The 72,089-nt window shown below is 43.7% G+C and overlaps 1 protein-coding gene and 1 pseudogene across 2 annotated transcripts; both read right to left on the minus strand.

Moving 5' to 3' along the window:
- Nucleotides 1-19,554: 19,554 nt before the first annotated feature.
- Nucleotides 19,555-24,672, minus strand: LOC310779722 (uncharacterized protein; the record flags this gene model as incomplete). Its single annotated transcript, XM_083640216.1, has 13 exons — nt 19,555-19,618; nt 20,767-21,010; nt 21,602-21,766; nt 21,860-21,941; nt 22,249-22,363; nt 22,500-22,604; nt 22,723-22,814; nt 22,902-23,111; nt 23,211-23,234; nt 23,393-23,678; nt 24,020-24,152; nt 24,411-24,506; nt 24,599-24,672. The coding sequence occupies 13 exons, from the start codon at nt 24,670-24,672 to the stop codon at nt 19,604-19,606; spliced, it is 1,641 nt and encodes a 546-aa protein (XP_083496342.1). The 3' UTR covers nt 19,555-19,603.
- Nucleotides 24,673-59,482: 34,810 nt separating this feature from the next.
- On the minus strand, nt 59,483-63,833 carry LOC310779724 (proteasome activator complex subunit 4B pseudogene; annotated as a pseudogene). The gene is made up of 2 exons: nt 63,824-63,833; nt 59,483-63,688 (listed from the first exon to the last, which is right to left on the minus strand). The product of its transcript is annotated as a proteasome activator complex subunit 4B pseudogene (transcript).
- Between the last annotated feature and the right edge of the window lie 8,256 nt (nt 63,834-72,089).

The following is a 72,089-nucleotide window of genomic DNA, read 5'->3' on the forward strand; positions in this document are numbered from 1 at the left end:
TGTGGGAGGAATGAGCTCCCACCTCCCATCTACGTCATGCGATCTAGAGAAAATGAGTTCCTGTGTCAGGTGAGTCCTGTCTGTTCCAAGCAGGGCTGCCCAATAGGTAGACCATGATCTACTGGTAGATCTCAGGCCATCAATAAGTAGCTCGCCAAAGAAATCCAGAATGTATTATTTAGATTTTTAATGCATAAACTAAATCAAACGTTGTAGTCGGGTAAAGGGGGGGACTTGGATTCAGAAATCAGTGAAAGGGGTTACTGAAGCTAAAAAGGTTTGAGAACCACTGCTGTCGATGGTGGTTTCTCCTCTAAACGGCTTCTCCTCTACACTCTGTGGATCAGGTCCAGGTCCAGGGCTCCGACTACAAGGGGAGTGCAAACTCGACCATGAAGAAGGACGCCGAGTCCAAAGCTGCCAGGGACTTGGTTAGGCACCTGGTCGAAGCTGGACGGATGGATGCCAAGGAGGTCGCGGACACCCTCGGGGTCAGAGAGCCTTTTCTATCTTTCTATACATGAACCAATGAAGCCATCAGTCTGTCAACAAAGACTAGATAGTCCAGTTGATCCAGGGAGGTTTGCACTAATACTGGTAGGAAGCCCTTTGCTTTTACCACATGAAAGAAAAACACTGGTGACTGAAGTCAGGCCTTTAGAAACTAAACAAAACAGCCATTCCCAACCTGGGCCGCGAAGCTATTGTAAGTGGGCCGTCAAATCTTTTGCAAAACATTACAATCTCTGTGATTTTTTTGTATTAAGTTTGAGAATGCATTTCTCCATGGTTGAATTATACTGTTATTTAATTTGCAATCAATTATTGGTTTAATAGCCGAATGCAGACAGCCCCTCACTCACACACACACACTCACACTCTCTCACACACACACACACACACACACACACACACACACACACACACTCACTCACTCACTCACGCCCCTCACTTTGAGTTTCTGCTCATAATGATAATGCAGGTTCAGAGGTAGTTCCTAAACACAGGATGAGTCCAGGGTCCCCCCCCCCCCACACACACACACACCAATAGCTTCCATGTAATGTGACACAATAAATACCAGAAATTATTACTACATTGGGCAAATAGGACACACCTCTTTATATTGGATTTTAGTCCTTGTATTTTTTTTAAATATTTTTATGGAAAATTCATGTTTTATTTCAGTAGCTTCCATGTGTTGTGATGCAGTGACTCTAAAGCACTAAAATGCAATATAAAGAGGTGTGTCTTATTTGTCCACTGTAGTAATAATAATTTCTGGTATTGATTCAGAGTCACCGCCTCACATTACACGGAAATTCTATTATGGATGCTTGAAAAGTCCTGGAAAAGTTTTTAAATTGTATCCATGAAAATGTGTGGGAACGCTGTAAGTGTAAGCAAAGTGTTTGGTGTCAGCAGGCGAGCGCCCTGGACGACAGCCAGCCTGACGGAGGAGGAGGAGGAGCTGACGGAGGAGGAGGTGATGGAGGAGGAGGAGGAGGTATTTTCAAATCACTGTTCTGATACATATCTGGGGGGTTAGTCCCCCTTTAAGGGAATTCAGGCATGCAGTCCATCCTCAGCCCACTTCTTGTCTGAGCCACATTTGTCTAAACTGGCACTGCATTACCACATTGACCTGAAGTCTGAGGAAGTGATGGTTGCCAGAAACTATCTGAGGCGCAAGAGAGAGGCTGGTGTTGCTGTTCCAGACATGCTTACATTATACCAACTACTGGAGCCTGAGATGTGCCCTTCATTGAAAGCAGTTATTCAGGTTGCCTTGACCATCCCAGTTAGCAGCTGTAGCTGTGAATGGTCTTTCAGTGCCTTGCGTCGGCTCCATACCTGGCTCAGGGGGACCAATCAATCAATCAATCAATCAATCAATATCCTTTATTTAACCAGGTAAAAAACTCATTGAGATTAAAACCTCTTTTCCAAGAGCGACCTGGCCAAAACGGCAGCGCAGCATAAAGACAGTTACATCAATACACACAAACACAAAATAAACAGATAAAATACAGTCAGTCACACACTCAGGAAACAATAGTGAGGTTACACTGCAGGGCAATCACAAGAGCCAAGATAACTCATTTCTCTGTCTCTTAAAATTGACCTGAATTCCTGCAGAGTTCTAAGATTAGATAGTTTCAAGTCCTTCTGCACACCATTCCAGGTAGAGGGGGCAGAACATTTAAAAGCCTTTTTACCCAGTTCAGTTCTGACTCTAGGGATCTGCATCTGAATGATGTCCTGAGAGCGCAGGCCATAATGGCTGAGGTTTCTACACATGTGTAAACACAGATATGTAGGAAGAAGCCCAAGAATAGATTTATAGATAAAAGTCAGCCAGTGAGAGAGTCTACGGACAGACAGAGATGGACAATTTGCAACAGTACACGCACACACACACACACACACACACACACACGTACACAGTACACGATAGCTGCAGTTAGTCGTAAAACACAAAGCACAGTGGTACACCGTGTCCAGTTTCTTTAAGTACTGGTCAGGAGTAGAGCTGGGTATTGGTTCAAATTTCAAGAATCGATTCGATTCCGATTCACAAGGTTGCGAATCGATTCATTTCGATTCGATTCGATTCCGATTCGATCAATTTTCAATATTGATTTGGTTAGTGATACCAAAACGTGGTTTTTGAGCTGTACCCTGAATTACATGACTGTCCAGTTATGTAACACAGGGGTTCCCAACCAGCCAAGTAGATACATGGGGAAAAAAAGTTGCAGATTGTTGTCAATTTTAATGGTTTTAGTTACACATATATTTACTCACCAGGTGGTGACAAAGGGTAAATAACAGCCTTTTCATCTGTCAATAAAGACACTTTCACAATTATACACAGTGATTTGATTTCAGCCTATATAATTTCTAAAAGTAGATATTAATAATGATCAAACATTTCCATTCATGTAGCCTACAGTATTTATGTTTTCGTTTCAACTACAAACATAATTAAACGTCAACTTGAAACTATGTTTCAACTACCACACACAGCATAATATTTTAGCCTGTTTATTTAAAAAAAAAAAAAATTAATTAATTAATTAAAGAAAAAATCGATCTCTGGACATATGAATCGATAATCGAGGATTAAAATGAAAATCGATTAAAAATCGGAGAATCGATTTTTTGAACCCAGCCCTAGTCAGGAGCATTCATGAAAAGCAGATCTCCATAATCCAACAAGGGTAGAAAAGTTGTCATGATCAAGTGTTTCCTGACTTGAGATGAGAAACACGATTTATTTCTAAAAAAGAAACCTAATTTAAGTTTCAGCTTAGAAACAAGTTTAACAACATGAGATTTAAAAGACAAGTTCTCACCATTTAAAATACCTAAGTATTTGTAAGATGTGACCATTTCAATTTCAACCCCTTGAACAGTTGAGTTCAAGGGTTTCCATCTCACCTAGGAATGTGAGATGGAAACTGCTTGCCATTTGAAAATAGCATGGTCTTTGATGTATCTGCATTTAATACCAGCTTAAGCTGAGTCAGACGGGACTGAACAGCGTCAAAGGCAGACTGCAAGAATTCAAGGGATTGACAAAAAAACAGGTTTGAACCCATAGAGGGAACTTATGCTGCTGAAAATGATACAAATGGTACAATGGTTAACAGTTTGGTCTCAAATGTGGAAATTTTGACCAGAATTCTTCACACACCACCCCCAAAGTCATATTGGTTAAAACCTGAGAAAAAGTGTTTTGGGGGTAAGTTACACTTTAACATTTTGATTGATTGATTGATTTATTCGATGAATGACAAAAAAGTAGAGCACATCATCAGAGTTGGGGGTAACGCGTTACAAAGTAACGCGTTACTGTAATCACATTACTTTTGTCGGTAACGAGTAGTGTAAGGCACTACTGTACCTAAGTGCAGTAATCACATTACAGTTACTAATCAAACGCTTACCTCGTTACATGCGTACTAGTAAGATAAGTATAGAGAGAAAAGATCTCCGTTTAAATAGCAGATCCTGTGTCCCATCAGACGGGTCACTTAACTGCACAGCAGAATCACCCATGGTGCCAACATTTCAACTTTGTATTAGCATGCAGAACAGCACTATTAGTCGACACATCAGTTATCAGATAACTAACATCATGCATATAGAATAAATCATTTTAACCTCCAAAACACATTGACAAACAAACAATTGACACAAAAACACAGTACCCCCAGGGCATGCTGGGAACTCCGCCCACTTTCCTCTTCCACGGGTCAAATTTCCCAGAAGGCTTTGCATAACTTTTTACACTCTGTTTTACAATTAAATCAGGCTAAAGAGTGTTAGATATAAATAATATGTATTTTAACACAACATGCAATTCTGGAATATCTGAATATTGGACAAAATTAAATTAAATTAAATGTAAACGTAAACCATAAGAGAAACCCACATACAACGATGGGGTCTGTAAATACCCCTTGTAAATACGTCTTCTAGTGAAGTGGGCGCAGTGCGTATGTTCCGTAATAGTCTGCCAGCAATCTGCCAAAAGGCGCCGTCTTCTACAACAAGTTTTTGTTGCGCGGAACGACAAGAATGTGAAACTGCAAACGCCCTGGACAGAAGCAGCTAGCTACGGTAGCCTACGACATAAACCTCTCAAAGCATCTGCAGTGGAAACATGCTAACACAAAGCTGGTTGCAGTCTTGCAGACCCAAGCTGAGTCGCCTGCCTCGACCCCAAGCAAGCAGGAACAGCTTGCTTTTCACCAGGTAACATCAAAATCAGAGATGGACAGGCGTGTTGCCTCCTCCTACATGGTAGAGGAAATGTTGCCAGTTTCAACAGTAGAATGAAATCGCCATTTTTCAGAAACATATTGAGCAAAATACAGATGGCAGGGAACGGACAGCCACCATCAGACAGGAAAAGTTTTGCAACCTACCTTATTACGATAGAGATTTGTGCTAATATATGGGCATATATGTAAGGATTAATGTTGTATTGTTAACTGGCAAATTAGGTGACAATGCATCTCAGGCTTACGGAGTAACGCAAAAGTAATGTAACGAGTAGTGTAACAAATTACTTTCTCCAGGGAGTAATCAAGTAAAGTAAGGCATTACTTTTTTTGAAAGTACCGTAATGTGTAATGTGTAATATATTACTTTTTTGAGTAACGGACCCCAACTCTGTTTACAAATGATATAATTGTCTGGGTAGACGTGATCTCCAGGCCAGGGGGTCTGTCCTGGCTCATGGAGACCGACTTTGATGCATAAAATCCGCATCGAGGTGACTTCCATGCTTGGGTCTCTCTTCTGGCTCACGGAGGCCGACTTTGGTGCTTAAAATCCGGCTACAGGTGACCTCGAGGCCTGGGGTCTCTCCTAGCTATGGAGGGGGAGACGGTTTGTACCTGCCGAGATTTGCATCCCTGTTTTTAAGTTAAAACAGACCCAAAATGTGGTGGGGATGCAATTCTCGGCGGGGGTGCAAAACTCGGCATGACACACACCGGTTCGTGCACACTAATTGGCGGTCCTCTCGCCTGACAGTCCCCGACGCAGCACGTCGGTTGAGTGTGTCGTGTCGAGTCCTCGGCATGTTCTTATGTTGTATTGTTCATTGCCTGTTGTTGCTATTGTGTGGAGTGATGTTCTGTGATGGAGCGAGCCTCCCGAGGTTATTATTGATGCCTGCGTTATATCGAGGTTAAGCTCGAATAGTTAACTGCAACAGGATGTGTGGATTTTCAGAATAAAGCTCTCACCAGTAAAACGGGAGATATAAGGACCAGTAGCTAATATGTTGTGGAAACCTTATTAATAAGTCAATGTCGTTTACTTCTGGCTTTGTAATAATAAGGGGAGTAATAGGATTTTATGCAGATGGGGATATTAATGGGATTTATTTATATTTGGTATCACTCGTATTTTTTGTTATTCTTTCTTTATAGAGAAACCACAACTGTTCACAACTGTTCGAAGATATCCCTGACTCACCACCTATATATGTTGTTGCAAATACCAGTAAAGAAGGACTGAAACAGCATTCTCTCTCAGCTCTGTATCATTAGAACATCAGTAGTATATCAGAAAACTGTAAACTGTTTTGAAGTCTGTCATTTAATTTGACAGTTATTGAGTGTTAAAGTGTGGACCAGTGACATCACTGGTCCACACTAACTCAAATTAATAACTCATTAACAGTGGTGGGCAGTAACGCGTTACTGTAATTAGTTACTTTTTTGCAAATGCCGAATTCCGCATCCCCGCCGAGAAAGATTTCTACATCAACGTACTGTTAGCATACAATCTTCTTTGTGGCTGTTCGTCAGTGATGAGAAGTGATCTGTCTATTGTACGCAAATGCGATGGCAGTGTGGTCGCGATGAAAGTGAAAAAATTGAGAGTATGTGTAATGTGTAATGTATATATATTTAAGCTATCACACGAGAGGGAGTGCCGTTGTTGGCTAATATGGGCACTGCGGCCTCCTGCCGAAGATAATCACAGCAGTGCCCATATTAGCCAACAACAGCACTCCCTCTCGTGTGATATTGCTTTTATACAACAGTTCTATTAAACAAAGCTGATTTTAAAAAAATGACAAAAAGCGATCTCTGGCGGGATTTCTGAGTGCCAATATTTCTGAGTGCCGATATTTCGGAGTGGCGGAACGTCGGGAGTGGCAGCACGTCTGAATGGAGGCATGTAACCGCCTAGCCTACAATAATAATAATTGTCCAACGCGTCCGCCATTTTGTGAAACGTCAAATAAAGTTAACTAACTTATTTTGACAGCACCAACCATGCAGGGACTGGGAGAGCAGGCCATGCCACAGGCGCAGTGGCTGCGAGAAGTGTGGATACCACAAGCCAGCGGAGATGTTCAGAACGGTTTTCAAATTATGGTGAGAAGAGGAATGGAGATGAGTGTCTCAAATATATTCAATTTGATTATTTTACTAAATGATGTGTCGTAGGAAAATTGCCGTTGTTCAGGGCTGCAATTCCAGCTGAACAGTGTTTGTTCATTTTAACCACTGGAGGGCGAATTGAGCCAGATTCAGTTAGATAAATACAGCACAGTGTTTAAATGCTGAGAAAATGAACGGCATGTATTTCACAAACTACTACTTGAATAGCAATTTACTAGTTTAATTACTCTTTAATAAGCAGCCATTTTTATCTACTAATTATCCATTTTCTTCCAAGTATTGTGACCATGACTCCTTGCTCTACAAAGAAGCATAATAATTTAGAGAGGATTCTTTTGGTTTTGATTGTCAAAGGTGTTTTCTTACATCTGGTGTCTTTCTTACCTCAGGTGACTCAGCAGCTCCAGTCGCGTTTTCTTCCTAGCCCTGTGATCATCAAGAAGTGTATAGAAAGACTCATAGAAAGAGAGTTCTTGGCGAGGACGCCCAAGGACGGTAAAGTGTACACCTATGTTCCATAGAGAAAATACTGTGGATCATGTGAGGAGAAAGAGACTGGAGGGAGGGGGGGGCAATGGGATGTTTTTTTTCTTTTCGATATTCTTGATAAGCAATATTAGCCTAGTCTTTTGCTTAATTTTTTTTTGCTTTACCACTTCAGTTGCCTTTAAAAGGAAATGATTAGGCTATATGAACTGAGTTTTTTTTTGCTGAGTCCGAGCAGCCGAAGATGGCGAGCTGTTGTGTTGAGACAACTGTTGGGTATTAATGAATCCCCAAATACTGCCTATTCTTAAAGTTTTCCTCTAAGTATGCATCAAATAAAACAAAAGTGCAACAAACGTGGATACGGAGTCGTCTCAAAGGTTTGCTGGATCTTTTATTGAATACCTCTGCTTCATCTGGGGTGGTGGTAAAAAAGACAATTTTTACATCGGGCACAGGGTACTTATACCCTAGACACAACAAACCAAAACACGTGAACACGTGTACTGAGAATTTCAAAACAGGATATTCTCCATCAGTATCACTGTTTGGGTAGAGGCCAAGGTCACCCCGACATTTGGCCAGACAAAAATATCTCTTGCAGGGAACATTTAGGGACTTAGAACATTCATTAGGCATATATTGATTGATAGGTTCATGCCGATTGCTAAGATCATTTTCTTATTCCCCAAAACAACTGATTGAGCAATACTTTCCTAGGTCCAATATTTTCCCCAACTTTCGGCCTCCCGGCCTCACACACAGGATGAATGCCTGAGGACCACTCTCATCCTGAGAGGAAAAAAACATTTTCATCCACCCACAAAACGTCAATAAACTGACCTGGGAGAGCTAACAAAAAAAAAGAGAGAACTGGGAGCTAACTTAAAAATATATATACCTGGGAGCTCATTATTTTTCAGTGTGCACTTTATGTATTTTCTGCTCCAAAAATGTTGTCTGCCCATAATTTCAACACATTTTGGGTATTTTCACTTAAACATTTGAATGAATGAACATTTGGCTATCTTTAAACAGGACAGATTCCCCAGGTTCCTGAGGTCTATTCTCTGGACAAAAGCAAACCCTGATATTAACTTATCTGCTGCATGTGCATAAAGCCTGGGTTGCTGATGGAGGAGACGAAACGAATCTCTGAGGTGGCAGAAGTGTAGAAGCTCTAGACTCCAATGTCTCTATAGAGAGGGCAGGCAGGGTACTGTGAGCCAAATGTGTGTGTGTGTGTGTGTGTGTGTGTGTGTGTGTGTGAGAGAGAGAGAGAGAGGGGGGGGGTTTGTTCCTTAACACGTTGAGTGCCATGGACGAGATATCTCTGCTTACATGATCCAACCGTTAAGTGCCAAGGACGAGATATCTCGGCTTACATAAACATTTTTTTTTTTTGACGGTGGGACATCGATCAACCCCTTTTACGTCTCCTATAGCAGAATTGGAGGAAGAGAATGTGTATAATCTATTTTACCGACCAGCTAGGTGGCGACGGTGCCCTCCCGACAGAGAGAAAGTCAACCAAAAGCAGCCGCCTCCCGCGGCTGCTTCCTCCATTCTCAAGGAATTGGCTTGCCGATTTTACAGTCATCAGTCACCAGACTCGCCGCTCTCGGGCCGCGCCAGCAGCAGCACACGGGGGATTGCAAATTTGCATAATATATTATGGGTAAAACACACTTTGAAACGCCCGCAGAAAGGCCAGAATCGCACGCATTCCGAAAACCCAGAAACGAACGAGCCTCATTCTCATACTGTAGGCGGGGAGGGAGGCTGCTCAAACTCGCTGCCAGGGAGGGAGGCTGCAGCAGAGCACTCGCTTGTGACAAACGCAGGCTGAAAGCCACTAGACACGCCCACGGAGGGAGGAGTTGAAGGAGAGGGCGTTCGGAACTATATTGTTTGGATGTCTGATCTCTCACTGATGCCAAAAATAAATGGTTAAAGTGACTGTTCTGCCTGTTTGATTGAATTTCACAAAACTGCGATTATCTCAGCTTCCACTCTCAGACAGCTGAAACCATGCTGTACTCAACGGCTAATATCTACATAACTACTAACTCTACAAACTAACTCTTTTAGACAGAGAAAGCACACATTCTATTAGTACTTTTGTGAACTTTGTGTTCACAAACTCCAAGCAGAAAAGAATCCTCGGCTCTTGTAAAATGAGCCAGAATCCTCAAAAAACGGCCTGGCAGAAGCTACCTACAGCAAAAAAAAAAACGGCTGGCAGTCAATGTGTTAATAAAGTGAACATTTTAGCTGAATTTTCTCAACAAGCTGGTTATCAAGAAGCGTATAGAAGGACTAATAGAAAGAGAGTACTTGGCGAGGACGCCCGAGGACCGTAAAGTCTACACCTATGTTCCGGTTACATGCTGCCACTCCGACGTGCTGCCACTCCGACGTTCTGCCACTCCGAAATATCGGCACTCCGAAAGGGGGTCTATATTCCCCGTTTTTCACTAACCTCTCCCAGCCCCCACGCCAAACCTAACCTCCCCCCATGCCTAAACCTAACCTCCCCCAGACCCTAACCCAAAACCTAACCTCTCCCACCCCCACGCCTAAACCTAAGGTCGGCATTGAGGCTTCTAAGGTGAACGACCGCCAGTCCGAATAATGGAAGTTAACGTTCGGAGTGGCAGCATGTCGGAAAGGCAGAGGAACCCCCTATGTTCCATAGAGAGAATACTGTGGATCCTTGTACCCCTTGAGCTGTTGTGCCATGCCAATGGTACCCCCTCAATAATGCGTGTTGACGAATTAATTAAATTAATTAACAATTCTGACAGTTTATGATTGATTTATTCATGTTTGTGAGCTAGCTGGTATGCACAGTTTTGGCATGCATGAAGGGTGACCTCTTCACAGAGTAGTGTAACAGTTGACACCTGCCAGGGAGGACTAGTTGCACATACCATTGTAGGATGGGCTTATGAAATTACTACTAATAGTGTACATATATTTTTTAAATAACTTTGGAAATAAATTGTACTCCACAATCTTTCCGTGTACCCCCTGCAAGCTGCTCAAGTACCCCTAGGCATAGGGGGACACGTACCGCTGGTAGGGAAACACTGCAATATACTAACTTTGGCGCAAATGATTATATATAGTTCATTACGGCGCGCGCAGCTTTGCGTTTCCACTGCAAACCCAGGATGTACACAGGTGGGAAAACTGGCAGGAGGAGGGCTTTAAGGAGTGACAGAGATCTTTTTTTATTTTAATTAGTGGGTTTCTCGCTCGCTCATAGGTTTTGACTTTTGAAAACTAGAGCCAATCAAAATGTGGGGCATTGTCTCAATATGTGGGAAGTGGGAAAAAAAGGCATGCAGATGTCCCACACAAAGTGGGAAATCTGGTCACACAGCGTGTTTTTTGTGTGTGATCAAAGTCATGCCAACTCATGTGCTTAGCGCACCTGTGTCCCTTCTGCAGTCTTCCTCATGTGCGGCAGGACCAAACGGTAATGTGGGGCCCTATCTTGGTACAGGCGCTATCCGCTTTTTGCGCACCTGTTTGCGTGCTTTAACGCCTGCTTTATGCTATCCTCCCTGCAGGCACGATAGCAGTCCGCCAGGCGCAAGCGTCCAGGGGCTCTATCTTCCCAAAAGCATTTTAACGCCGTGCGCAATGCAAATTGGGGGCGGACACAAGCGCATGCCTGTGATAATTGTACTGGGCATTGGCTGCCACAAGCCAAAGCAGGCGTTTCAGCGTTAAAATGTGGTGACAGGTGGCATTATGCTATCGTCAGCAGCGCACAATTACTTTTAGGCGCAAATACCTCGCTGCGCTGAAGCGCACCATAATCTCCGTGCAGCGCACCGCAGTGCAAGTAAAATCCCTTTTGGATATGTCATTACACACAGCCTTGCCACGCCAGGACGGTTCCATGTCGCTGTTCCGACCTCTCGCTGTTCCGACCTCCCCTCTCCCAGCCCCCATGCCTAAACCTAACCTCCCCCAGACCCTAACCCCAAACCTAACCTCTCCCACCCCCATGCCTAAACCTAACCTCCCCCAGACCCTAACCCCAAACCTAACCTCTCCCACCCCCCACGCCTAAACCTAAGGTCGGCATTGCGGGTGGTCGGCATAGCGGGTGGACACCCGCCAGGACATCAAATTATGCTGCTAAAATTGGGTATTAGCAGATAATTCAGTGAGGCAATCAACTATAACTCACTGAGAAACTTTTATCACATCGCAAAGAGGGAAATTAATTGAGAAAACGTGTTGGACAATGGACATAGGCTATTTACCTTCCTAACCGGAGGGTCGATCGGTCAATAAGCTCTCTCTGTCCTTGCACGAGTGAGTACACTCTATTACGCATGGAGATAATTACAGCATATTGCATGCCTCGCTCAAACAGCCATTGCAAGACAAGAATCTGATTGGTTTTGATTGACGTAATGCCCAGCCTTGCCTGGCCACGCCTGTGAATAATTCTGGTAGTTAAGACCGCCCAAATCCCATTTGCGCAGGCATTTTGGGGCGCAGATGATTTTTGGCAGAATTGGCACGGCTCTAATTTGCGTCTGCGACAGGTGCCGTGAACGTTTCCGCATCCCGGCCGAGAATTGCATCCCCAACATATTTCGGGGCTGTTTTAACAAATCAGGGCGGGGGAGCAAAACTTGGCGGACTGCTATCTTCCCATGCCTTAAAGCACGCGCAAACTGGTGCGCAAGCGCTATTAGGGGTTAGGGTTAGGGCACCCAGGGTGCAATGCACGGGCCATCCGTATGCACTGAGGTAGACAAGCCCCTGTCCTCTGGTTTTTCAGACATGTCATGGCAGCTGTGAGTTCAGTTTGTCAACAAGCCTGGCTAGCAATATTTCGGAGCATTTTGTCCTTCTTCAGGCTATTACTTGTTGAATTAATAATTATGTCCTATGCATGTCTGTTGCAATCAGGAGAGGTGTTCTCCCTTCCAGTGTGACTTGTAGAATGAGAGTTTACGGGAGGAGGCACACTCCCTCTTATATAGACTCCACCCTGTCTTTAGGGTTGGCAGTCAGATTAGGTAGAATTTCTTTGTTTATCCCCCAATTAGGCTATCAAATTGAGTCTTAAAAATACACCACTATGGTTAGGGTTAGGATCATGGTCTGGGTTAGGTTTAGAGTATACTACATTGATTTTTAGATGTGTCCAATTAGCTAGGCTTTAGGTTATGTGTGTGTGGGGTTAGGGGTTTGGCTTTGTGGCACCCTGACAAGTCAGGATGCCTGTGCATGGGCCATCCGTATGCATTGAAGTAGACAAGCCCCTGTCCTCTGTTCAGACATGTCATGGCATCTGTGAATTCAGTTTGTCAACAAGCCTCTTGCAATATTTCGGAACTAATCGTCCTTCAGGCTATACTTGTTGAATTAATAGTAATGTCTAATGCATGTGCAATGTCCAATGCATGTCTGGAGCAAACGGGAGAGGTGTTCTCCCTTCCAGTGTGACTTGTAGAATGAGAGTTTATGGGAGGAGGCACACTCCCTCTTATCTCCACCCTGTCTTTAGGGTTGGCAGTAGAATTAGGTAGAATTTCTTTGTTTATCCTCAAATTAGGCTATTAAACTTGGTCTTAAAAATACTCCACTATGGTTAGGGTTAGAATTTGGTCTGGGTTAGGCTTAGAGCATACTACATTTATTTTTAAAGTGTCCAATTAATTAGGTTTCAGGATTCTAGTCTGGGTTAGGCTTAGAATATTTTATATTGATTTTTAGATGTGTCAAATTAGGTAGGTTTTAGGTTATGTGCGTGCGTGGCATGTCACAACACGTGTACATACGAGGAGGCACACGCGGGGACCCTTGTGGCATGTCTGGCATACATGTTGACCCTTGACCTTCCAGGCTTTTAATCATGCCTTCGATTTATGTGTTGCCTATGGTGTCACGAGGATGTTATGGCACCTGCACTTTGGCATACCCAGAGTTGGACTAGTCAAATTAGGTGAATTTTCTCTGTTTATCCTCAATTTAGGTTATTAAACTAGATTTAAAAAATACACCAATATGGTTAGGGTTAGAACCATAGTCTGGCTTAGGCTTGGAGCATACTACATTGATTTTTAGATGTGTCTAATTAAGGCTATATGTGTGTGTGTAGGGATGCCACATCCATTTCTTTCAGTAGTTGCCTTAGTCTGACTCCTTTAGGTTATCTATCCTGTTCATTTATTAGGTTGCATCATGTGCTCCTGAACTAGGACCCTGGCCCGATACCTGTGGACGACCTTGGTCTTATCCTAGGGGTAGGATTATGGCACCCCATTCACCCATATTGACCTTTTTGGGCCTTCTAGGCTTCTAATATTGCCTGCCTTTTATATGCCTCTGGTCACGTTAGGAAGTTATGTTGCTTGCATTATGGCAGTAGTAGAGTACCCAGGGGCATGCCCACCCCAGTATAGCATAGAGGCGCTGGCTATAGTTAGGGGTTAGGGATTATAAGGTTTTGTGCCCTGGTCACACCAGGGACACTATGCATTGGCCATCCGTTACTGCTGGGTGGCCAGGTGACCTCACCCTCTATTTAATACCTTTGAAATGACAGTGTCTCATATCCTGTGTTTAGACATGTCATGGCAGTCTGTGAATTCAGTTTGTCAACAAGCATGTTTGCTAGTAGAGACATCAATGTTTCGGAACTTATCCTCATCAGGCTATGACCTGCTTGTTGACTCAATAATCATGTCCTATGCATGTCTGGAGCACACGGGAGAGGTGCTCTCTCTTCCAGTGTGACTTGTGAAATGAGGTTTGTGGGAGGAGACACACTCCCTCTTATGCCTACCCCACACTACAGGATAATTTGCAAGATTATGGCCAAGATTCCCCCCTCCCGATTTTCTCGGGGGTGCTCCCGATTTGAGCCGCGTCGGGCAGATAATCTTCCCAAATTATCCTGTAGTGTGTGGGGTTCAAAGATTCACAATCGGGAAGGAATCGGGCATATCTAACATGTTAGATATTTACAACCCGACAGGCGATTGCATCTTGAGCAGAGAGCCAATGAGAACACGATGATGGAGAAAGCGTCACCACCAACCGGATGTTGTGAAATTCAGAAGGAAACAACATGGCTGCAGATAACCCCAATAAGGGGTTCCTCTGCCTTTCCGACATGCTGCCACTCCGAACGTTAACTTCCATTATTCGGACTGGCGGTCGTTCACCTTAGAAGCCGCAATGCCGACCTTAGGTTTAGGCGTGGGGGTGGGAGAGGTTAGGTTTTGGGTTAGGGTCTGGGGGAGGTTAGGTTTAGGCATGGGGGGAGGTTAGGTTTGGCGTGGGGGCTGGGAGAGGTTAGTGAAAAACGGGGAATATAGACCCCCTTTCTGAGTGCCGATATTTCGGAGTGGCAGAACGTCGGAGTGGCAGCATGTAACCCCCCAATAATAGAGCGAAAGCTAGCTCCAAGAAGTGGACAGTGGAGAAGGAAGACATGCTAGTTGCATTGTGGCGACAGCATGAGACTCTTTATGATATAGGTCACGAAAAATACCATGACCGGGAGTTAAAGGCACGAACGTGGAACGAAATAGCCGTGCTTCTGGAGTTAACAGGTGAGCTAAAATGCTAACGTTAACGTAACAAGCTAACGCTACTATTAAATCAGGTTGAAGGAAGTCAATGTGACGTTTGCCACTGATATATGACGTTATGTACATGTAAAGTGTCACTTTAGGGAGTTAAGTAGTTCATTTTCTGTGTATTTAGCAAGCTACCAGCTACCCCGCAACTGGGGAACCCAAGCTCACATGTAGCTGTCACGTTTGTATGCTGTGTGTGTGGACGGGAGGATGGATGATAATGTAATCGTGTGACTGAAAGTATGAGAGGAATAAGTAAATTGTTATACTTGTGATGATAAGGCTTGTAGAGAAAATACTGATATAGAATGAGCACTTCCAATACTTATACAGAGCTGGTTCGTTTTTAATAGCTTACAGTCTGTAATGTGTGGTAGAGAGAAAGTTTTGTTAATAACTGTAAAATTGTCATAAAATAATTGATTTCTACTACATTGGTTCATTGCAGTTGATGAAGTGGCAAAGAGAGCGACATCACTGCGCACTCAATACTCAAGGCTCATCAAACCCAAACAGAGTGGAAGCCCAGAGATTCCCCTCTCAGCGCGGCAGAAGTGGCTGCTGCTTACATTAGAGTTTCTGAAGAAGCATGTTAAGCAGCTTCCCTCCGAATCCAGCGTGAGTGTTGCCTTTCAGTCCCTTATTAAATTGAATTCAATAGGCTACATTTACACCAAAAATGTAAAGCACAGCACAACACATTGGCGAGTGAGCAGGCTGTTCCAGAAACCATCCCTTCAGCAATAAAGGCGACGTGCAGGTCGACAAAAGGAAACTCACTTTGTTCTGCACTTGTAAATTCCGCCTAACAGCCTAAAAAAAGTACAGACAGTAGTAACAATCAATAAAGTAATCAATCCAATTCCACATATATTGCACACGGCACATGAACATAAACCATTCATAAATAAACACACACCAAGAAGTGAATTGCACAACCCTTCCTTGTACGACCCTGTGGCCTCATACGTGGTTTCGCATTGTAATTGCCATGGGCAGAAATTAGTTTTTAAAAAGACATATTTGTGGTCTGAAAACAACTTTTTGTTGTATTGTGATTTGTGAATAAATTTGTATACAATAATGGCACATGCCTTTTGTTACAGCTTGATGGGTCATTGAAGGCACTGATCCCAGCACAATCCAATGACTCGGAAGCTTCGGCGAGCCACTTTCTTCCTGAAAATAAAGAAAATTGCCCTCCCCCCACCGACCCACCTAAAAAGCGCAAAAAAGTACAAACAACTGTGGATTCCCTCGAGAACCGGAAACTCGACCTCCTACAGGAGATGACAGCTGCCATCCAGAAGCCGCTGGCGCTTGATGACATCGATGCCACCTTCGGCAACCAGGTTGCAGCTGAGCTGAGAGTGATGAGAAATGAGGTTCTCAAGACAAGGCTGAAAAGAAAAATAATGAATGAAATTTATGAGGCCCAAGAGTGCGATGCAGCCGGACCATCCTCCTCATACCCGCCCCCTCCACCTGTCCAGCCAGTAGCTCACCACCACCAACCATACACTCCTCAGCCAGTACCTCACCAACAACCACCTTACACACCGTACAGCTTCCTGACAGACCTAGTTTCTCTTTAGAGCATACTAAATGCACAATCCTATTATTTGTATTTATTATTTATTTATATATTTATTGTTTAGTTAATATTGTTATTTATATTTATATATTTTCATTGTTGTGTAGTTAATATTATTTATATATTTATAAACCAAATGTGCCTGTTCCAAAATGTTAAAGCAGCTACGAGCAACTTTTCACTGTTTCATTGGGTTGTTTTTGGCGCCCCCTCTCTGAACAAAAGTGGTACTGTTTACTGTCGTAAAACTCCTGGCTTCTCCTCCTCCTGCCTAACCTCGCGTCACCAGGCTCTTCTACCTCCTGCCGCTCCCGACAACATCACAACAGTACTCACGCCTCCATTCTCTCCTTTGACCAGTGAATGAATGAAAGACGCTCCAAGTTTATTTTTCATTTTTTCCAAACCCTGCTGTTTCTCAGGATGCAGAGCGACGAGGTAATCTACCTATTTTTGGGCTACGTAATAGATTATGTCAGACGAGGATGTTGAAAAGTATTTGGAAAAACTAGTAAACTTTGTTACAGTCGCGTTCATAGTTACTGTAATAGCCAAACGTTAGCACCAAGTGAAACTCTTTAGGGCACTCGGTAATAGTAATATTGTCGAGAAAGCTAACGTTATCATCACCATTGTACCTTCAAAAACGTTGATACAAGAGGGTAAACTAGGTTTACCAAGCTCTTTGTGAAGAGGCTGAGCGTGTCTTCCAATTTCAGATCAACTGTAGGCTAAATATATCTGCGGGTAAATGGCTTCCCCAACCGTGTAACGTTACGTTATATACCAGTAGACTCATTGATTACCAACAGCAACATGTAACGTATTTTGGCACGGTTGAAATGGCAAACGAAAAAGTAGCGTTATCAACCAAATCTGTATTACAGTAAATGTAGCCTACACCGTGACCTAACTGTATAACTCCCAGGTAACGTTACATCACGTTAGCCTTTTGCATACATCATGCTGTGGTGCTAACTACCAGGCATACAGTGGAATATACAGTAGGCTTCATTTATAACAAAAGCATACACACATAAGAAGCAATCAAAAATTGCAGATACAATCATTCAATATATAAGAAATAGTCCAAACCATACAAATTGTGGGTGCAAAATATATATATTTTATGTCTATATTTACTCTAACCTAAAAAAAAGAACTAATGAATAAATAGATATTGTAGTAAATGCTTTTTGTTGGTAACTGAGATGGTATAGCACTTCTTCCAATGTAAGATGTATGTAAGGCATAACTAGCATAATGTAGTCCTGATAGACCCATGTTCCTTTTCTAAAGAAGCTATATTAGCTAACAATTGTCTGCCATTATTTCACAGGAGCTCTCCATGCAGGACCTCAGCATAAACACTCTGGACACAGACATTGATACAGAGTACACTGAGGACCCAGACTTTGAAGCTGAGGACATAACAGGCCCCAGTGGAAGCAGCTCGGGGCCCGGGGCTCCAGTGGCAGAGGACAGACTAAGGTTGAGGGCTAGGCGGCGGATAGGTGCTGGAGATGGCAGGGAAGAGAGGGGTCAGGGGTCTGAAACTAGTTCTGAACGTGGGGCACAAACAGTTGACAGAGGAGGGGGGAGGGGTCGTGCTGGACTTGGTAGGACAGGTCGAGGAGGGGGTATGGCAGGCCGGGGGGCTGGAAGGATTGTTGAACAGGGTGCTTCAGCAGCAGCTACAACAGTCAACAGAGGGGGGAGGGGGAGGGGAAGGCGGAGGGGTCGTGCTGGACTTGGTAGGGCAGGCAGAGGAAGGGGTGCGGCGGGCCAGGGGGGTGGAAGCAGTTCTGACCAGGGTGCTTCATCAGCACCTCCAGCAGTGAACAGAGGAGGGGGGAGGGGAAGGAGGAGGGGTGGTCGCAGGGGGAGAGGCCGAGGCAGACAGAGGAGAGATGAGGACATTAGTCTGCAACACCAGGAACGGATGCAACAACTCCTGGAGGCCAAAAACGCAGAAATGAAGGTTTGTGAACTTCATTATTCCAATATTCTTCCACAACTATAAATAAAAAGCATTTTGCAAACAAGACTTTTTGTCGGTGATAACTCACTACTTGTTTGTTTTTTGGCAGGCCAAGGTTGCAAACCTCACTTCAGACCAGAAAGACCAGGTGCTGGAGAAGGTCATCTTGAGGCTCCCAGGAGTTATGTTTGATGTCCTGGACTTCTTTGAGCCTGACCCAGACCCAAACCCCGGGCCCCCAATCCCAAGACAGCTGGATTGGTGCATTTGCACTAACTGCAAGGAAATGCCGACCAACTTGGAGAGGCTATGCTGCAGACAGAGGCCAGAGAACTGCATCAGCAGGTCGGCATATATAGACTACTATATATTGGAAGAGGGAGTTCTGCGCCTGGCCCGTGCTGCGTGGAACGACTTCTTTGCCATCGACGACGACCAAGAGGCAGGCGTGGAGAACCGCCAGTACAGGCACGCAGCCTACAGACAATATGTGTTGTGGCAGTACGGTCGTCTAGGTGAAGGCGTGAGAGTTGTGATCCCCAGCTGTGTTGTTTGGAGGATCAGGGACACCTTCCCAGATGCACAGGGTCACTACAAAGGATTCATCCCACGGCGCCTTATGTAAATGGACAAAATAAACCAGGTCGAGCCAATGCCTATTTGCACATTCCTAATCCAACATCCAATAACTTGAAGACTGATCTATCTATCCTAATTTTTTATTCTTTTTTTTTTAGGTGTTCTAATTTTATGATGGTGTTTTGTTTACATAGACAAAGGCTTTACATTTTGTTCTCAATGAAAATCCAGTGTTGAAAACTGTTGAAAAAGTTTTATTCTTTTTTTTTTTTATATAGGAAAAGGACAATAAAAATATTTTATGGTACACAATCTTTGCCTATTGAATGTTTACATGTTTTCACAGAGGCAAATCTGTCGTCATCTTCATTATCTGGAAGCGCAGCGCTTTCCTCTCCAAGAAGATTCACAGGGGCAAATGCTGTATGAGTGAGAGAAGACAGTTTCACCATGGTTAGCTCTGCATTAATTTTGATTTGAATTCAATATTAGAGACCTGTACTTCCAATTCTGTCTTTAGTGTATTGATCACTAGATGTATCTGGCACTTGGCCCTTCTCTAAACATTTACGAATTGCATTACCAAAATGGTGCAATATTAGAATCTTGAAAAACAGGGGAAACTGGGTAAAAGCTATGAAATGAACAGAGAAATTGAAGATATCAAATCCATAACCGAATACAAAGCAAGAATCAGTGAAGGTGGTACAATAAAATTTTGGTTTTGGTAGAGTTCTGTAGATGCTGATTTTTAAATAGAGTTTATTACATCCGCTAGAGACACTCTTGTAAAGTGGGGGTCCCCAGGAAAAAGGGGAATAGTTTTATTTCACTATAACTCAATTCTGGTCCTGCGTGTCCTACACTTGATGTAGTAGACCATCTACACTCAAATAAAATGTCAGACGGGGGACCCTCAAAGAACATTTTATCCAATGGGGGGTTCAGTGGATCTTATATGTGTGTCAGTTTTTGGATCTTTGATATGAGAAATGTTGAGAAGCGCTGATGCTAAGTACTCTGCATACTGGAAACATTTCAGGGCTCGTTGATGGCCAAATACTCTATTGTTATTAGGGAAAATATAATTTAGAAGTGGGGTACTATTCATGTGATGAAGCACAGATGTAAAAATAGTGTTCTTTATTCCAGTGTTTCTCCACCACTGGGCCATGTTGGAATGTTCCTCAGACAGGGGTGTTTTTGAAAATACTGAGGTGGGTACACTATCCTAGATGAGTTTATATACAGTGGCTTTTCAAATAGGCAGGTAAAATCTCAGCCTCATTTCAAAAAGGTGGCTAAACTGTCTAACACTTTACCCTCCAATACTCCCCTGGACGCAGATAACCTCTGTCATCAATACACAGTAAGGATGATAGCCTATTAGTTATTTATGAAGGTGGTTCTTGGAAATGTTCCAACAATCAGAAGTGGACATTGGATTACAAAAGCTTGAGCTCCCTTGGTTTAGTAATTTCCAGCAATTTGATGCACAGTTATTAGGAAATATAGACCTCAAAACCAGATTACCACTATGCAGTATAATGTGAGTTTGTGTGTACATACCTCTCCTCGTTGGAAGTGAGCTTTCACCAACTCAGCAGTTGGTGGTGGTGGAATCTCAGCAAGCAGGCCAAGTCTCCTTGGATCAGTCTCCCTAAGCGTTCTTCTTCTTGGGAGTCCCCCTTTTGCCAGCAACCGTACCCCCAGGACGGCTTTCTGCAGGTCACGGATGTAGTTGTAGTCTTTGGCAATCTTCACTGTGTAGACGCTCCATGTTTTGGTCTTCTTATTGTAGTATCGTTTGTGGCTGTGACAGTATGGAATATTTAATTTCATTATTATGTAGACAAGTGATTATTTTATTTACCCCCCATGTCAATTTATTATTATTACTGTTATTCGTTTTGTTATTTTTCTTCCCCGACATTTTCTCCCCAATTTTACTTTGCCAAATCCTCCCCCCCTTGCCTCCCCGGCCGCCTATCTGGAGAGAGCCGTAGACTGGAACCATGCCTAGCACCACCCCTGTCAGCGCGGAGCTTCACCGGCAGGACGTAGCACGTGGGAGGATCACGCTATTCCCACCGGTTCCCTTCCGCCCGGACCAGGCGCCCCGACCGACCAGATGAAGCGATAGTGCAGCGACCATGACACAGCCTCAATCCGGCTTCGCCACCTGCAGACACAGCCAATCATGTCTATAGACGTCCAACCACGCCGGGAAAAACACTTTGTGGAACCTGCGAGCCTTGTGTTGGTGGGCCAGGAATCTGCCGCTCCCTCCCATTTCACATTAGAGAAGATGTGATCTGTTACTGTTCAATTACACTAGCTGTTTATTGTATCGTTGGGGTGAAAAAATATTCACGGGATTATCAGCATTCATAATTTGACTCACATCAAGTTGCCCTCAGAGTCCCGTGCAGCAGGCCGGTGGTTGTGGTGGTTGTAATCGATTGCCGCCAGAAGAGTGCGCGCCTCATACTGTGGTGGTCTGAATGCGAAGCGTTTTCCAGCATACATGAGTATGTGGTTTTGAAACGCTTCAAGGTCTGATGTTGTGCTGTGGATAGACAGACATAGCATCAGTCTTTCACATAACAGCTAAGGATAAAATATATAAATGAAAGTTAGTTTACTTCAATTTTTTAAATACCGGTGGTTGATGAACTTCTTGATGTTCTTGAGTCGGCGTTTGTCCATGACGACCTCAGTCAGAGCCAGGTGTGCAGGAGAACCTGTGTAAAAACCATAAACAAAACATAGTTGGCCACACAGTGAGGTAAGTCATGTCGTCATCTCTGCAGAGATAGAGAGCAACAGACACCGAGAGAGAGAGTGTGTCTGTCAGGTCTGTAAGGCATGATTGGATTAGGTTTCTAATGCGAGAACCTCCCATAGTGGGGCTAATACTAAGAAATTAGTGATGACACCATAAGGTCAGAGGTCAGAAGGTGTCATGAGACAGGAGCTAGCGGGAGTATAACACAGACTCCCAGACATACTGTAGATATCAAAACGTCAGCATGTAACCTGTCATTGTACCTTGCACCATCCATGGCTTATCTCTGCTTCCCTCATCGAGTGGATCATGGTCACAGCTCCAATGAGACCACTGGTGCTTGTTCCTAACGTGCATCAGAACACCTTGCCACATCATCTAAGGGGAAGAGATCACATATTACATTCCAACACAGACAACAATTTGCGAGATGAGAACGAACTAGTAAACTGTACACTAACTAATAAATCCATAATAATTGCATTAGCCATGGGTGAGTATCACAAATTCATACTTTGAATCTCTCCACTGCCCCAGCGTGTTTACAGCAGTACCAGAAGTGGTTGACGATGTGTTTGATCCACGGAAGGATTGCAGAGTTTTGTTTGATAGCACCAGTCTAAGGGAGACAGTAAAAGCAGATTGTAAATGCTGTCTTTTTGGTAACAGATTTATAGTAGCCAGATTCACTATTTGTTTGTTGATTATCATTTGAAAAGTAAGAATTCAAAACATACAGCATGCAATTTCTTGCGCAGGTTTTTTGATGCATGCCAAATGTCCAGAGAGTGTTGAAGCCCCCACTCTTTGTATTTCCCACGCGTCGGATCTGTAAGAGAAAAAAACAAGGTGTTTGCTTGATGTAAAAGAGTAGATATCACAGATAGCAGTTGTTCTGGGCATGTACAGTACTTACCTAGTAGTAATGTGATCTGCGGGTGTGCATCTGTCACCACTTCTTTCACTGCGATTTCCTGCAGCAGGGCATCCATAGTCCTGATGAAGCCTTCCTTCTCCATCACCACTGAGTTTCTGTTTGTCTCTCTCTTGTCGATGGTGACAATGTGGACGATGTCTCTGGACTCCTGTTCTATAGTGGTGTATGTGCAGTATTGTGCACAGTGCCCTTCAAACAATCACAAAAAACATTAGTGGGGGCTTGCAGTAATGTAGTAGGGAGGGAGGTTTGCATTGGAGAGGAAACATTGAAAAAGCCGATATTTACCTGGTGAGTCCATCCTGCCATCACCTGTGATTTAGAGAAAAATAGGAATCAGTTATTCACATGAATTACTAAGAAAAGTGACACCATATTACACTAACAAGAATTTGGTTAGTGTTGAGAGGAGAATACCTCAACACTAAATTAAAAAAATATTGCATTATAAAACTGGATACTAAACTAACCAAGCACGACGACACGATCATTGTCCTTCAGCTGTGCAATGACTGCTGCCCGCTTCTGCTTCCAGAAATCCTTGATCGCACAGATGCAGTATGCGTCTTGGATCTTGTAGAATGTCGAGTCCACCACCATACCCATCTCCATAAATTTGAAGAGCAGTGCAATCTTGGTGTAGTTGTTGCCAGAGAGAACAATGTTCGTTGACAACATGAAGTCTCCAGACTGCATCCCAAACTTCAGCAGAGGCTGGGAGTTCCACTTCCAGACAATGTGGCCATTGGAGCAAAACTGTCGAGTATAAAGCAAAAACAAAACAACATAATTCCTTCATGTAATAATAGCCAAGGCGCATGGCTTTGTTCATCAATAATTAGAAGATGTCATGCTTTCAGAACTATTCCTTGTTTTGGGGTGTGGACTGTTCCAGCTTTATCTGTTGTAAACGGCAATCTTACCCATCTTATGATGATTGCAGTTCCCCTTTTTTTTGTTTTGATCTCAAACGGTGGACAAGAGCTGCATTTCTTGCAGCTCTGGATTGGAAGCTGGAGAAATGTTGCTAGTTGTCGCAGATTTTCTTCATAGGCGATGCATGCGCGTTTTCCGATGAGGTCAGCTTCGCTTAGCACCGTTGCAGGGTCGGACAACTCTGAAGTGTCTTCTTCTAGCTGGTCTGATTGGAGTACACCATGCACAGTCTCCTCCACACCAGCAATGGGTAGTGCGGCTAGATCAGGAGGATTTGGCAGTGCCCCACCTGGTCTGTGTGAAACACAAAGTGGACATTACTTCACTTGGAAAGCAATATTGCCCACATAATCTAATACACAAAATGCAACATTTCTGAATTGAACACTAGTGAAATATGCTTTCCTAACATGGATCACAATGCAACACGGAAAATTGGTAGAATCTAGAGAACACAATGGACCACAGCATCCAAATAATGGCAATAGGAAACCATTTTTTCTGAACATACACCTTACTATACATGACTGCAGCTTTTTACTTGTCCCTTACCTTATGTACATTGCTGGGACATAGTCTTCATCGTCTTCATCATCATCAACTCCGCCTTCCTGTCTGGACAGCCCAATGTCGTCTTCCCAATCAAGTCTAAATGGAAAAACATTGAACAACAATATAATGCTATATGAGGAAGCTGATATAACAAGAAAATCGGTTCCGATATGAGCATGGGCACTTACGTGCTGTTCATCAGATCGTTGGCCTGTTGCTCATCAAAGTCCTGTGGATCCTCATCTAGGTTTATGGACCTCATGCTGAAAAAATAGCACATTCAGAACTGACTGGCTGAAGTTGAACAAATCGGTTCGTCCAGCCTAATTGACACAGTTCAGAAGCATACCTTTCTTCTAAAACGTTGATTACATCTGGCTCTTGTTCTTCTGGAATTTGCTGGACCCCAGGGATATGAAAATCTGCATCCCTATTGTGGAGAAAAATTCACAATCTAAGATTTGCAAAAGCTAACAAAAGAGTGGCCCACCATTCATACTTCCATGGAAGAAGATACACACACAAAAAACATGAAACTACCTAATTCATATATGTGTGTGTGTGTGTGTGTGTGTGTGTGTGTGTGAGAGTGAGAGAGAGAGAGAGAGAGAGAGAGAGAGAGAGAGAGAGAGAGAGAGAAAGAAAGAAAGAGGCAGGGATAGCCTACACTGCTCACAGTAATAATACAATACAATACTAAAGATTACAATAAAAAGCATACCTATCTCGGTCAGAGCCTGATCCAATGCTGGATAACAAAACGGGGAGAGAGGAAGCTGGAGCAGAGGGTAACCGTTTAGAGCTTGGTGTTGATTGCATTGGTCGATAGCTGAAATACAGTAACAATGAGCTCCAGTTAGCCGACGCATGGTAGCATACAACGTAAATAGCAAAACCACGTCCTCTACAGTATTTCAGAAATAAAATATACATATCACATACCTGTCTAGGAGGAAAACAGCCACTTCACCGTCTGTTTTGAAACCCTTCATATCCCGAAAGTCTCTCCATCTGCTGAATGCGCGACCTATGTTGATGCGTGTTTTATCGCGTGCTTTATCATGAGTCTTCTTACGTTCTCTTTGTTGGTCGGTACGGGGAATAATCTTCCTTTTTTTCTTTGCACCGGCCACGTAATTTGCACTGGCGACGTAATCATGATCTCGCAGTTCGGCCATAACCACAAAATAACTTCCAAACAAACTGTTAGAATATAACAACGAGAGGTGTTCGCGAGAGTAGCTAGCCCCTGGTTGTAGCTTCTTCTTCTTCTTCTTCTTTCTATTTCCGGCAGTTTAAACGCAACATGGCGTATTACTGCCCTCCTCAGTTCTATACTTCAACTACTCCCACAATTGGAAAAAAATAAATAAACAAAAAATAAATAAATAAATAAACACTATATCCTCTGATACAACTCTGATTCATGCAGAAATGTCAGCACTGCCTCTGTGATCAGCTGGTGGTTCTTATTCTTCAGGCCAAAGAAAGATTTTAGAGAGAAAGAAGAAACTCCTACTACTGTTAACCTCTTATAAAAGATTTCCCTTTCTTTCCTATACCTTCTACATTCTAGGAAAACATGCTTCACAGTTTCAGGCTCTCCACACTCACACCGCCCATCTGGATGTTTTCCCACAATGAACAAGGTACTATTTAATCCACAATGACCAAGCCTCAGTCTACATATCTTGACCCTATCGCTCCTAGACCCATATCCAGCCAAGTTGATTTTGACCTGAGGCTGCAGAGAGAAATAATGCCTCCCCTTTGTCCCCTTTTCCCACTCAGCCTGCCACTCAGCTTCAACTCCTTTCTTGATCTTCTCTCTGAGCTCAACTCTTCCCATTGAAATACTTATTACTTCTTCCTTTTTCAGGCTCTCCTTTGCAAGGGAATCAGCTATCTCATTTCCCTGAATCCCAGCATGCCCTGGAACCCAGCAAAACTCCACTGCACAGCCTGCCTTCTCAATCCTATATAAAACTAATATTATTTCATGAATGAGATCAGGCCGAGCTTTAGACCTACCTGCACTCACAGCCATCAGTGCAGCAGCCGAGTCAGAACATATAATCACCTGGCTTGATCCCACTTCCTCCACCCACCACAATGCCCAGAGAATGGCAAGTAATTCTGTTACAAATACAGAGCTGCCGTCAGAGATTCTCTGTCCCTTACCTATCCCTAACTGAGGCACACACCACCCAAATCCTGCCTTCCCACTCTCTGGATCCACAGAGCCATCAGTATAAACCTCCAGAGACCCTGAGGCTAAAATGAATTTCTCAATTTTTCCTACAATCTCGCCCTTGTCTTTCTCCATCAGAAAACTAAATTCAATATCCCGGTCTGGAACTAGCCAAAATGGCACTGACAGCCAGCGAGTGTGCTCCGCAACCCTTACCTGATGTAACCTCAACTTCCTGGCCCACTGATCAACACTTGACAAAAAAGGCTTATACTTATCACTTTCTCCTGCCCCTGAAAGTAAACACCTAGCTGGGAAGGTCAGACTGGTCCCACTTAATTTTGCCCAGTACTGTAGCCCTAACTTTATTCTCCTCAGGCTTAAGGGCATTTCCCCCATTTCCACTAATAATGCTGGAATTGGGGTGGTCTTAAAAGCTCCGCAACAAATTCTCAGAGCCTTGCACTGTAGCACATCCAGCTTTCCTAGATTTGACTTGGCAGCGGAACCGTACACAAAACAGCCATAATCAATTGCTGACCTGATCATCGCCTGATATATCAAGCACATGGTCTCCCTATCCGCCCCCCACCCACTCCCAGCCAAGCTTCTCAGCACATTCACTATTCTTTCACACTTTGCCAGGGTTTTCTCTATGTGAACAGCCCAAGTCATTCTTGCATCGAACCACACTCCCAAAAATTTGAACACCTTCACTTTCTCTAGAGGAGACCCATACATGATCAGCCCACCTCTAGGCAACTTCCTTTTAAACCCAAAAATCATATAGTTAGACTTAGAGGCTGAGATTTTAAAGCCCCACTTGTCTCCCCATTCCTCTACATACTCCAGAGCTCTTTGAACCTGCTTTAAACAGTACTCAACATTCCTCCCTCTTTTCCAAATGGCCCCATCATCTGCAAATAAAGATAACCCAAACCCTCTTCCAATTTGACTGAAAATATCATTAATCATAACATCGAAGAGGACCGGACTAATCACACTTCCTTGTGGGGTGCCATTTTCTATTTTAACAGTTTTTGAGGTTTGCCCCCCCACACGTACTTGAATCGTCCTGTCCAATAAGAAATCCCTTATCCAATTAAACATTCTCCCTCTAACTCCTAAATCATACAATTTCAAAAGCAACCCCTCCTTCCACAAAGAATCATATGCCTTCTCAATATCCAAAAATACACTTACCACTACTTCCTTATTCTCAAATGCCTTTCTAATGTCCTGATCTAGAACTGCTACTGACTCCATTGTAGACCTGCCATTTCTAAACCCATTCTGAAATCCAACATAAAGATCCTTACTTTCTAAAAAGTAAACTAACCTGTTAGTAATCATCCTTTCCATAATTTTACAAAGTACAGATGTCAAAGCTATGGGACGATATGACCCTGGATCAGACGCTACTTTACCTGGCTTCAAAATAGGAATGATAACGGCATGCTTCCACTCCTCTGGCAAGCAGCCTTCTGACCACACATTATTAAACAGACACAGTATTTCTAAATTTACAAAATCATCAAAATTCTTAAATAATTCATAAGATAACCCATCTCTTCCAGGCGTCGTGTTTGCACCAGCCTGGATAGCATCCCTTAACTCCTTCATTGTAAAGAACAAATTAATTGGATTTTCATTCTCTGAGCTCCTACTCAACTTCCACTCATTTTGAGACAACAGTTCAACCCTCTTTCTCCCTCCCTCCTCCCCCAAACTCCCAGAACTATGCACTGCTTGAAAGGCCTCCACCAGCATGTCTGCTTTCTCTTTATTGGTAACTGCTTCTACCCCACCCTTCTGAATCACTGGAATCGATCTTTTCTTATATACTCCTGACATTCTATGAACAACTGCCCACAAATGCCTTACAGAAGTCTCAGGGCCTAGTGTTTCACAGAACTTCCTCCAACTACTCTTTTTAGCATCTTTAATAACTCTTCTTGCTACTCCCCTTAACCTCTTATATTCTACTGCATGACACAGCCCTGGATATTGTCTCACCTTCCTATATGCTTTATTCCTATTCCTTACAGCTACATCACACTCTTTACTCCACCATGGAACCAACATTCTGGCTCTGGGCTCCTTCTTCATAGGAATTGTGTCCTGCGCTGCCTTATGAATCATCTCACTAAGAGAAGCATTCCACCTGTCTACAGTCCCCTCAGAGTCAATCTCACATACCAACTTTTGGGCCTCCTCCAAGAATTCACCCCAATTAGCCTGCGAGAAATTATACCTGGGCACTCTCTCCTCAACTTCTATCCTCAGATCCCTACCAAATCTGCACAAAATAGGATAATGATCGCTACCCAGAGTATAAATGTCCATCGCATCCCACTCCCCAATTCTGGCTAAATTTGAAGAGGCAAAACACAAATCTATATGACTACAGGTATTCCTTAAGATATCAAACCTAGTCGGTCTATCATCATTTATCATAACTAAATCATGCTTATCCAAAATCTCCTCGACCACGACTCCATTACTGTCCTTACTATCACTGCCCCACAACGGATTATGAGCATTAAAGTCACCAACCCATATAACAGGACATCTCACCTTCTCCATAATCTCATCAAATTCAGACAAAATAAGTCGTTTACAAGGATTATATAAATTAAGCACCGTTATGGGACTATGGCTCTGACTACTCCAAACTTCCACTGCCACACACTCAAGATTAGATTTTATGTCCAGTGCCCTGTACTGAAGCCCTGCTCTAATGAAAGTTGCACACCCTCCACCTGCTCTCTCAACTCTGTCTTTTCTTAAACACTCATATCCTGGAATAACAAAATCAAGGCAAGGTTTTAACCACGTCTCTTGGATGCAAATTAACTCAGGCTTAACTTTAAATTCATCAACAAATCTCTTTAACTCCTGTCCATTTGCAGTCAGACTCCGGGCATTCCACTGAAGAATATAAAACATCAAGATTCTAACCAGCTCCATCACTGTCCTCAAGCTCCTCTTGATCCATTCTACTTTCCCCCTCTCTCTCCCTCACACCCCCCCCACCCCTGTCTACTGGGAGCAAACCCCGCCCACTCGTGCCTGCCTGCTGACCACCCCCACTTCTCTTCTCATTCTCCTTTTCCTGAAGTAGAGTATGAATTTCTCCACCCTGTACCACTGAACCCAAAAACCTCTCGGCTGCTTCAGCCACCACACTACAGGCGTCTGACTTACTGCCATTGTTTTTGACTCTCACCACCACCTCCACCATGAAAGCTAGAAACGCCTGTTTGTTAACTACCAATATGTCAGACTGAGACGCTGGCAGACTAAGATCAGAGTGCTGACTCCCCTGCACTACCCTATTCACCCCCACATTTCCCATTTGTCTCTCACTCGTAACTTTCTTAACTGCCTCGGCATATGACACCTTGCTCTGATCCCTCACAGTTTGGACTCGCCTGGCCTGGACAACATGCTCACATCCCCTAAACGCTACTACATGATCCCCTCCACAGTTACAGCATTTAGGAACCTCTGCGCTGCAAGCCTGAATATCGTGATCCTCGCCACATTTAGCACACCTCCGTTTCCCCCTGCAAGCTCCAGCAATATGACCAAACCTCTGGCACTTGTAACAGCGCAGCGGAGGTCTTATATATTCCCGCACGATATATGACATGCTTCCTATAAACACTCTGACTGGTAACACACTGCCTGCAAAAGTTAACAGGACTGGTGCATCTGCTGCGCTTCCCTCCCTAGCCTTGAATCTGAAGACATCAGTGACATTTCCTCCCTTGATATTATCCTTTATTTCCTTCTCAGACAACGCACCAAACACCCCATAAATCACTCCTTTAAGCCCCTGCTGCCTCTCTCTAGGGATAATTATCTCCACCCCCAACTTCACAATCTTTGTCACCTTTTTAGCTGTATCAAACTGCTCCTTATTCTTACAACAGACTCTCAATATGCCGTTTGCCAAAATCTTAGCCTCGAAACCTCCCTTTAGCAATCCCTCCAAATTTTTAGATAGTACTATTGGATTACATGCTCTAAATCCAGCTGTTTCCTCCGGTTTCTGACTTTTTAGTTTAAACAAAACAACAAACTCTTCACTACTACTACCCATTTTGAATATTTTAGTCCCCCCTTCCCCCTCTACTGACCCGGTACTTTCTAAAGAAAGAGCTCTCTTTCTACCTGCCTTTCCCACTTTTTCCCCTTCCTCAATTCCCCTCCTTGTAGCCATAGGCTACACTACCGTATGATCCTGTCTCTCTCCTCACAGTTTCCTACCAAAGCCCAGAAAACAAAAACCCAACAAAAATAACAAAAGAGCATAAAGAAAGCCAAGAACCACCAATGACCACACAAACTCAGCCGAGATTAGCCACAACTTCAACAAATAAATGACTGAACGTGGAGCTCTCTCTCTCTGCTGCTTCCGTCCACCAGGCTCTCCCCCTGGTTGTAGCTAGCTGGCGTTCGCTTGTTTATGGTGCGTTGCTAGGCAGAGCCGGCGGAAGCAGGGAGCTGCCGTAAACCGTTTCGTTTTTACTTCCGGTTGTAGACGGTCCGGGTGTAACATTGATGAAGCAGACAGAGACTCTATAAGCACCAAGAGAGCAAACTCCAATTCACACGGTTTTGCTCTCAGCTACTATTATAGGTAATATGTGATGCATCAATATTATAATTATACTGTTTAATAACAATAAAAAACCATCAAAAAGTTGCTCGTAGCTGCTTTAAAGATTTTCCTGTTGATATATTTATGCATTCAAACAAATAAAGCAATGTAAATGTTTACTGTTCACTGTTTAATACTATCCCTCTGGTACCATTAAGGACTTTTTATGTCCTTTTGCATGTTTGTGGCCCTGCCATTTAGGCTGTGATGATATCCTATTTATTTACCATGGAATTAATACAATTAGAGGATGTTTGAGTAGTTATTCTTTTAATAATCATAGATTAAACATTCTGTTTAGTCAACAAGAACTCTGAATAGTCAATACATTTGACAAATAACTTAAGAGTAAATTAATTAATAAAAAAAACTATCCAGCAAACAGGAAGAGAAAATAACTATCTGTCATTCCAGAAAAAGCCTAGTGATCTCACAAACAACCTCAATAAGGTTTCAAACTTCAAATCCAAAATTGAAAAGTCTGTAAGCACAGGATCATTGCAACAAGCATGCTGGTCTAACATCAAATCAGGCACTCCTAAATTAGCCTAGGTAAACCCAGCCCCCACGTGACCTGCTCTCTCAGTTCCCAGTGAACAGGTCTGAGAGCAGGTCACGTGGGGGATGGGTTTACCCAGGCTACTCCTAAATGCCTCAAGTGTCCTGACGACGAGGCACAAAGATTTGCTCTCTCAGCAGGAATATCTCATTCAGATTCTAAAATATGTAAGGTCCGAATCATTAAAGGAATCCTTAAAAAGCAGTCCAAATATGGGTCCGGACATGCCACATCTGGGTATGGCTCAGGACATTTGATTTTTCCAACACAAGTAGCCTTAACAATTAGAGATAGCGTTGAATTGACAAGGGCAAAAGCCAGGGATGTGAAAGGCAACAACAGTGTCAAAAAGAGGTTGCACTGGTTTGATGAAGTAAACTTGGAAAACGAGGAAAAAGAGCAGAATATAAACGTGAGGAAACAGAAGAAAGCATGGGCAGATGTCGGGGTTCAAGTCAGTCTGCCCCCGGAGCAAGGAGACGATCGGGTCAAGGTGCTGCAGAGCAACACCAGGACAGCTGGCCCCAAGGTCCAAAGGAGAGCGTGCTCGGCCCGGGTCGGAGCGCGTCCTGTGTCCTTGTTTCCTTCCAGAAAGGGCACCGTCGTGCAACCCCAATCTCCCACCGAGGTCAGTCGGATTGCAAAGACCCAGTGGGACATCATGGTCCCGCCTCCCAGGATGGACACTGCGGAAGAAGAAAACGCGAGAGACAACATGCCGTGCAACACCAAGACTACTGCATGTACCATCAACAGTGATCGTCTTATCAATGGTGTCAAAAGAATGGGTGGCTTCTCTCTCTCCCCTTCCAATGAGAGGAACCTCGTCAGACGGCCGGCCCTGGAGAGGAGGAAGGCCGGTGCCGAGCCAAGCACACAGCTGGTTCCTGGTTCAGGGAACAGAAGGTTTCCTCTGCCCTCTCAGCCAACAAAACAGGCCACAGACCCAGCTAGACAATTCTCTAGTACGTATGACGTGCCACTTCTGCTGGAAGAAAGGGATGCTATGGCTGCTATGGAAACAGTAAAAAAATAAGTAAACTGTCCATCAAGAGATCCAGGCTCTAAATAAAATTCTCCTGCCAAGGAACTTGGCCTGCAGGTGTGACAAAATAGCTTTTCAGCTGATCACGCAAATCCTTGGCAGCTGTACGGGGGTTGCGAGCTGCTCCTGGTTGAAGTGGATGCAATTGTCCTAACCCCTCAGCTCTCCAATGACCCTCCACAAGCCTGTGTTCTGCATCCTCCCAATCCGCAAAAGCAGGGGGCATGTATGTCTCGGAGCGGACGATGCGCAGGTAATTGTGTAGACACACGCATGCCATTGTGATCTTCACCACCTTGAGAGAAAAGGAGAGAACATTTGCTCACATCTACTTCAGAAGCAGTATGTTTTATCTTGAGAACATTTGACTAGGTGAGGATAGAGCATTGCTGTAGACAGGAATAATAGATGCATAATAGTGGACAGAAATATATAAATTAAACAGGCAAAAATATTGATAGTGATGAAATATCACGTTACTAATTGCTCATTGTAGTTGTTTGCATCATGTACTCAATAAGTATTATAGCACCAGAGTTACTGGTAATGCAGGCACATCAGTGCACCTTGTGTCTCTGCATGCCTGCACACGCATGTATGATATGCACAGCCTAAATCAAAGTAAAAAAAAAAAAACCTTGTCAGGGTTGAGGACGATCGTGATCTGGAATATTCTCCACCGGTTGGCGAGAATGCCGAAGGCGTTTTCCACTACCCGGCGTGCCCGTGAGGTCCTGTAGTTGAAGACCCTCATGTCATGGTCCATGTGGCGGAGGGGACTGCCCCCTAGTCCGATACCTCACGAGTCCGATACCTCACGAGTCCGACACCTCATGGTTTTGGGTTAGGGTCTGGGGGAGGTTAGGTTTAGGCGTGGGGGTGGGAGAGGTTAGGTTTTGGGTTAGGGTCTGGGGGAGGTTAGGTTTAGGCGTGGGGGTGGGAGAGGTTAGGTTTTGGGTTAGGGTCTGGGGGAGGTTAGCCTCTTTTTTCGGACTCGTGAGGTGTCGGACTCGTGAGGTGTCGGACTCGTGAGGTATCGGACTCGTGCCATGGCACCGTGGCGGAAAGGGTATGGTTTCATTAGATCAGCTCTTAGAGGATAGGCATCATCCCCCACGAACATGTAGGGGAGACTGATGGTTGAACCTGCGAGTAGGGCATTCACAGAATATTAGAATCATCATCATGAGGCTGTCTATGTAGAATATTATTTAATTTTTTTTATTCATTTTTGTGTTCTATTATTATTGCGCCCATATTATTTTTTTCTTTTAAGAAGAAGAAAAAGGTTTAATTTGATGTGGTTTTAGCACAGTGTAATAATAAAGCAGTGCAAAAATGCATCCGATATGCAGCTGGTCGCACTTTGTAAACAGCTTCTCACAGCAATCCAGAATTGATGATTGATTCTCGTCCATTCCATCTATTCCATTACATTGATTGAAATGTAATGGAATATTCCAATATTCAGAGAAATTAGAGAAAAAGCCCGATGATCGGTAAGGATGATGAGAACTTTTGCCAAAAATGGTGCGAAATCACCAACAAGTGCTCATTTGATTTAATGGCGCTCACAATTGAAGAAATCTCAACCCAGCTAACATCAACAAGGGCCCTGATACAAGAGAGCCTGAGCGCGATAGAGCACACTGACAATCAGATTCTAGTAGAAATAAAAAAAGAATTGGATGAATACAAAACTAACCTGGAGAAAGAAATAAAAATTGTCAAAGTTAAAAAATTTCAAAGAGATGCACTGGACTATGACCAAAACAAAGTGTACCGTTGGAGAAATACCAACAGGAGAAGTGAAAGAACACACACTTATGATGATGTTTACTCCTCTGAAACAGATTGGGACTCCGAGACCAACGAGCCCAGACACCACAGAGCTGCTTTTTTAGACCAGCATGGCCCGACATCTCGGGGCCGGGGCCGAGGCCGACAGGGCCAACAAACGCGAGGAAGAGGTGCCGGAGGGGGCAGAGGAGGACCTCCAAACAGCACCAAGACCTACATGACCAGGAGCACAACGAAATAAACATCATGAACCTGAGTGACAAACCTCTCTCCACTACATGTGAGTCAGCTCTCAAAAAAGGCCTCTCTTTTGTTCCAACTACTCACTGTAATGACTTCAACACAATTATTGATCTACATAAATTCTTCCGTTCTATCAGGTTAAAATACTTTTTCAAGAATACTGGTGCTCCCACCATGGCTAATGGAAACACAAGGCCAACAAGCCTCATTAATTCCCACAATACAGCTAATGGTAATACAGAACCAACGGGGCATGATGAAAACACAACAACAACCCATCCCAATAAATTTCGGGGTAAGTCCACCTTCATACCCTACAAAAATAGAAATGCCTCCATAGACACTTATTGTAGGAGGGTGGAACAAGATGCCCGTACCCTCTTGAAACACAGGAGAGAGTACAAAGTACACAATAACCTATCGAAAGAAGAAAGAGAGGCATTGAAGACACTGTCAAATGATTCTACTCTCATAATAAAAAACGCAGATAAAGGAGGCGCAATAGTAGTTCTAAATAGAACTAACTATGAGGAGGAAATCCATAGACAACTTGGGGATACACAATTTTATAGGAAGCTACCAGGCAACCCAACAGCCACGTTCAAGAATGAAATTCATCAACTACTAACAGACTTATTGGACAGTGGCTGCCTAACCAAAAATGAATATGCATTCCTAAAAATTGACCATCCCATCACCCCAGTATTCTATTGCCTGCCCAAAGTACATAAAGATCCAGTGAACCCTAAGGGCAGACCAATCGTAGCGTCTATAGGATGCCTGACAGAACATATCTCTTCATATGTCGACCATTTTCTCCAACCTATTGTAAAATCTCTCCCCTCCTTCACACAGGATTCTACGGATATGATCAGGACTCTGAGAGCTGTGGAAGATCCAGACTCAGTAACGTACATGGCTTGTTATGCCTCCGCCGGCGAAGCCAGGCCGAAGGCATTATGGATCCGGGTTGTCCGTCCGTACGGCCGGCCGTCCGTACGTCCGTACGGATGTTTGTTAACGCGATATCTGAGGAACGCCTTGACGGAATTTCATCAGATTCGCCTTAAACATTCACTTAGGCTCAAGGATGATCTGATTAGATTTTGGTGGTCAAAGGTCAAAGGTCAAGGTCACTGTGACCTCTCGAACACCATTTTCAAGCTTGTTAACGCGATATCTGAGGAACGCCTTGACGGAATTTCATCAGATTCACCTTAAACATTCACTTAGGCTCAAGGATGATCTGATTAGATTTTGGTGGTCAAAGGTCAAAGGTCAAGGTCACTGTGACCTCTCGAACGCCATTTTCAAGCTTGTTAACGCAATATCTGAGGAACGCCTGGACGGAATTTCATCAGATTCGCCTTAAACATTCACTTAGGCTCAAGGATGATCTGATTACATTTTGGTGGTCAAAGGTCAAAGGTCAAGGTCACTGTGACCTCTCGAACGCCATTTTCAAGCTTGTTAACGCGATATCTGAGGAACGCCTGGACGGAATTTCATCAGATTCGCCTTAAACATTCACTTAGACTCAAGGATGATCTGATCAGATTTTGGTGGTCAAAGGTCAAAGGTCAAGGTCACTGTGACCTCTCGAACACCATTTTCAAGCTTGTTAACGCGATATCTGAGGAACGCCTGGACGGAATTTCATCAGATTCACCTTAAACATTCACTTAGGCTCAAGGATGATCTGATTATATTTTGGTGGTCAAAGGTCAAGGTCACTGTGACCTCTCGAACGCCATTTTCAAGCTTGTTAACGCGATATCTGAGGAACGCCTGGACGGAATTTCATCAGATTCGCCTTAAACATTCACTTAGGCTCAAGGATGATCTGATTACATTTTGGTGGTCAAAGGTCAAAGGTCAAGGTCACTGTGACCTCTCGAACGCCATTTTCAAGCTTGTTAACGCGATATCTGAGGAACGCCTGGACGGAATTTCATCAGATTCGCCTTAAACATTCACTTAGACTCAAGGATGATCTGATTAGATTTTGGTGGTCAAAGGTCAAAGGTCAAGGTCACTGTGACCTCTCGAACACCATTTTCAAGCTTGTTAACGCGATATCTGAGGAACGCCTGGACGGAATTTCATCAGATTCGCCTTAAACATTCACTTAGGCTCAAGGATGATCTGATTAGATTTTGGTGGTCAAAGGTCAAGGTCACTGTGACCTCTCGAACGCCATTTTCAAGCTTGTTAACGCGATATCTGAGGAACGCCTGGACGGAATTTCATCAGATTCGCCTTAAACATTCACTTAGGCTCAAGGATGATCTGATTACATTTTGGTGGTCAAAGGTCAAAGGTCAAGGTCACTGTGACCTCTCGAACGCCATTTTCAAGCTTGTTAACGCGATATCTGAGGAACGCCTGGACGGAATTTCATCAGATTCGCCTTAAACATTCACTTAGACTCAAGGATGATCTGATTAGATTTTGGTGGTCAAAGGTCAAAGGTCAAGGTCACTGTGACCTCTCGAACACCATTTTCAAGCTTGTTCACGCGATATCTGAGGAACGCCTGGACGGAATTTCATCAGATTCGCCTTAAACATTCACTTAGGCTCAAGGATGATCTGATTAGATTTTGGTGGTCAAAGGTCAAGGTCACTGTGACCTCTCCAACGCCATTTTCAAGCTTGTTAACGCGATATCTGAGGAACGCCTGGACAGAATTTCATCACATTCACCTTAAACATTCAATTAGGCTCAAGGATGATCTGATTAGATTTTGGTGGTCAAAGGTCAAAGGTCAAGGTCACTGTGACCTCTCAAACCCCATTTTCAAGCTTGTTAACGCGATATCTGAGGAACGCCTGGACGGAATTTCATCAGATTCGCCTTAAACATTCACTTAGGCTCAAGGATGAACTGATTCCATTTTGGTTATCAAAGGTCAAAGGTCAAGGTCACAATGACCTAACAAATGCCATTTTCAAGCTCGGTAACGCCATATCTCAGTAACACCTTGACTAAATTTCTTCACATTTGGCTCAAATATCCAATTCTGCAAAGAAACGCCTTGATGCAATTTCTTCCAATTTGGCTCCAACATCCACTTGGACTCAAGAATGAACTAATGGCGGAGGCATAAGTCCGCGTTGCGGTCGTTCTAGTTTGGATATTGAATCATTGTACACGTCAGTACCACACACAGGTGCACTTGAAGCTCTAACATCTTTCCTGGACAAATGCCCTCCAGATACAACACCTGGAACACAAGTCCTCACTGTTCTAACAGAGACTCTCCTCACCCACAATCACTTCATGTTCCTAGATCAGAACTACCTACAGATTAAGGGAGTTAGCATGGGGAGCAAAGCCAGCCCCTCCATTGCCAACATTTATGTGGGTTTATTTGAACAGGACTTTGTGCTAAATCCACAAAAAAATGTGTTTTTGCCATACATAAAAATGTGGAAAAGATATATTGACGATATCTGTTTACTTTGGACGGGAGATGAATCTACTCTGTTACAGTTCTTTTCAATTCTAAATGCCCAGAATGAAAACCTCAAGTTCACCATAGAGTACGATCAACATCAAGTGAACTTTCTGGACATTAAGATAATTAAAGAAGGAGCTGTTTTTCAAACAGACCTGTACAGGAAAAGCTGCCATAGAAACTCATTACTTAGGGCGGATTCGTTCCATCCCACCCCCCTAAAAAACAGCTTGCCTATTAGTCAATTCCATAGAATCAGGAGAGTGTGCAGCACAGAGGCCTCTTTTCACAAACAAAGTCACACCCTTAAAAGTATGTTCAAAACAAGGGGCTACTCGGAGCTTGTCATCGAGAAAGCAGCCTCAAAGGTCTCCTCAAAAAGCCAGGAGGAGTGTCTGCTCCCCTCTCAAAAAAAGAACACTCTACAACCAGTCAACTGTATCATACAGTATTCACCCCTGGGAAAACAATTCGAAAAAATAATTAAAAAACACTGGCACCTCTTAGATACAGATCCGGATCTGAGCGGTCTATTCAATACTGCCCCACGGATAGTATATAAGAGACCACCAAACATTGGAGATCAAATTGTGCATTCTGACTTAACCCCTAGGAAACCCCACACCTTCTTAGACGATCTACCTGACGGCAACAGACGTTGTGGAGCTTGTACACAGTGCCACTTTACAACAAAATGCAACGTTTTCAACCATCCAACAACAGGAAAAAAGATCAAAATCAGAGGAAAGATATCTTGCACAACTACCAATGTTATTTATATGCTCACTTGTCCATGTGGGAAATCCTACGTGGGCAAGACGTCAAGGGCCCTTAAGACACGGATAGCAGAGCACCGCAGTACAATCAGAAACTGTGATGTAAAAAGCTCAGTAGCCATTCATTTCACGCAAGCACACCACAATGTCTCCCAACTCAGATATGTGGGCATTGAACATGTTACGGCCCCTAGGCGCGGGGGGAACATGGACAATCTCCTTCTAAAGAGAGAATTATGGTGGATTGACTTTTTGGGCACCATGGCACCTACTGGACTCAATGAGGACTTTGATGTCAGACCTTACTTGTGAGACCTCTGTGCTGTACTCAGTTTCCAGTTGTTTTTTGCTTTTTATTTCCTTTTGATACAAGACTGTATAGATGAATATTCTCTGTGAGATACTTAGAGGGCCGAGCTGATTGACAGCGTCCATTTCTATAAAAAATGTCTAAAAATATGTCTAAAAAATATGTTCAATATGTTCAAAAAAAATATATTCTGAAATATGTTCTGCATATTAGTGTGCAGTGATTGCTGTGTAGCGCTATTGTATATCCATTCAGATAGGTTCTGCTACCATTTTCCTTTCCCTTAGAATGTGATTTATGTTTTGTGAAACTGTTTTGAAGATTGTACCTGGGTCTGCCTCCACACCACTAGGCGGAGACAAAGACCCACGAAAATGCTATTTAAGCACTTCCTCTGTAAATGTACCTTTCACTTGACACTGACGAAGGCCCGAATTGAGCCGAAACTGTTTGTTGGAATAAATGTCCGCCACGGGAGCTATCTAAAACTTGTGTTGCGAGCCTCTTTTTTTTCCGTTTATTTTCCTGTTTAGTACAGTTGAGCTCAGCACCAACCAGTGGATGTGCGTAAGTCTCTGGATGCTTAAATTAGAGAATACACACACACATCTCTTTTCTAGCAGGTGCTGAGTCCTAAGTGGTTAATTCATCAAGGTTAAAGGAGACTCGACACTGTTGGCTCCCAATATTTTGTTTAATTATACATTTAAAAGACAACGTTTCGAGGCTCTTCATCAGGTTTGCTACCTGACCTGACGAAGAGCCTGCAACGGCTCGAAACGTCTTTTAAATGTATAATTAAACAAAATAATATTGGGAGCTAAAAGTGTTGCGAGTCTCCTTTAACCTTGATAAATATTCCAATATTCGACAACTACTATTTGATATTAAAAGAATACTCTAAAATTTGGTATTTATGAATTTCCTACCTGGAAGTGGCTTTGCTTCAGGAATGTTGAGGAGTCCAAGGTCGAGTGCTGCCTTGAAGTCACTCTCTGCAAAGATGCCTCCATCTGAAGCCCGTCCCTGGGCACCCACACTGACATACCTTGATTGGCAAGAAAAGAGGTTAAATCGCACTTCAACCAGCTCACAAGGAAAGCATGCATGTCTGGTGCTCACAGGGTAGAGTCTGGTGCTCACCGGGTAGGGGTAGGGCAGTCTTGGAGGTTTGGGTCAGGGTGCAAAGAGTACTGGAGCACACTAAATACAGGCAACATTTTTTTTTATTATGTCAAACAATTCGACGCACAAGTGTGTCTTTGTTTTGACTCAGATGAAGACGCACTTGCACGTCAAAATGTTAGTCATATGATAAAAGTTATATTGCCTTTATTTAGTGTGCTCCAACACTGTTTGGACCCATACCTCCAGTCGTAAGTAGGTCATTATACCTGAATCTGTAGTTCGCATCAACTACAGCCATCATCTGCACAGAGAAGCGCTGTTTGTAGTTTCTGTAGGTGCTTCCACTGTGTTGTGGTGGCTGGATGTTCAGGTGTTTGCCATCAATCGCACCGAGGCAATGGGGAAACTGCCACTTCGTTTCAAACTCATCTGCAATGTGGAACCACTCTGCCTCTGTTTTTGGAGTCTGAAAAAACATGTTGATACATCAATGCAAATTGGTTTCATCAATGCCAAGGAGAAAAAGGTGGAGGAGGGGGGAGGGGAGGGAGAAGAGGAGAGAGAAAGAGGACAGTGGGAGAGGAGGGGAAGGGAGGAAACAAGCAGAGCCAAGGAAAGGGGACAAGGAGAGGGGAGAGAAGAGAAAGAGGTTATACATTTCTTGTATGTAAATGAGAATGGCAGAGCTGCGTGTAAGGGCTCCATTCTCGGCACAGCCAGAGGCTAGAATTGGCACCTGAGGGCTAGAGGGAGCATTCTATGGTCATTATCAAGCTTACCTTCAGAAAATCCTCTTTAAGGGTCTGGTGCAGGGCTTCACATATTTCACTAACAATGATGGAGATGGTGGATTCTCCAATCCTGTATTGGAAATGAAACGATGCAAACGACTCTCCTGAAAAGAACAACCAGAACAAAAAACATATTACAAATAAGCACAAATTAGCAATGCAATGAGCAATGGGTTCTCAAAGTTTGGATGACTGAGGCCAATTTATGGACCCAACATTGGATTGAGGACCGCACAAGGAAAAAAGTTTTGAGGCCACACAAGAAAAAAAGTAAATAAAAAATCATTCCAAAACAAATTATTTAATAGCATATTATAGACTAAATGTTGTGCACATTGTGATTTAGAACCAAGAGAAAAAAAACACTATTGCCAGCCATCAAAGCCTATTCTGTCAGTATTCAAATTATCCTGAATTAAGTAAATATACAATGAAACCATCACAAACCTGTTGCCAAGAAGCACAAAGTAACAGCCAACCTCTCCTTGGCACTGATGGCCAGCCTCATCTTGGTGTCCTGCTTCACAATGAGTGGTGAAACTCTATTGAGCAGCACCTCAAATTCCTCTGCAGTCATCCTTAAGAGCTCTCTGAACCCCATTCTGTCCTCGATCTGTCAACATTGTAACACAAGGAAGCAAGGAAATTAAAGTCATGGCACTGAAGAAACGCGTTATGTTGACAGTGATGATGATGATGTTATTGTTGTTGTAGTGGACAGCGCATTCCGGATACGAGGCTAGCTCTGTGTTGTCGTGTAGTTCGTGTGATTTAACGGTTGGTTAGCCGCTGGTCTAGGCAGCCAAAGTGTGTGTATTGTGTGTCGTTGTGGATTTTAAAATTAAAATAAACGCTGTCCGTCGCTACATATTCCAGGAGATTTATAAGTGCTAACGTTATTGACTAGCTAGTGGCTAGCCCCTATCAGGACTGCTAGGTATTAAAGCAGTCCTGATATGGGCTAGCTAGTGGCTAGCGTTAGCTAGTTGAGCGTCGCTCAAAATCATTATTTTTCAACTCACCTCAAGCTCCAGCTGCAAATTAAATAGGCCTTTCTGTCCCCGTCTTCTCAGCCATGACTTGACCCACAGCTTCTTCTTCTTTTCTTTCTTCTTCTCGGTGCAAAAAGTAGCACAGACGAGAGCAACCAACTTTCGCCTGCGGGCTACCTCCATGTTTGTTTTGGTCTGAAGTCACGTTCATAATCACGCGAGTTTGCGCGAGATCCGAAGTCTTCCAATGTGAATCTTCGGCATAATCTTCTAGTGTGTGGGGTTGCGTTTGAACAGACGCGATTGTGTGTGTGTCCCAAGATTGAAATGTTAAAAAATCGGCTCTCTCTGTCCTGTAGCGTGTGGGCTCTCAAGATTTTTATAATCTTCAAGGATTTGAAAATCCTGTAGTGTGGGGTAGGCATTATATAGACTCCCCCTTGTGTTCAGGGTTGGCAGTCAAATTGGGTGAAATTTCTATGTTTATTCTCAAATTAGACTATTAATCTTGATCTTAAAATTATTCCAATTGGTTAGGTTTAGAGTTTATGGTTTGGGCTAGGCTTAAAGCATACTACTTGATTTTTAAAGTGTCTGTCAAATTAGCTTTAGGCTATATGTGTGTGTGGGGTGCCATCTTGTCTCCGCAGTTTGACATTAGGTCCGACTCCCTTAGGTTAATCTTATCCTGTTCGTTTCTTATTTTCGAACCAGGGCCCCCAGCAAAAGATTCCTATGGACGACCGTAGATTTACTGTATCATAGGAGGATGGCACTTTCCCATTCATCCATATTGACCTTTGACCTCATTGGGCCCTCCAAACTGTCAACAAGCCTGTCCAAACCTCCTCAACTGCACATATGTGCAAATGGCATGAACATACATACATAATTAAACATAATAACATTCTGTTAGGTGCAAATAGCATATACCTAATTAAACATACTATTGAACATTAGTCATACTCTCGAGTCTCGGGCAGATCCCAGACTCTGGAACGCCCTTCCCCAAGAAATCAGAACCTCAGAGTCCCTCATAGTCTTCCACTCCCGCCTCAAAACCCATCTCTTTTCCACCGCCTTCCCTTAGTCCCTCTGCTCCCTCCCCCCATCCTTGCTTGTGTGCTGTCTCTGTCTACTGTCTTGTCTCACCACTATCGCCCCCCCCCCACATAGTACTCAGTGTTTAGTGTCATCTCTGTCGTTATATGTTCACTAACGTCACCCCCCGCCCCCACCCCTATCCATTTTCATCAGACATCGCAATATGCCCGCAAAGATGGCCACCAAACGGACCCATGGGACACTATTTCAACGGGGTAACAACAAAATTTGTTTATTAGACACCTTGAGGAGTACAAAAATCTATGTTAGACAAATATATATTTCGGGTGTGCGGGGACCCCCCGTTCCTACTAGACTGATAGGGTCACTGGGACAACTGTCGCAGAAAGGCACCGCTGCAACAACCCTAAACCCTAACCCTAAAAATACAATTGGACTGATATCAGTGTTGACAAGACAAAGAGTCATTACTTCCACTATAAAAATAAATTTTTAAAGTAAGATGGGGTCACTGGGACAACTGTCGCAGAAAGGCACCTCTGCAACATTGCTTTTTACTGGCACAAACACCACACAGGGGTCTAAATGTACCATCATAAATATAAGGAACACTCTAATTCATTACTTTTACTCTAAGAATAATTTTTAAAGTGAGGGAGGACTACCAGGATAAGGACAGTGACAAAGAGACTCCAACAGTGTCCTACTGCAATGGACAACCCCCAAAAAACACTAAAAAGTAAAGCCAATAGGCTACCAAAAATAATCCAAGCACATTAACTAATCAATTCTACTGAATAAATGTTTTGTGGAGACAGGGGTAACCACCAGTTAAGTATAAACATTACTAAACTATAGTAACAACAGTTAAAACACCCAACTTGTGGGGTATTGGACTTGGCCACACCCACACAGCTATATAAAGGACTCTCCTCCTGCTGGCTCTCTCTTCAAGTGCTACACGCCTGAGGCTGTAAGCAACAACAATTCCTGCTGGAATTGTATAGGAAGTATCTTTGGTAACTTTGCCTTCCAGCAAAATATCTAGAATTGTCTTGAGTTTTGCCTTTAACATGCTTCCCATACTCGTGGATCCTGAAAGCACGTTAGGGCTGGAAGTGTAGATGATTTCTGTGACAACCATCACCCCCTTCCTCAAGTTGGGCAGTAACTTCGTAAGGTTTAACTTCCTGCCATTGCACCATTTATTGAGGCTTGGGATGTTTACACTGTCTTTCTTCAGTGTGGACAATGATAGGCTGTTTTTGGCTTTTCTGTCTGCTCCCAAGGCCCCAGCAGGAATGTCTAGTTCCATGCTGGCATCCACTTCAGAATTCGAAATGGGGAAGCAAAATTTCCTCAGATTTTCATAAAACAAAATCAGTTCAACCCGACTGGCATTCACAAATAAGAACGTCCTCATCTTGCTAATATGACTCAATGAACCTTATTCAACTGTGAGCATTTGACTCAAAGTTACAATTATTTTTTTTCAAACACTTTTCACCGTATGAATGTGGGCGTGTGTAACAGCTGGTTACATGCTGCCACTCCGACGTGCTGCCACTCCGACGTTCTGCCACTCCGAAATATCGGCACTCCGAAAGGGGGTCTATATTCCCCGTTTTTCACTAACCTCTCCCAACCCCCACGCCAAACCTAACCTCCCCCTATGCCTAAACCTAACCTCCCCCAGACCCTAACCCAAAACCTAACCTCTCCCACCCCCACGCCTAAACCTAAGGTCGGCATTGCGGCTTCTAAGGTGAACGACCGCCAGTCCGAATGATGGAAGTTAACGTTCGGAGTGGCAGCATGTCGGAAAGGCAAAGGAACCCCGTAACAGCTCACCTTTAGATGTGTAGAAAACATCATTTATGATTAGATCCTGTCGGCGTGTCAGGAGATATAAATAATCAGTTGAATATGCTGCTGTGGAACAGATCCTTGCGCTCTCGGATTATGCATTTGACAAACTTAACAAACTGTATGGCAAGACAACATTAATGAACAATGTTTAGTGATTGTAGAGAGATATCTCTGTGCACCTGCAGAAAACTGCGAGCCAGGAATGCGCAAGACCACACCTGGTAGGCTATTTAGACCAGCAGAGTGGAAAGTCTGTGTGCCAAAAAATAAAAATAAAAACACTGCTCCGGGCCCGATACACGCTTAACTAGAGTGTGCGTTGTCAAGGTGTAGCCTATTTCTTTGCGGAGTGGGGGAGAAAGCAAGCGGGACAGCTGTGCCCAGTCCCTGAGCAGCGGCTTGCGTGATTCTGAACAACACAGAGTGCAAACATGTCTGTGATCCACAGCTGATTTTAGGATGTATCCAACGTTCACATTCCTGTATCTATCTGAATGCAGCAGGCTCGTGTTTACTGCTATAGCGAAATTATATGAAGACAGTGACATAATAAAAAAAACGATGAGTTGAAACGTTTATTTCAAGCTGCAGGAATGCAGGAAACTCGGAGAAATATGGACTTGAAAATCCATTTCGGAGTGGGGGTGTTAAATCAATTTCAATTTCGGAGTGGGGGGGTTTCTGAGTGGGGGGGTGTCGGAACGGTGGTGTTTCGGAATGGAAGGCGGTCCCCCCCCAGCGGAAGCACCTACCGCAACTACAAACGGGCTCTCTGTGCAGATGATGGCTGTGGTTGATGCGAATTCTGCTGGTCAACACCGCCCAGATCCCGTTTGTGCCGTGCATAAATGACTTGGCACTCCTCCGCCTGCACCCGTTGTTGGGCTGAGCTACGCACTCCTGTCGAGAATTGCATGCCCACCATATTTCGGGGCTGTTTTAACTTAAACATGGGCAAATTCGGCCCAGGACCACGTGTGGCGTGTAGCAACCGCGGGGGCAGGCGTACGTGTGACTTGGGCACATTATCAAGATAAAGCTGTGGATTGTACTTTTAAAACTCACAACAGCTGCACAGTAAAAAAAAAAGAATGAATAAAGAGGGTTTCCCTCATCTTTCACTTGACACTAACCTCGCATCACCTCCAGGCTCAGAGGAGAATAGAGTACCGTACCGTAGGGTTGATGTATTTTTGTAGGCTTAACCAGAAATCGCAGCCATTTTGGTTCTTCAGTGGAAAAGGCTATGGGGATTTCACTTAAATGCATCAAATAAGGTCTGTGGTTACAAAAGTAGATGGGTGCGCAAATTTTGGTTCAGCAGGATAATCATCACAAACATGAATCACTATTATGCCTTTTGAAGCATTTTCTAAAAATCGCGTATATAAAAAAAAAGGCATTTATATCCCAAAATTCACGTTTGTGAAGATGCCCAAGCTACATCAGAAATATGACTTTGACCCATCTAAAATCATGTAACTCATGACGCGTCTGTGACCTCGTTCTGGTGTCCACCTGTTCCTAATTTAGCCTTCCTACATTAAATGCTGTTGTAGTGGAGCCCAGCGTCGTCGGAGGCTGCTTGGCTCAGGCTAGACTGCCGTAACATGTGACACGAGTCACATGATTTTAGATGGGTCAAAGTCATATTTCCGGTGTATCTTGCACATTCTATGGCCAGACGAGTTGAAATATATTCTCATGTCATGGTGTCTTTGTGTCATTGATAAACCAGAATCACAATTATTTTATTCTGCCATATTATGTGTGCACATACACGGACATTGTCTTGGTGGGGGTCATGCCTATGTTCCCCGGGTTCTATGTTCCCCGCTCCCGAAAAAGGGTCCTAGGTTCCCCGGGTCCTATGTTCCCCGCTCCCGAAAAAGGGTCCTATGTTCCCCGCTCGTATGCGTAAAGTCGGCGAGTGCAAACCACAATATCTCGAGGTTGTGAGACTTCATTGACAGACTGCATGAGGGAAAGCTCCAGTCTATAGGCTCAGATATATGCACACATTAAAGGAGGACTTACCCCCTAGATATGTATCAGAACAGTGATTTGAAAATACCTATGGAAAAAACCAAGAAATGACATATGTGACCTGCTCTGACCAAATCAGTCGCTTGTCGCGCTGGCTGTTTGTCTAGAAAACGCGATTTTATCAGAAAATATTTATTTCTGTTGTTTTGGGGTTTCATCAGATTATAGTAAAATAAAGCCTTGGCTTTCATTCTCTGTAAAGATTATTGTGAAATTCGACCGCTAAATATACTTTTGAAGCTCTTGAAGGTAGTGACAAAACTGAAAGTAAACTGCGCTGCTCTGAGCCTGCTGCTCTCTGCTGCGCGTGCAGCCTCACGTTGCCAGTTAAACGGGTGTGTCAGTACTTGCAAATGGTAGGCTATATTATAGACTACTCTAGGATTTAAAACGCTGTTTCTAAAGTTTGTCAGGGTTGTATTGTGGAGTTCTGTTATTGGTTTGTTATTTTAGACTAGTTTAGGCTGTTTATGTAACGTTTTAACCTCTTAAAAATCTGCCTCTTCGGGGGTTATGATAACGAACATGGCAACCCGTCTGCAGTCTCTCTCTCGCTCTCTCTCTCTCCCCGCTGCAACGGGAGAGAGAGAGAGAGGGGGAGAGCAGCTGCGTAATTTCTGCATCCAGTGAAAGTCTGTCTGTCTGCCTGTCTGTCTGTCTGTCAGATTGATAGACTAATACTAGTCAGTAATCTGCGTGATAATGTTGCTTTACTTTTAAATTCAATTCACAGATGGCATTAGACTGAGCTAATTTGAGATTATTTGCCTCATAGCCTACTTTCAGCTGTCTGTCTCTCTGTCTCTACTCCAGAGCAGAAACGGGTCCGCTATAGATTCTTTGTTGCTGTTATTTGTAATAATTATTACAACAATTACAATTATTACTATTAATGTACAATTATTATCCTGCATGAATGTAGCCCTAATTACAAAAAATAATGTGGGTGGGGCGTCAGAGGATCTTCTGTCAGTTGGGTGTTACAGAACAGTTTGTATTGATAATAATAATAATAATAATAATAATAATAATAATAATTGATAGGACTTATATACCGCTTTTCTATGTAGCCTACTCAAATATGCTTATACATGAATATTTCCCTGGGGTTAAAGGCTTCATTACAGTAAAGTGATGCCATTTTCTGAATTTACCAGGCTGTTCTAGCTGGTCTATTAGTTGCCTTTACATAGGCTACTTTGTCATGATATCCACTGAGGTGTACTGAGATGTTATGTGTACCTGTTCAACCAACAAAAGTATCTATCTATCTGTATATTCGAATAGAAGACCAGGGGCCAAATGTAGTGTTAATTTGGGACGGCATTAGCTCGGGAGGTAGAGCAGGTCGGCCAATGACTCAAGGGTTGGCGGTTCGAATCCCGCTCCCTCCCAGCTGTTGTCGTTGTGTCCTTGGGCAAGACACTTAACCCTCATTGCCTCGTATGAATGTCTATGAATGTTGGTGGTGGTCGGAGGGGCCGTAGGCACGAAATGGCTGCCACGCTTCCGTCAGTCTTCCCCAGGGCAGCTGTGGCTACATCACCCGTAGCTTACCACCACTGGTACGAATGGTGTGAATGAATAATGATTCCTGTGAAGCGCTTTGGGTGTCTAGAAAAGCGCTATATAAATCCAATCATTATTATTATTATTATTATTATAATTTGGGCGTAGAGCTTTTTTGGGCTTACACAGATTTCTACACATACAGTACATGCACAGTTTTATACATTTGGCCCCAGAAGTGGTTTATAGGGAAAGTCTCATCAAATCTGGCAAATTTATTTTCTAATCTAATATTAGAAAGTCCAGTTTCCAGGATTTTCCAAGTGGTTTCCAGGACCTTACCATGACCTACCCCAGATCATAACACACCACCATGCAAATGTACAGCCCACTCCAACCGGAGGTGGTTTCCAGACTTTACAAGTAGTTTCCAGGACTTTCCAGGTGGTTTCCAGGACTTTCAAGGTGGTTTCCATGACCTTCCCATGACCTTACCTGCATCAAAACACACTGCCATACAAATTTACAGCCAAATTTAACTTGGGGAAGTGGTTTCCAGGACTTTCCAAGTAGTTTCCAGGACTCTCCAGGACTTTCAAGGTGGTTTCCATGACCTGCTCATGACCTTCCACGGATCATGACACACTGCCATACAAATTCACAGCCAAATCCAACCTGGGGAGGTGGTTTCCAAGACTTTCCAGTGCTTTCCAGGTAGTTTAAAGGACTTTCCAGGTGGTTTCCATGACATTGCCATTACCTCCCCAGGATCATAACACAGTGCCATACAAAATTTCAGCCCAATCCCACCTGGTGTGTGGGCATGCACATGCAGACAACTTCAAGAAAAGATGTTTATGTCTCAGAATTAACGTCAAACTTTGAGGCCGTTTTTCTCAAAAACACAGTTTGGAAACAGTCACGACATAAAGGGGTGTATCTCCCTCAATTGTTGGACTACAAAGATAATTTTGATATCCCCAGAAAGCTGAGAGTCTCCTCTTTCCAATGGTGTATACAACTCAAAATGTCTTTTGGGGTCAATGTGACTGATTTTGTCAGAGCAGGTCACATATGCTCTTGTCTATACTAGACTCTTTGGCTGTGTTCAAGTCAAGATTTTTTTTCGGAAATCGACGCCATTACAGTTTGCCTACTGCCTCAAAAATAATTTATTTGATAGGGGCAATATCTTTATAAATATCAACAACTAGCCAACGCTGGTGGCCTGTATGGAAACAGAAAATCTGAAAATGGTTGAAAGTTATATCAATTTGGTAATTCAGTGGCGAACTAGAAATTTAATTATTTTTCTGCATGTATCTCTATGGCAGGTGTCAAACTACGTTACGAGAGCAAAGTGACATGGGCTCGTTACAGCAGCACACCGCACAATAGGAGAAACCCCCCGCTCTGGGGTAACACAATGCGAGATTTCTCCACGTCATTCCCTCGTACAACTAGCGATAAACCGCGCAATGAAATCTGTTTTTAATTTGCGTTTTGGGGCTTTTCGTGATTCTTGTTAAAAGTTGTGCAAAAGTTTTCCTCTCAGCGCAGTTGCAGGCTGCGCCTCCTCCCTCCTCCCAGACCCTGGCTGGCGAAACAGCCTGGCTCCTGCATGCATGGGGTGCTCTGTAACATCACGGCGCAACAAACAAACACAGACAGAAATAGCTGGTGTGCGATTTTTCTGCTCAATATAGTCTAAGATTGGGTACAGGATTGAGGGAATCCCGCATCTTTTTGCAAAGGTGCGACTGGACAGGACGCTTTTCACAGACGGGCACAGTAGCTGAGTAGCCTGCTATAGTCGGATCTCTCCTCCTCCTCCTCCGCCCATTCACAGTCTGTCTGCTGTGCGCGCCCCCGCGGGTGCATGAGAGTGCAGACTCTCCCGTTTGACTGGCCGAGAGAAAGTGCTTCCAAGTCGGACTGATAATATAAACAACATAATTAGAGCTTATCCAGGTAAGATATTTATAATGTAATGACACATTCAGCGATAAACTGTCTACAATGAAGACATATGTCAAATATGACAACGTGGTGTTCAGTATTTTAAGAGCACAGGGGCTACTTGCTTACGTGGAGGCGCGCGCCCCCGGAGCTTGGTGCTAGTGCATGAGGTTACAGTACGACTCTCTCCCGCCCGCTCCCGCCTGCCTGGGCTGGAGACAGCTGCTTCCAACTCGGACTGATAATATATACATCATCATTCGAGCTTATCCAGGTAAGATATTAATAAAGTAGTGACACATTCAGCGGGAAACTAACTATAATTAAGACATGTGCCAACTTTGACGACGTTTGGTTCAGTATTTTAAGAGCAAACTTCAATAGGAATAGGCTTGGAGTTCTGAGGAGCCGAAAGGGTACAGGGGGGGTAGGGGAGTAATTATCTTGAAATCCCATAGTCTTTGGGGGCACTGTGACATCAGTGTGCCCCTAATCTCCCATTCATTTGAGAAAAGAAAAAAAAGCAGTCTTCGACCCTTAGAGGGCGCTTATGCCAGTTATGCTGCTGAAAAATGATACAAATGGTAAAATGGCAACAGTTTGGTGTCAAATGTGGAAATTCTGACCAGAATTCTTCACACATCACCCCCAAAGTCATATATATTGGTTAAAAGCTGAAAAAAAGTGTTTTGGAGGTAAGTTCTCCTTTAAGCAGCAGGAGCAGCAAAATGCTATCCATAATATTACATTTTTCAGAGAGAGAGAGAGAGAGATCAATATTTGCAACATTCACGCAGCACAAATCGCCTCTGCCTATATAACCCACAGACATGCACAAGTTCTGTAAAGCCATTCAAATAAATTGTTTAATTTCGCTTTCCTCTGCAACAGGCTACTTCCCACAGGCTACTTCGCAAGCATAATGGGCGAAGAAAAAAGAAAGCGAAATAATAAGTGTTATATCACTACGTGGCCGACATATGCTTCTCTAGCCTCTGTATAAATGTTACAAATTGCTACAAAAAACTTTATCGTGGGTGGCATTGTGCCAGGAAAACATGAGGCATAGCCTACTGCGCCATAGCGCATCGCAGAAACTTTTGCAAGCCGAACCCCATATTTTCAAGATGAGCCAGAGAGAGCCAGAGACCCGAGGCAGTGCACTGTAGTATGGAGTCATGCTGAAAAAGGTGCGCCGTCTCTGGGCAGTGGGTGTTGGGTGCTGGGGGTGAAGTGGAGGCGTCCGGCGGTGCGCTACTCGCCGACTTTACGCATACGAGCGGGGAACATAGGACCCTTTTTCGGGAGCGGGGAACATAGGACCCTTTTTAGCAGGAGCGGGGAACATAGAACCCGGGGAACATAGGTACGTTCCCGTCTTGGTGTAGAAGGCGCACACGTTACATAAGATATATAAACAAGATGACATTTTTAAAGTTTCCAATTTTTTTAAATTAATTGTCTTTGTGGATGACACAAATATTTTATGTTCAGGGGAGAATATACAACAGCTTATTGATATGGTCAAAGTTGAATTGCTAAAGTTAAAGGGTTGGTTTGACTCTAATAAATTATCCTTAAATTTGAGTAAAACCAAATTTATGATATTTGGCAATCGAAATGTAAATTCTAATATTCACGTAGAAATCGACCATGTAGAGATTGAAAGAGTTTATGAAATCAAATTCCTGGGTGTTTTAATTGACCACAGACTCTGCTGGAAACCTCACATTAAATACTTGTGTACCAAAGTGGCCAGAAGTATTGGGATAATGGGCAAAATGAGATACTTCGTGAATCAGAAGGCACTGCACACTTTGTATTGGGCACTTGTTGATCCATACCTGTGTTACTGTGTTGAAGTATGGGGTAATACCTATAAAAGCACCTTATATAAGATTTGCACTTTACAAAAAAGAGCAGTAAGGATAATTAACCATTCCGGGTATCGTGACCATACCAATAAGTTGTTCATACATTCGTTTATTTTGAAATTTATGGATTTAGTTAAGTTTAAAACTGCCCAATTTGTTTTTAAAGCTAATAAACACATGTTACCAGGACACATTCAAAGGCTATTTAGTGAGAGAGATGGGAACTACTACTTAAAACAACAACATAATTTTAAGCTTTTTTCCATACTACTCTAAAAAAAAATGTGTGTATCAGTTTGGGGGGTGTCGCTTTGGAATGACCTGGATGAAGAAATTAAATTGTGCAAGAACATCAAACATTTCAAACGCTTCTATAAAAAACCACTCATTGGTAAATATGTGGAAATTGACAGTGTTTTGTAATTTGTAATTTAATGGTGTTTGTATTTGTTTTATCTGTTACTATGCAACAAATTTTTAATTGAACTTTCATTCGCTTAAATTTAATCTCATTTACTGTTATATTTACAATTTACAATGCAAATGTGAATTCCTTATACGCTTTGATTTTATCTGAACTGTAAACTGCTGGGATTGTTCATATTTTTAAGTTGGATAATGTAAAGAGGGGGCCGAACAAGATAAGCTATGGCTTCTTTCTGCCCCTTCTCGAACTATATCATAATGTAACTGCTACGTTTTCTTTGTCTTTGACTGTTCGAGATAAATAAAGATCAGAAAAGATATATAAACCAATACAAAGAAAAATACAATAACAACACAATAAATATGCACAAGTTTAAATATTATACAAGATATGGACAGAGTATAGGACGAATCAGCGTGACGTGACTTGCCACCCAGAAATGCGGAACCCGCGGCAGTTAATAGTATGAGTTGTGCCAAACAAACGTTAATATCTCAAAAACTATACATCGCTTATATTTTGACATTCTGAGTGAGAGCAGAATTAGCTCAAGAGTTTGATGTATAATATATGCGTCTTGTGTTAAAGTTGTGTGAACTGTCGCAGTTTTTAAAATGTAAAAAGAGTTAGCCGGCTACAGTCAGACACACAAGCCTCGCGCCACTTGGGCTCCGTAGGGTTCCATTGCCGTTGCCACCCAGTGACGCGGTTTGTTTACCAAAATGCTGCTCGGCTGATCCCTCGTATTGAGACTAATAAAGTAGTGCTCCACTACTTTGTGACGTAACTGCCCAACAACAACAACAGTGGTAAACTCAGCTAAGTTGGATTTGCACAGGCACCAACGTTACTCAAAGATATATTATGCTATCACTACACAAATAAGCTGCTGTATTATCTTGTTATCGTTATCACTGCTACAAAGTGCATCCGCGCATTTGCACTGTGTCTGGCAGCCTGGATACGCCTCGACACACGGGGCCTAACACCTGGGGCTATATCTTCCGACAGGCGCTATCCCTAACCCTAACCCCACACACACATAACCTAAAGCCTAGCTAATTGGACACATCTAAAAATCAATGTAGTATACTCTAAACCTAACCCAGACCATGATCCTAACCCTAACCATAGTGGTGTATTTTTAAGACTCAATTTGATAGCCTAATTTGGGGATAAACAAAGAAATTCTACCTAATTCTACTGCCAACCCTAAAGACAGGGTGGAGTCTATATAAGAGGGAGTGTGCCTCCTCCCACAGCTCTCATTCTGGAGGTCACACTGGAACAGCGTTGCCAGACGTACGATAATTATCGTATTTGTACGATAATTTCGACCTCTGTACGATGTACGATCAATAATCCCAAAATCCCCCAAATGTACGATAATTTCATCATTTTGTGACACTTAGACGAATCCTACGTCTATCACTCTATCTGTTTATACAATCATCTCTTCAAACAACATATTTGCAGCCAATACGTGCAGGGTGTTTTGTTGTTGTTGCAATGCAGGCTGAGATCACAGTGTTGAAAGATCATGCCAAGTCCAAAAAGTAGCCTGTGATCAGCCGCAGCCCTCCCGACTTTGGCGCGCCTTTGGCGCGCCACGCTGGGGAGGGGGCGTACGATAATTTCACTCCAAAAACGATAATTTTGACCCTCTGGTACGATAATTCAACATTTGCCATCTGGCAACACTGCACTGGAAGGGAGAACACCTCTCCTGTTTGCTCCACACATGCATTGGACATTGCACATGCATTAGACATTACTATTAATTCAACAAGTATAGCCTGATGAAGGATGATTAGTTCTGAAATATTGCAAGAGGCTTGTTGACAAACTGAATTCACAGATGCCATGACATGTCTGAACAGAGGACAGGGGCTTGTCTACTTCAATGCATACGGATGGCCCGTGCACAGGCATCCTGTCAGGGTGCCACAAACCCTAACCCCTAACTATAGCCAGCGCCTCTATGCTATACTGGGGTGGGCATGCCCCTGGGTACTCTACTACTGCCATAATGCAAGCAACATAACTTCCTAACGTGACCAGAGGCATATAAAAGGCAGGCAATATTAGAAGGCCCAAAAAGGTCAATATGGGTGAATGGGGTGCCATAATCCTACCCCTAGGATAAGACCAAGGTCGTCCACAGGTATCGGGCCAGGGTCCTAGTTCAGGAGCACATGATGCAACCTAATAAATGAACAGGATAGATAACCTAAAGGAGTCAGACTAAAAGCAAATTTATACTGACTGCGGAGTGTCCGGCGTCCGCGGTGTTCATGGCAAGACCGTTCTCTCCACAGAGGCACATCTTTTTATGGTAAATAAGGTAGCAGTGCAGCGTCTGCAGAGAGCGGAGAATCCCCCTCCAGGCTCCCGTTGTGTTTTTAGCACGAATGCAAATGTCACATCAGTTCTTCCGTGTGTGATCCTGATTTATATCGGCGAATAATCAATCCTAGTGCAATTGTAGGCTATTTTCAGTTTGTTTTTAGCAAGTAAGTTTGTTGTCTTCTTGTTTTTGTGCTTTGCATTAAATTTTTTCGATCTCAAATCGTTTTTATTGACGTAGTAAATTGTAGGCTATTCACTCTAAAATAGGCTCCCTCATGACTGTGAGAAAAGGATCATGTTGCTCCCTCACTCATGTGGCGATGCTCAAACCCGTTCATTTTGCACTGATTTCGCCGGTCACTTGGTCAGTTTGTGGAGGCTTCTTCCCTATACAAACCATAGCAAACATTAGCCAATCATAGCCTCGGAATTGACTGCACGAGCTCGCGGGGTGCTCTGCGGAGTTACATTTTTTGAGAGGAGCGCGGAGCTCCGTGCAGTCCCTCCGCAGAGCTTGTGCGGAGCGCCGTGCTCGCCGCACAGAGCCTCCGCTCCGCGAAAACCGGACACTCCGCAGTTAGTATAAATTAAGCTTTAGGCAACTACTGAAAGAAACGGATGTGGCATCCCTACACACACACATATAGCCTTAATTAGACACATCTAAAAATCAATGTAGTATGCTCCAAGCCTAAGCCAGACTATGGTTCTAACCCTAACCATATTGGTGTATTTTTAAAATCTAGTTTAATAACCTAAATTGAGGATAAACAGAGAAAATTCACCTAATTTGACTAGTCCAACTCTGGGTATGCCCAGAGTATGCCTGTATGCCTGTTTGCGCGAGACATGCAATATGCTCTAATTATCTCCATGCGTAATAGAGTGTACTCACTCTGCGAGGACAGAGAGAGCTTATTGACAGATCGACCCTCCGGTTAGGAAGGTAAATAGCCTATGTCCATTGTCCAACACGTTTTCTCAATTAATTTCCCTCTTTGCGATGTGATAAAAGTTTCTCAGTGAGTTATAGTTGATTGCCTCACTGAATTATCTGCTAATACCCAATTTTAGCAGCATAATTTGATGTCCTGGCGTGGCAAGGCTGTGTGTAATGACATATCCAAAAGGGATTTTACTTGCACTGCGGTGCGCTGCACGGAGATTATGGTGTGCTTCAGCGCAGCGAGGTATTTGCGCCTAAAAGTAATTGTGCGCTGCTGACGATAGCATAATGCCACCTATCACCACATTTTAACGCTGAAACGCCTGCTTTGGCTTGTGGCAGGCAATGCCCAGTACAATTATCACAGGCATACGCTTGTGTCCGCCCCCAATTTGCATTGCGCACGGCGTTAAAATGCTTTTGGGAAGATAGAGCCCCTGGACACTTGCGCCTGGCGGACTGCTATCGTGCCTGCAGGGAGGATAGCATAAATCAGGCGTTAAAGCACGCAAACAGGTGCGCAAAAAGCGGATAGCGCCTGTACCAAGATAGGGCCCCACATTACCGTTTGGTCCTAACCTCGCGTCACCAGGCTCTTCTCGGCGAGAAAGAGCCTGGCTTCCGTTCACAATTGATTTTGTCACCCTACCTGGTTCCGGCCTAGAGCCCGCCCTAGACAGCAAGGGCAGCGTTTCTAGCTCGTCAACTTTTACGTTAACTTGACAATTTGACACAAGTATCAGAACGGCAAACAACAAAACAAAAGATGGACGTACCGAACAAAGTTTTTGAAGAAGTTCTTGTAGAAACATTGCGGATTCACAATCTCACATCTTTTAAGCCAATACAGAAGCTTTGCATCAGACAATTAATTGAGGCAAGAGACGTCAAGCTAACGGCAACAAAGACGTTTTTGGCACACTGCCTTCCGGTGTTCATTCTGGTTCCGTGGTTTACGCCCCATGACAAAAAGCGGGGTGAAAGGTGCCCAGACTAGTTTGGTCCTGCCGCACGAGGAAGACTGCAGAAGGGACACAGGTGCGCTAAGCACATGAGTTGGCATGACTTTGATCACACACAAAAAACACGCTGTGTGACCAGATTTCCCACTTTGTGTGGGACATCTGCATGCCTTTTTTTCCCACTTCCCACATATTGAGACAATGCCCCACATTTTGATTGGCTCTAGTTTTCAAAAGTCAAAACCTGTGAGCGAGCGAGAAACCCACTAATTAAAATAAAAAAAGATCTCTGTCACTCCTTAAAGCCCTCCTCCTGCCAGTGTTCCACCTGTGTACATCCTGGGTTTGCAGTGGAAACGCAAAGCTGCGCGCGCCGTAATGAACTATATATAATCATTTGCGCCAAAGTTAGTATATTGCAGTGTTTCCCTACCAGCGGTACGTATCCCCCTATGCCTAGGGGTACTTGAGCAGCTTGCAGGGGGTACACGGAAAGATTGTGGAGTACAATTTATTTCCAAAGTTATTTAAAAAATATATGTACACTATCAGTAGTAATTTCATAAGCCCATTCCTACAATGGTATGTGCAACTAGTCCTCCCTGGCAGGTGTCAACTGTTACACTACTCTGTGAAGAGGTCACCCTTCATGCATGCCAAAACTGTGCATACCAGCTAGCTCGCAAACATGAATAAATCAATCATAAACTGTCAGAATTGTTAATTAATTTAATTCATTCGTCAACACGCATTATTGAGGGGGTACCATTGGCATGGCACAACAGCTCAAGGGGTACAAGGTTGGGAACCACTGGGTTAGGTCATCATTATTTTAGCCGATAAGTCTAAAGATGCAAAATACCTAAACTACAATACTGTAACACTGTAAAGGGAAGAACATAACACATTGCAACACGTTCTCACTCCGAGCGCGTAGCATATTGACGCTTTGTCCCGTCCCTTGTGCGTCGCTTGTTACTAACATGGTACCCTTGAGCGACACATGAAACGACTTGGGCTTTCCGACTAAACTCAATGCAAACCCATGGAATTAATCTTTGACGCTTATGCAACTGCTCCCCCATTAGCCTAACTGCTCCCCCGTTAGCCTAACTGCTCCCCCATTACGGTCTGGAGGAGCTAACCTCTCCCAGACCCTAACCCTAAACCTAACCTCTCCCACCCCATGCCTAAACCTAACCTCCCCCAGACCCTAAACCTAACCTCCCCCAGACCCTAAACCTAACCTCTCCCACCTCCCACGCCTAAACCTAACCTCCCCCCAGACGCTAATGGGGAGCAGTTGACTAATGGGGGAGCAGTTAGGCTAATGGGGGCGCAGTTGCCATAAGCGTCAAAGTTGACTTCTATGGGTTTGCATTGAGTTTAGTCGGAAAGCCCAAGTCGTTTCATGGGTCGCTCAAGGGTACCATGTTAGTAACAAGTGGCGCATAAGGGACGGGACAAAGCTTCAATATGCTACGTGGTCGGAGTGAGAACGTGTTGCACATTTGGACTTAAGGGGCACACACACATACACACACACACACACACACCCACGCATATGTAAAATTAAGGGCAATAACATTTTGTGAGCAACACACAGGTATTTGGCTTCAGTGCTTTTGGTAAAAGTTGGTGAACTACAAAATGTGATTTTTAAATTATACTTACATGCAATAATGCAATAGACTGCAGCACTACCCTGCAGGCATGCACAAAAGATTGGACAGGTATTTGAATGGTATTTGAATTAGTAATTGAATTGATTGTAAGTTTATTCTTCAACCAGCAGGTGGTGGTAAATGATCGACTTTATTTTAGTGGACTGTCATTGAATTCTTCTGTCCTGTTTCATATGTAAAAATCATTGCACAGGATTCAAATCTTCCAATTGAACGATTGCGATTGAACCAAAAAAACAAACACCTATGCTCTGGAAAAATCTAAAAGTCCCACTTGATGCATTGTAAGCAACTCATTTGTTTAAATGTATTTAGCCTACCTGGGGAAGGGATTATTTATTTATATATGTAACCCACACATGCTGGAGCCTCTCTACACACCCCGGGGATCTGCGTTGTGTTTGATGGTGTGTGTGATCATGGGGTGTTGTGCGGAGAGAAGGAGCTTAGAAAATGTGAAACACTGTAGCTCCAGTGTTTGCAGCCTCTGATCAGGCCAGAGATGATCTCAGCCACACAGCGCTGCTTGCTCTCGTGGGAGTCGGCCACTAAGCGCTCCATGTGAGGCTGCAGCAGAGGCAGGAAGGCATCGTTGAAGTTGCGGAACAAACCCTTGAATAGACAGAATCTGCGAGGGCTGAACTTGTCCTTGCCCTTACGGTCCTCAAGAGAGAGGAACTCGATGAGCTGGTTGATGAGCACTGGGTCTGAGAAATGGTCATAGATGATCTGCTCTCGCTCTGACATGTCCTCTCTGGTCAGGTTCTGTTTGGGCTGCTCCTCAGCAGGTGCATACATCATCAACTTTCTTGGCCAACTGGAGTATCCCCAGTGGGTCTTTTCCACAAACACACAGCGATCCCAGTCCTGCTGTGTGCGTGGCAGCTTGCTGCTGTGATACTGGAGCCACTGGTTGTCTGGTCGGTCCCCGGCGATCAAATCGCTTGGCTCCTTCCCTCCACAGAGCTCAGTGGGGCTGACTGGCACTTTTTTATGTGCTCTCTTCAGTTGCTTCATGATCCCTGCCATGGCCGATATCGCCACCTTGCGGACCAAGAGGGAGTCGTGGTTGAGGCTTTTGACAAAGAACAGAACAGCAGGTGCCGGGAGCTGGTGATCATCTCTCAGCAGCAATGACAGGAAGCCGATGGCAATGTGTTCAAACTTCCAAGGCATGTTCGTGTTGCTGATGCAGTCCAGTAGATCACCAATCAGCTTTTTGTATCTCTCTACAGACTCAGAGTTCTTCAGCTCCTGCCTCTTCACACCCTCTTCTATGTCTTCCTCTGAGGGAACAGGCTCTTCAGGGACGGGCTTTCCAGTGACCATCAGTTGTCGAGCCACATCAGAGCACTCATCAGGGATGGTGAAGTCGATGCCAATGGTCTCATACTGGCGGTGGACTTTGTCGGCGAGGTCGTCGAAGTGCCGCACAATGGAAGGCTTCTCCAGAGACATGGCCGAGCTGAGGCCAGAGCGCACGATGGCGGGCCATGTCAGAGAAATGCACTCCCAGTCGTGCAAGTTAGCCAGGCACACTCCACTGTGATTCCCCAAGAGACAGTACAAAGCACCTTTGAACTGCTGCTGGGTGATGTTGCTGTGGTTTGGTTTGAGAAACTCCAGGACATGGGGGATTAGATCTCTGCAGCAGAAGTTGTACATTCCGAGGGCGGCGAACAAAACATTTTGAGCTCTGCTGCGTACTTGGCTGTAGGTGCTTGTGGAAAGCCTCAACAGATCTCTCATAAGCTCCTGGTGAATGCTCCGGTATTGACATCCTTCCACTGTCAGTTTGCGCAGCTCATGCTGGAGCATGACTCTGTCTATGAGCAGGGCTCTGATGTGCTGCTTTCTGCCATGAAGTCTGTTCTCCATGGATTTCTTCACAAGGTTGAAGCTCTTCCAGCGCGAGTCAAACTCATGTTTGTGAGAACCTTTGAAGTGCATCAGGTCACTGATGATCTTGATAATAGAGAAGAGAGACTTGGTGTCATCCTCAGAGTGCTCCAGAATGTAATGCAGCAGCTGTCTCATGACACTACAGATGGCGTCTCTGTAGTTCTCTCTGGACGCATCATACTGCATTCCTGTATAGAGGTGGGTCTCATCTAGATTCACCATGCTGTGGACTAGTTCAGGGATGGGCTCTCCTTTCAGGCGAGGCATGAGACTCCCAGCCCCTAGGAGGCAGTGCTGAACAATGGCCAGGCTCTGTAGGACATCATCTCTGCTCATGTCTTGTTCCCCCTGTGCGAATCTCTTGAGGCGCTGGAGCTCTGGCTGGAGGATCAGGTCCAGAACATAGAAAGCAAAGGAGGTCTCCTCCACACCGGGCACATGCCACCGGATATCCAGGTTCCACAGGTCCCCAGGTCGACCCCAGTCCTTGATGGGCAGGTAGTCAGTGATGGGCTGATGGAAGCCTCCTGGTATACTACAGTACTCTGTGGGGTAGATGAGGGCGGAGGAGCGAAGGATGTGGTGCAGCAGGTTGCAGGCCAGAGTGTAGCCCTGCTTGCACTTTAGGCGGAGGGTGAGCTGCAAGATCTGGAGCAGCTCAGAGCGATAGGGCAGGGTCTTGTCACCATCCACCCGAGTCACCTCGGACAGTAGCTGGAGATTCCACAATAACTCCTTGTCAAGCTCCTCCTCCTTCAGCACTTCTTCATTGACGGCAATTTGGTTTATGGCGTTGCAGCAGTGTGGCACAAAAAGCTTGAGTGACTCCGCAGGGTGACACTTGGAGGCAGCTCTGCACATGTCAGCTACCATTCTCCCAGAGACACGTGTCTCAAAGATGTTGGTGGTGGCAAAGTTAAAAACCTTGTCCAGAGCCACCTTGAAGATGTCCAAGGAGCACTGTGTGAGGATGGTGCTGAAGGTGGAGGACAGGCCTAGCTCCACCAGACTCTCCAAGTGAGTCATTTTCTCTGTCTCCGTCTCCTCTCGAGTTTGCTCCAGAGTGCTGCTGTCTATCAGTGCAAAGCACCTGTCCATGAACTGAAGGACAAAGTCTTCAAACTCTGCTGAAGCTGAGCACATCTCTCTCTCCACCTCCGTCAAGTCGGTTCTTTCATGTAGGGCAGACGAACAGTCCACCAAAGGCACAAGAGTCACAAATGTAGCAATAAACTGGAATGTTATCATGCACTTGCTGAAGTCGTTGGGGTCGACCCCGGGCAGGGCCCTCATGAGCAGGGCCAGCATGTGTGTGGGGCCCTCAGGGAAGCGCTGTCCTCCCGACACCAGGCTCCGGGCCACACCGATCATGCAGCTCAGAGTGGCTGTCAGCTGGTGGGGCTCCGTCAGAGTCTCCATAGCAGGGTATGTCTTCTCCAGCACGGGGGGAATGACCAGCTCGGGCCTCATCAGAGCTAGGTTCTGCAGGGCCTGGGCTGCGTCCAGACTGCCCGTCTTGCTGAACATGGCCAGCAGCACGGGCTGCATCATGCTCTCCACAAAGTCCGTGATGTCTTGCTCGGTGAGCTGGTGGCTGTGGGGGACGGGCGTGAGCCAGGAGGGCTTCCTGTAGCGCTCCCTGTGGAGGCGGCGCACCACGCTGGCCGGCAGGCGCTGGAGCAGCTTCATCAGCTTCATCAACCAGCGGCCATGGTTGGACGGGTGGAAGAAGGATGTAATGCTGTTAAAAAGGCCGCTGTGCTTGGGCTTGCTTGCTGGGTCCTCCCAAGAGGGATGAGACCCAGAGCACCACATGGCTGATGTCGTAGGCATTGGTGACATATCGTGGGACCAACATGGAACTGGTCCCCACTGGGAGATTCAGACTTCTCAGGATTCTGGTGAAAATCTTGGGGATATAAGGGTCCCAGTCAATGTAGCCAATGTTGTCATTGGCCAAGCGAGCAAAGAGGTTGACCAGATGCACTTCCCAGCCTGGGAGGTTCTGTACGGACACCCACAGGCTGATCAGCTCATCAAACCACAACTTGAAGCCCTTGTGGTGCCGCTCGGGGGGCAGGGTGGTGGGCAGATAGAGCTCAAAGTAGCTGATCGCTCTTTGCATCGTGACATCAAAGGGGCAGAGTAGTGGCCGCCACTCCTCCAGCATCTCCTGAGTAGCTGACTCTGGGAAATATGGTCTACAGCTCTTCACAAGCGTTTTCAACACACTTTCCACAGAGTTTGGAAACCAGTTAAGGCCAAGATGCTCGGTCTTGGAGTACAGGATCCTGTCCTGCAGCTCGTACAGTGGCCTCCAAGGCAGCTCCAGGTCCTCCCGTGAGAGTAGTTCTCTTTTCTTTAGGAGGTTGATAAGCAGGCGTGCAAGGCCCTGCATCATGCTGATCTCCAGTTTAGGGACTGTCACTAGCTCATAGAGCAACTTGATGAACAGCACGTGGTCCTCTTTGCTGAACTTCCGTCCATACAGCCGCATGTACGTGGAAAGTTTCCTTGTCCAGAACAGCACCCCGGGCCATATCTCTCTGAGCTGGACTGCTCGGCTCAAGTTCCCCTTTATTTTACTCAGTAAATCATTGGATTCGCTGTCTAACCTATCCGCGTACGGCAGCAGTTTGTTGTACACAATGTCTTTTTGAGGGACAAATCCTAATGTGTCAGACGCTGCTTTTGAATAGACAGCTTTTGTAAGGCAGTAGCCTGAATTAGACACCAGGTGTCGTCGTTACGTTGTTATTCCACGGAGAATTCACCGCTGACTTTCCCTTTTGTGTGTCAAACTGTCAAAGTCAATCAATCAGAGAGAGGTAACTATTTCAAATGTTGACTTGTGACCTGTGATCATTTTATACCAAAGGGACCAGAGAGGGAAAAGATTTAAAAAAAAAAGATAAAAAAAAAAAATGAAAAAAAAAAGATCTACTGGATCTCCATTAGATGGGGTGGGGCTCTCTTTTCTCTTGCAGCCCCTTGCAGGGTGTATTATTTTGTACATAAAACAATATTAGTGCAGCTTTAAGTCAGTATCTTATTTAGAGTATAGGTGTGATGTTCAGATTTGTTTTTCATATGTAATGAATTGATGTTAATGATATACCGCCCCCCATTCTTTTAAAGCTGTATAGATTGATAAGTTATATATTTATCCTGGAGCAGAGATGGGCGAAAATACATCATAAAGTATTTTGATACAAATTACAAATACTTGCTCAAAAAATGTATCACAATACAAATACAAAATACTCGTCTGAAAAATGTATTTGAGATACAAATACGTATTTTGTATTTTGAAAATACATAAAAATACATTTTATAAAAACTGATAAAGAGCTGCAACAATTAGTAAATCCATCAATTCATTGCCAAATATTACATTAATTGCCTATTTTGATCATCTGTTCATCATTTTGAGCCATTTCTGTAAGGAAAATGTCCTAATTGTCTGATTCCAGCTCATCAAATGTGAAATTTTCTGGTTTCCTTAGATGGTAAATCATCTCTTAGTCCTCTGACAGTATTCTCCTTTGTGTACTAGGGTTGGCACCATGTACGATGGCATCGACCATCGTCAATGGGCCGACCCCCATCGACCTCTGACACTTCTACATCGGACCATCGTGATTATCTGTTCGAATTAAAAATTTGGCAGATTTAATAATAAAAAAGGCTATCTCCACTCAACCGCGACACACAGGGGACGCACAGGCGGCATTAAACAAGCGGCAAAGCGTACCTTATCCCCAGTTCAGAGAAGTGGTAAAGCGGAGAGGAAGAGAAGATAAGCAGAAGTCGGTTGTGTTGTGAAAATGTTAAGAAAGAAGAAACTTCACGTTCTTTCCTGTTTGCAACCCAATGTGAGTAATGTTACAAGTCTTCAACTGTGAATTCAACTCGCCTGTTTCCAGGAACTCTCTCCATTACATACTGTGTACAGGCTGCCTGCTGCTGTGTTTCTATCTCTCCTTAACGTAACCCAATGTTAGGTTCAAAACTGAGCCCACACAAATCTAACATTAGCCACCAGTAATTCTGCCCCTTTTCCGCCACCTATTTAAATTAAACACACACACGTTGTTGGTCACGATCTGTAACGTTAACGTTTGATTGTTTTGCGCCTTTCAATATTGCTCGTAGTGATAGCCTACTGTTTGAATTGCCTGGCTCTGTGCTGTAGTAGTAGCCTATCCCGCTGGTCTCTCATGACATGTAGAGCTCAGCTGTCCTGTTGTAAACGTGAACGTACATTGCAGTGGCGCAGCCAAACGGCACCACATGGACTTCATAAATCATTAATTAACCCCACCCCCCGTCAACCACGATGCCAACGTCCATCGCAATGTTTCACTGTGGAACCATCGCAATGGTTATTTAGGTGACATCGCATTACAGTACAATACATTACAGTTCTTTCATTTCAGTTTTAGCTGTTTTTCAGCACAGCTAATTTCTCCCTCACTTCAGCTGTTAATCACCTTCTGCGAGGGCTTTTGACTTACAGGCAGCATTTCTACATGTTAACCTCAAGCTTTGGAACTTTGACCATGTTAGCCCTAGATATCTGACATCATAACAGTATCCCTGGAGATGATGCGCCATGGCTGCAGTTATGGAAATCGCGGGCTCCAAATGTGCAAATGTGCGCCATCGGCTCATACTACAGAGTTGCTCGAGTGACATCACTGATGACATCACAACTGCCTGAGTAACATCACAGTTGAGCAATCAGTGGCTCGAGTGACATCACTGATGACATCACAATTGATCAAGTGACATCACTGATGACATCACAATCGTGACCCACACTGCCGCCCCACACACTGCCACCCACTTTGCCCATTTTAATTAAGAAGATAATTAGTTGTGTCTTGATACATACAATATGATACACTGGTTTGAATATGCAGTAAACTGTTTCATTTGCAGATAGGCCAGTGCATGCAATATCTAATCATCAATTTATATTAGTAATTTATCTCTGGGGGAATTTCCACCAATACAAGGCTTCATACTAGACGAAGAAGTGATGTGAAGTCTGACTCAAGACCCACCCTACTCTGCCTCTGATTTGTTGTTGAGTTTGTTCTGAGGGTAAGCCAATCAGAGGTAGAGTAGAAGTGACATGTCACATTTCTTTCCTCCACAGTTTAAACCTGTGTCAATGGTAAGAATGTGTCAATTTGAGAATAAAATTACATAAAATTAAAGAAAAAAGTATTGTATGTATTTAAAATACACAAAATACAAGGTCTGAAAGTATCTTGATACAAATTACATCTTATTTTTCTCGGTCCAGCCAAATACAAATTACAAAATACACAAATGTAGTTGAAATACGTATTTTAAATACATGTATTTAAAATACTGCCCATCTCTGTCCTGGAGTTGATATTGTATCTTTTAAAGCTTGGTCTTTTACCAATTTATGCAACAATAAACATTGAATTTATTCAGCAAGCTGTCAGTCGTGTTTTTATAACGATGTGATCATTTTTGTCATTCCGGTAATGTTTAGAGTCATCTGTTCTATATAGTCCTTCATGTACTATTGATCAGTCAAGTAATGGTTCACTGAAACTGTATCACAGCATCATTCTAATTAGAGCCATGGATGGAGAACTGAACAGGTCAGCTGGGCACAGGCCCAGAGGCCCCAAAGCTCAGGAGGCCCTGAGCCAGAGCCTGATAGTCTGAACTACATGATGTTGTCACTAACTTAGAGCCCTATAGTCAAAGGGCTTAGTCATGTATATCATTCATCCTATAACATATATGTAAGGTTGTCTTGACTTGTTGCATGCGTTGGTATGAAACCACAGCAGGTCACTTCCTTTATCACACGTCTGTGTTTCTCTGAGAGGTGTCATAATGCGTCAATACGCAAATGAAACCTCATCCTGTTTAACACTTTGTTTCTCTGTATAGATGCTATTGCATCAGCAGCATCACGGTCACCGCGGTCATGGCGTCCTGCACGCACTGCAGCTGACAGCTAGTAACAGCCTTATTGTCTTTCTGTTCTATTACAAAATAGCGATGGTGATGACAGCAATAAAAACCCCAGGGTTGTTGTTTGTATGCTGCCGTTAATGTCTGTAATAATAAACCAAAGAAAAAACGAGGTGAACAGACTTTGGTGTGAGGAGCTGTCAGAAAGTTTCACCTGTCTCTCCTAACTATCCTCACATCCACTAGGTAGAGAAAGCATAGAAACAACCACAGGGACTTGCTGTCATTACTACAGCCATGTATAACGCAGGTCACCATCCTAACACAACAGGAACGATAGAGGTAACGCTAACGGCGGCTAGCTTCCTATAAGCGCTGCTCTCACATACAGTAAGCTGTCACGTGAGAGCGCTATGTCAACCACATGGCCGCAGCGACCGTGATGACGCTGATCGAATACTATCTATTGCTCTTTGGTTTCACACTCATTCACAAACACCCACCCACACACACGCACACGCACGCACGCATGCACACACACACACACACACGCACACGCACGCACACACACACACACACACACACACACACACATACACACACACACACACACACACACACACACATACACGTAAACATCACAGTTCTCTCAAGTACATTTTTTGTAAGTCTTGTAATCATAACTTATAACTAAATCATAATCTAACATTTGTAATCAATTTCGAGTTCAATAACAAAATAAATAATATAAAGTAAGTATAAAGTTCCACAAATGTAAATGTAAGGTGGGGTATCTGTACCCTATATTTAAGCAATATAGCATGAGAGCCAGTGTGTTGTGGCAAATATATCCCGCTGATCAGCTGTTATCCCACGAGGCCGCAGGCCGAGTGGGATAACTGCTGAGCAGCGGGATATATGCCACAACACACGCAGCTCGAGTGCTATATTGCTTTTATAAAACGGTTTCCAAGTATGATAATATAATAATAATAATAATACTATAAGTCCGACTGGCATGGCATTCTGATAGAGTCAGTTGAAACACTACTGTAAGGCGGGACCTCTAGCAAGAAGATAGACGTGCGGGTGATTTGATTGGATCGTTCTGGAGACTGAAGTTGACATTGGCCAATCCTGGCGCTTGCTGAGAAGCTGAGAGCTTTCTGCAAAGCCCGACACGCAGCTCGAGCGCAGCGCTGCATTCTCAGCGCTTGCTGAGAAGCTGAGAGCTTTCTGCAAAGCCCGACACCAACTAACGTTACGGGGTTAAATGCGGGGTTAACAGCCTTTTTTTTGCGAAGAAGACATTAGCCCGCGTCTATTCTTGTACAAAACATAATTTTCTGTATTAGTAAAGTTATAAGCGAAGATCGATTCACAAGGATCTGACAGCTGTCTCCGCCATTTGTTTTTTCTACATTGTCATTTGAGGTAACCAAAGCCTTTTAGTAAGAGAGTTGCCATGGCAACTCATAACCCATGGCCATGGGTTATTGGAGTGGGTTACGGGATTTATACAATGGCTGTGAACCAATCAGATTGCTTGATTTGAGAGAGCCGTTTTATATAACCCTATATAAGATGATTTCTGTAACAGCTTAGCTCACCTTTAAGCTTCTCTGAATAGGCCTGCTTTTCAAAGGCGCAAAGCGCTAAATGTACGCCAGCTCGGAAGATAGCAGTACGCCGGTATTTAGCGCCGACACGCCCACTTTGGCCCATTCTGGGACTGCGCCACGCCCATTCGGCCTAAAGCGCATTTGGCAGCGTAAAGCCATATTGATATCGTCCCAAAACAGGCGCAAGGCACGTTTTTTTGCGTTTAAGGCCCGTTTTAGCGCCGAAGGCCTGTGGGAGAATAGGGCCCGTGCAGTTTAACAAGCAGGACTTAATATCCTACAGGCCCATGTCATCAGCATGTAGATACTTGCCCCTCTGCCACATGTAAAAAGCTGTTGAGTAAAAACTCCAATATACTGTACCAGGTCAGTGCAGCCTAGGTCCTTATGTGAATATGTGTGATTGTCTGTGAAGCCTGCTCTTAAACCATAGGGTAAGAAGCCCCATCTTTTTTTTAACAGATACTGTTAATCAAAGGGAGGTTAATCAATTTGTTTGAACAGGAAATAGTTATAAAAATAAAAATAAATCTGACACTGTTTGAGTGGTGATCTTCAAGTGGAGAGCTTTGAGGGGAAGTGGTGAGCACTCTCTCCTCCTCGGCCTGCCTGCATCTTATTGCTCTCCTGGCCGACCCTCCATCATGTGTTGGAGATCAGTCTGCTTATGACACGGCTAACTTTCTTCTTCTGTGGTGTGTCTACACACCACTGACTTGATTGACAGAATGGACAGGATATGAGCTCTCTAAAAGTGAATCTGGAGTATTTTGGCCTCACTATACCAGCAGGAGGTTGAGACATGTCCATATTTAATATATGTCAGTGACGCACACACAGGCGCGCACACACACACACACACACACACACACACACACACACACACACACACACACACACACACACACACACACACACAGGTAGGTAGGTAAGTACTTTATTAATCCATGAGGAAATTCAGGTATCCAGTATAGCAGCTCGCAGGCCAAAGAGAAAATGAGACATGACATAGCACAAACCAACAAACATGCCAATACAGGACAATGCAGAGTGACAGTACAAGACGGTAACATGACAGGCAGGTTTCTGGTTAAAGATTAAGAAGTAAGAGCCAATCAAAAATTAAAAGGAATATTTAAACGTTACCACAATACTAAGATACAATTGAACGGTAACTAAAATACTAAAATACTAGTTGTCAAAATTGCACAGTGCCCATATGTAGACCACAGCAGCATCTGAGTGGTGCTGTGGTGGTGCACACACACACACACACACACACACACACACACACACACACACACACACACACACACACACACACACACACCTCTTTTTCTTTGTCCCAAGTTCCCAATCCATGTTATACAGTACATCATCAAAGTATAGTATTATACTATATGTGCTCAACAAGAGTCAACTTTAAACAGAAAGATTTACACAATGTCACTGCTTAACCCCAATCCTCACCATGTCAGCCTCTGATGTCACTTTATTTAAAACACTGATGCAAGGATCTGATGTCATGACGTATCTTATGCAACAATTACATGTATTTTCTGTGCCTGCTGTCATACATACATACAAAAATATGTCTCGGTCAAAATAAACATTTTGTGAGGGCTTCCAATAAAGAGGAAGGAAACAGCGATGGTCTAAACTAAGTTAGAACTCACACTGGCAAGGTGTGAATTCTGTCTCACGGCAGCTCTCTGTCTGTCTCTTCCTGCACAGAGGTTATAAGCTCACTCTGTAGGAAGTGGAACAGTCAGTCAGAAGCAGAGAGACAGTGGAGCTGAGCTGGATGTGAGGATGGGGTGCACCTGGCTCTGTGCTGGGCTCCTGTTATTCTGTGAGTACAACATACTGACTTTCTGTCTTCCAATGCTGCAGAATAATGACAATGTTGTGGTGAACAGAACACAGCATCAGTGGTTTGTCTCATGTCTTTGTCACTGACAGTTTGAATAGAGCATAATCTTGTGGCTGTAATCAATATGTTTAAATAAACTGATGAAACTGAAGCTTTGTTGATTGTTATTTTGACAGTTTGATAGTGTCTGATGAGGTTTTAATCTTTATTTTAGTGATGAGTACACTCCTCTACCAAGGACACGCTCAAGGTGATGACAGGACAGGTCTGCAAAACATGACCAAGTGTTTCAAATTTGATATAACTCAAAACAAAACTATTTCCAGTATATATTTATTTTATCTTCTAATTGTGTAGTGCTGTATGTGTTTGTGTTGGGAGAACAGATGCTGTGCTGACCCTTGAACCCGACCGGTCCGATGTATTTACTGGAGAGTCTGTTACCTTCATATGTGACATGAAGGAAGGAGAGGAGACTGACTGGGATTACACATTCTACAAGGATGATCGAGTGTTTCTCGCCTACTCTGAGCGTAAACGCATGACATTAAAACCTGTAGAAAAAGGCCACAGTGGTGAATACCAGTGTATTGGTATTCGCCATCGTGACCCAAAGCCTAGACCCGAAAAAAAGAGCACTAAAGTCACTCTGACTGTATCAGGTAAGTCAACAGACTTATAATCACACCATCTTCTTTACCATTATTAAGGATGTTGTTCAACCCATGGATATGATCATAACAGTTTGTACTGTGTGTGCTTATAATGTATATAATGTATACTGTAAATGTAATAGTATTTTCATCTTGCAGTGTAACATCTGTTTTTATTCAGACCCCTGTAATGAGTAGTTTTTCTTACCATATATTTTTAAAATGTGTTCAGTAGGTATAAGGTAGGTAAGTCGATGGTGATCCAGCATAATATATTATTTTGTGTAAAGTAACAAACTCACGATCACACATCACTATCGCTATCACCCACACATAACCAAGATAACAAACAAGGGCTGAGGCCAGACATGTCTCGCCCCTGGTAGCCTACCACCTTACTCCATGTTCTCCATACATCAGGCTCACATGTGTAGTGACTAGGGGTGTCACAATATATCGTCCCACGAAATTTCGCGATAGTAAAACGTCACGATATGTATCGTTGAGATGAAATCTCATATCGCAAAAAAAAAAAAAAAAAAAAAAATTTTTTTTTTTTCAAAAAATAGACTAAGAAACGTCTTTGTTTGTTGAAGTTCAATGTGTGGAAAGTAGTTCAGTTGAACAAGTCTCTGAAGAGACACATGAGAAGTTATACAGGAGAGAAACCATTCAATTGAGTTTCTGGCAAAACTGTTTACTTGACAGGAAAAACTGAAGATGCATAAAAAATAGATTAAGAAAAGTCTTTTTGTTTGAGTTTGAAGAAAAACTGAAGATGCATAATGAGAATTTATACTGCTGAGAAACCTTTTAATTCAAAGTAAATCTAAGTGACGGTGTAACTCATTCTATTTCAAGATAAGCCTTATCTCCAATCTCATGTTTTTTCTATAGTATTTGTGCATTTCAAATAAAATACTACTTTTCCAGTCATATATTGTCATTATTCAAGTTTAAAAAAATATTGTTAAAATCGTATCGTATCGTATCGTTATCGTGAACCC

This window comes from Poromitra crassiceps, assembly GCF_964638095.1.
Source record: "Poromitra crassiceps genome assembly, chromosome: 7".
NCBI lineage: Eukaryota > Metazoa > Chordata > Actinopteri > Beryciformes > Melamphaidae > Poromitra > Poromitra crassiceps.